The sequence below is a fragment of the Botrytis sinoallii genome (assembly GCF_014898435.1).
Source record: "Botrytis sinoallii strain Bc 23 chromosome Unknown BSIN_003, whole genome shotgun sequence".
Lineage (NCBI taxonomy): Eukaryota > Fungi > Ascomycota > Leotiomycetes > Helotiales > Sclerotiniaceae > Botrytis > Botrytis sinoallii.
In genome coordinates this window covers 943,218-1,015,306 of record NW_024066030.1, presented here as the reverse complement: position 1 = coordinate 1,015,306, position 72,089 = coordinate 943,218, and the positions used below count along the sequence as shown (strand labels likewise).

At 32.3% G+C, this 72,089-nt stretch overlaps 4 protein-coding genes across 4 annotated transcripts; 2 read left to right on the top strand and 2 right to left on the bottom strand.

Moving 5' to 3' along the window:
• Positions 1 to 52,764: 52,764 nt before the first annotated feature.
• On the bottom strand, positions 52,765 to 54,357 carry EAF02_002042 (uncharacterized protein; the record flags this gene model as incomplete). Its single annotated transcript, XM_038898090.1, is given in 6 exon segments — positions 52,765 to 52,914; positions 53,001 to 53,207; positions 53,392 to 53,855; positions 53,910 to 53,996; positions 54,067 to 54,289; positions 54,301 to 54,357. The coding sequence occupies 6 exon segments, from the start codon at positions 54,355 to 54,357 to the stop codon at positions 52,765 to 52,767; spliced, it is 1,188 nt and encodes a 395-aa protein (XP_038761782.1).
• Positions 54,358 to 54,905: 548 nt separating this feature from the next.
• On the bottom strand, positions 54,906 to 55,455 carry EAF02_002041 (uncharacterized protein; the record flags this gene model as incomplete). The annotated part of the gene is made up of 2 exons (XM_038898089.1): positions 54,906 to 55,384; positions 55,431 to 55,455. 2 exons carry the CDS (start codon positions 55,453 to 55,455, stop codon positions 54,906 to 54,908), a joined length of 504 nt encoding a protein of 167 aa, XP_038761781.1.
• A 3,642-nt stretch (positions 55,456 to 59,097) lies between these two features.
• EAF02_002040 (uncharacterized protein) lies at positions 59,098 to 59,610 on the top strand (the record flags this gene model as incomplete). The annotated part of the gene is made up of 1 exon (XM_038898088.1): positions 59,098 to 59,610. The coding sequence occupies one exon, from the start codon at positions 59,098 to 59,100 to the stop codon at positions 59,608 to 59,610; it is 513 nt and encodes a 170-aa protein (XP_038761780.1).
• A 6,253-nt stretch (positions 59,611 to 65,863) lies between these two features.
• EAF02_002039 (uncharacterized protein) lies at positions 65,864 to 67,113 on the top strand (the record flags this gene model as incomplete). Its single annotated transcript, XM_038898087.1, has 2 exons — positions 65,864 to 66,078; positions 66,140 to 67,113. Exons 1-2 carry the CDS (start codon positions 66,006 to 66,008, stop codon positions 67,111 to 67,113), a joined length of 1,047 nt encoding a protein of 348 aa, XP_038761779.1. The 5' UTR covers positions 65,864 to 66,005.
• Positions 67,114 to 72,089: the final 4,976 nt, after the last annotated feature.

The window sequence follows — 72,089 nt, the reverse complement described above, 5'->3', positions numbered from 1 at the left end:
TGTCATTTGCAAACTCTACAATAAACCTGATCATTTAATTCTAAAATACTTTCAATTCCAATATACTAAACATCTTTGAAATCTGATTCAAAGTATAAACAAAAGAGAAGATAATTCATCTTTTATTACAAAAAGACAAAAAGTATAGAAAGTATAAGGCTTATATTGCTGAATCAAGCTTTAATACCATTAAGAGTATTATTAATAACAAGTCTGACTCTGAGTATTATCAATTTTATCAAGAAAAATATTAGTAAAGCATTCCTATTGCAATAATACACTAATACCAATACTATCTTACATATATCTGATTAATATTTTCTTTTCAGAATCTAATCTATATTTTGTAATAAAGGATAACAATTGATAGAAAAGCTATGTATTCAAATGAACAAGGAATAGTAGATATGATATATAAGAATAGAACAAGGATATTATTAGCTAGGGTACTATATATATCAGGATTGGGGGTCAATCTGCTTTCAGCTAAAAGAATTTGTAAGGTAGGGCTCAAGGGTATATTTAGTTTCAAGAAGATGTATTTCATATTAGAAAATGATAAGAATAATAAGATTATCAAAGTTATAGTGAAAAATGAGATATATATTATTTCATATATGAAATTAGAATACGAGGATTCTGTATTCTTTGTGTTTTTTACAGAGATCATTGATAGAACAAAAGGGGAAGTCGAAGAATTAACCATGACGGAAAAAGAAAGATATCTTCTTTAATATTGTTGGGATAGGGATCATGTGACTGACCGCGCTAGCGCATGCGCTAGCGCCCCTGCACTATAGTATATACGTTCGTAGCCTTTAGCTTTTAGAACCTCGAGCAATATTATAACAGTATGATCATTAGTACTATATTACTTCACCATCCCATGATAATACCAACACTAATCAGTGATATTACAGATCAGGAGCCTGGCACCTTAATTTCAAATGCAATATGGGTTTGTAACTAAGATTGATATTTCTCTAAAGAGGCATAAGCTTTCATATCAAAGTAATATAATTTGATACTTACCCTTGTATAAATAAAGATTGTCAGTAATATAATAATAATTTTATATTCAATATTAATCCAATATGGGTTTAATACTACTAACAAACCAAGGTTTAGTTGGCAATGTGGCAACAACCCTTATAATCAATCTTAATCTACCATTTTATTCTTCAAGGGGCAATGTGTGTTAAAGAATACAAACGAGTACGCTATCAGCTCAAGCTAAGTACCACCTTTTAAGACTAAATATAAATTTTTGCCAAATTTTGGCAAAATTATATTTAAGTATTTTACCTTATATCTATTTGCTATCCATTAATATGGTAGGATTTTACAAGACAACTCTGTAGAGTACAAGTCTAAACGCGATGACAACATTGGAAGCATAGCCGAATCGATTATATCATCAGTTATTGCGACTGATGATTTTAATATAATGGCTGAGCAATGATAGGACAACCCTATAATCTTATAAAGAAAGTAGATATAAAAGAAATCAGGGATTTTTGAAGTATAAACTTTATGAATATCAATAATCAAAGTATTATAATAGCAAGTTATGGTCGGACTACTTTCGCGAATTTGAATATTTCAATTTAGAACATTTTCAAGCAATCGGCATGTGTCTTTATACAAATTGAGATACGAACTGTGTTTGTGTAATGTATTTATTGCCAAGCATAAGATCTGCACGATATTAATCTATTTATAATACTTTAGTTGATATAATCCGATTACTGTATAGAGAATAGTTAGATAAAGAGATTGTGGATGCATTTGCAGATAAGGGATTTATATTTCAATCGAAAAGTATATAGAAAAGGATAGATGAAAAAGATATTCGAGTTTTTGTATATGTATTATTAAAAGAATTCGAGGTATTTTAAGTGAGCAATCAGTTTGGACTATCAGGTTTCAATTAATATAGGTTATTATAGTTATTAAGTGTTTTACCTCAGATTGTAACAATTTCAGGATTCAGCTTTTAGGTAGTAAAGGAAAAGACGTTGATATTGGATAAAAAGTGTTATTAAAATCACTAGCATTTCATTATTATGAATTTGTTCTTTAATCTAATATCGGCTTTCTATAAGAAAATAGTGAACCCAACTCATCTATATACTTATTTTATAATCAAAAGAAACCACTACCTTTGTGACCGGTTTCAGTATGAACAGTTTCGATCCGAAATACCTTTTCGACAATCTGATCCTCCATTACCCACAATCCTCTCCACTATTACAAGAGAGAGGTGGTCAACTATTTAGTGATCCATCTGGTAGTAATAATGATTTGAGTAAAGGAGAAGAAGGAGGAGGTAATGGAGGCAGAGGAAACAATTTCCTATAAGGTGGTTATGGTGGAAATGGCAGTAATGGAGGTAAAGGCGGTATGGGAGGAGAAGAAGAAAGTAATCCAGGATATAATCATAGCATTCCGGAGATCTTTTCAAATCCATCATCAAGAGTCATAAATATCGGTTAACTTTTCAGAAATCTTATAAAAACTTTATAACAAGAATAATAAATATAATAGACAAGATAATAATTTCATACACAAATTCAACATATTCCTCAACAATTGCCAATGTATTGATCTATCTGACAATCTATTTCCAAGAGCATTCCCTGCTATACTTATCGATACAGTATTTGATTTTTATTATATGAATTTAGAGACTATGCCGGTATTGATATAGGAGATTCACAAGTTGTTTGTGGATACGTCGAAGGCCTCAAATACAAGAGGAATATTATGTGGTAATGAGAAGCTGTTATACTAAAGAGTGTAATAGTATAACCAGAGAATAATAGGAAATCAATTATTTACTGTTTATAACAGATAGTGATAAGATTACATTACTTATATAAAGGATTCAGTAATATGATTAGGATTAAAGAATTTATTTCATTAAAAGTCATTAATGTATATACACCCAATATTAATATACTCTCTAGCTTATTTTCGCCCCAGCTAATAATATATCAAATCTCCTTGAAGAACTTTCGTTCAATTATTATGATATAGAAGCTGGCTTATCCAAACAAAAACATAATATTCTACACCAACCAGAAGTATCAACATAGAGGAGGATTACAATCAGAATAGAGGATTTAGACGAGGTAATCGATAATTATTCAAATCACAAACTAAAAAGAAATGTTTTGTTTGCAAAAAGGATAATTGTTAATCAATCAGATATAGCAAAAAGGAATACGACGAGTTATGATATAAATACAAAAAACGATTTAAGAGTATTAATAATAACTTTAATAAAGGTTTTAAGTAGTTTCTTATTGAATACAAAGATTTTAATCAAAATGATATTACGGACTCTGATACTAATATTGATAAGAAGGTTAAAGCTTATTTCACTCAATATAAATTTCAAGATTTACCAAAACAAAAACCACATTCAAGCTTTGTTATTCAAACAAACTTATTAATAATAAAAAGATTATAATAAGATTGGCTAATAAAACACTTATTTATACCCTAACACACTAAACTCGGAAAGAAATTATATTCATAAATGGATATAACTCCAAAGAGTTCAAGGGTATCATTGTTGATATAGTTATAGCGGAATAGTTTATAGTAGAATTCAATTAATATATGGTATACAAGATAACTATCGAGAATATTATCTTAAATAAAAGTAGAGTAGGAATTGTAAACGTGGTATTCGGAATCGGAAGAGCTGAATCTTTCGGATTAGTCAAACTTTATCTACCTTTAGGAATTATCGAATTTTATGTTATGAATATGGAAATATTATTTCTATTGTTATTTAATGATATAGATCATCTCGGTATATACTACAATAATATTATCAATACTATTGTTGCAAGAATAGAAGAAAGTTACCCTTACATTCAATACAACAAGTATACAGTTCTACTATAGCAAATAAATATATAGCAGTTCATATAATAAATTATTAAGAGTAATAAATGTTATCTTACCAATACAGAACTACAACATCTATATTGTTGCTTTGGTTATCCATTGGCATATAGACTTTTACAAGTACTATAATAAGCTAACTACAATAATATCTCAAAAAGCCGAGATTAACAAGCTCAACAAGTTCTATCAACATTATTAAAAGTACAGAAAATCACTAGGTCGATTTAAATTCAATCTATGAAATAATATTGACTTCAACTATTCAATAATAATTGATATCATATATATTGATACTCATTTCATTCTATACATCATTAATAAAAATACACGATTCCAAGCTGCACAATAGCTGAACAATATCACCGCAAAACATACTTTCGATGCGCTTCGAAAATACTGGATGGACACTTACACTAGTCCACCAGATTTTATTATACATAATATTGGAAAGAACTTTATAAGCAAGGAATTCGTTTAATACACTGCAACCATATCAACAAAAACAAAAAATATACTAATTGAGGCACATTAATCAATTAGTATAATTGAATGCTACCATGCAGTCATCAAGAGAGCATATGCTATTATCTCCGACGAGCTCGGTAGCTCTACTATAAAGAGATAATGCTACAAATAGCTGTAAAAGCAGTAAACGATACTACAGAACCAAACGGATTAGTTCCAATACTTCTAATCTTTGGAGTATATCCGTGGATGTCTGAATCTGACCTATCCGTATCTATAGTTCTATAGTGGTAATCAGCAATCAAGAAAGCAATAAATGAGATTTATAAACTATAAGCGATATAATAAGTATCTAACACTTTGAGTTAGCGAAATAAACTGTCTACAATGGCTTTATACAACTTATCTATTAATTCGAAGGTTTAAGTATAAAAAGAATATAAAGAATGGATGGGATTATATTATTTATTGAATATAAAAGATGAGATATGCATAATATGACTATCAAGTAGATTAATGGAATTCCGTATTACTTAGGTTAAACCTTATATAAAGGATATACAAGATCGGCCTCAGGATCAACCCAACCACCTGCCGAATCAGCACAAATATCATTTATACAAACTAGATTGATATAGCAAGGGCAACTTGTTATACCTAGTGCAAGCAGAACAATTTTGCTAAAATCTAGCAAAATTATATCTACCCCCTCACCAGCTATTACCAGGAGTAGGAATCCAAAGGAGATCCTCTTGAATATATCCAGGAACCCCCAATCTCAACAACAATAGATCCCTTAAGTAGTAATTCCAGTATAATTAACACTTTTTGCAAAAGGAGAAAATATCGAATCTACAAAACACTTATCGGATTTGTCGATTTTTCTATTAGAGGAAAACGAATCTAACGATATACAGTATGTTGAATGCTATATAGTATCTACTGATACCTCACCATCGATAATTTTCATAGAATCAAAACGAAAGGAGGTCAACGGATTCATGGAAAACAGTGTTTTTCAATTCATAAAGATTATAAATATCCCTATAAATATAAGGATTTTTAACTCTCGTTTTATTAATGAGATTAAGAATAAAGAAACTAACAAAGCATTTCCCAAATCCCAATTAGTTATACAAATATAGAAAGATTAAGGAAAAGGTACTATTTTAATACAATCACCAACAATACAACGCGTCAGCCAATGTATTATGCTAACAGTAATAGCAATACTACCCAAGAATAAGGTAATTATAAGTATTCGCAACATTATACAAATATATACACAGTCGATATCGAACTTAATTCGAAAGTTTTATACTCGATTACCATTGGAAATGAATATTCCAAAGAGCTTATCCTATAAGTTGTATAATTATTATATAGTATTCCGAAAGCAGGCAATTATTGGTTTAGCACCTATCACAAGCATCATACCAATACTCTCAAGATGATACAATCGATCTATAATCCATATTTGTTATATATAATTAAAGACAACACAGTATTCGATATTATCGGATTATAAACGGATAATATACTCATTATAACTAATAAAGTATTCGCAAATTATAAACAAGCTAAACTCAGAAATGCTAAATTCACAGCAAAAAAGCATAAGACATTTACACCAGATATATCACTCAAGTTTAATAATAGTCTGATTACTCAATGGGATGATGATACGATCTATCTTAACTAGAAGAAATAATATAAAAACCTTTGTTTAATCAAATCAAAACTATTTAACATATAAGGCACGTACGGCAAGCTTAGAAAATCAGCAACAACAAAAAACCAGTATATTATATAACACACTCGAAAAGTATACATAACAACTATATATCAACTAGAGACAGCCTTTAACTTGTTATATACAGTACAAATAATCAACCCAAAAGAAGAAGATACTAATACTCTCAATAAATGCATCCAATAACAGATTAACAACTCAGAAAGAGGATTACAATTTGTTTCACTTGATATGAACTCTCTCAAATTGATTATATTCACAAATGCATTCTTTGCTAATAACAAAGATTTATTCTCCCAGATTGGATATATTATCATTCTAATGGACAAATTCGATAGGGCTAATATCATTTATTAATTGTTAATCAAATATAAAAAAGTTATTAGGAGTATACTAGTATTAGAGCTCTATGATATGGTTTGGGCTTTGATATTAGTATAATAATCAAAGGCATACTTAATAAGATCTTCCCAAATCGCAAGATATTATTAATTATATATATCGATTTGAGATTATTATATGATTGTTTTATAAAGCTTGGTACAACTACTAAAAAGAGATTAATAATCGATATAATAGCGATTCGAGAGGTATATGAGAAATGGGAGATTGTAAAGATCAAATAAATTAATAGAGAATCTAACCCAGCAAACATGATAACTAAATCTAAACTGTATTAAGCCCTAAAAGACTTAATCAATAATAACATTATAAAGATTAAGGTTACGGAATAGGTTAAAAGAGATTAGTAGTACAGATGATTATACTAAGAAAGGGATATTAACTAGAAAAAACACAATACAATAATTTTAAAAAGTCGTTAGTATTGGGATAGGGATTATATGACTAATCGCACTAGCGTATACACTAGCACCCCTGTATTATAGCATATATGTTCATAGCCTTTAGCTTTTAGAACCTCGAGTAATATTACAACAGTGTAAATCATTAGTACTATATTACTTCACCATCCCCATGGTGATACCAACAAATATAAACGCTTCAATCATTTCAGTCCTGATAAAATCAGAAATCTGCATAAAGTTATTATATTTTAGAGACTAATTAAGATTCCTTTAATTTTTGATATTTGTAAAGTATATACTCTTATAAAGATAATTAACAGAATCCCAAGCTAATTAAATGTATGAAAATCTAAAAAGGCTGGAATTGATCTATTTCGATATTGCTAGCTTTTTTCCAAAGGACTATTCGAGGATACAGATACTTCCTTCTTATTATAAATAGTGTTATAAGAATAAATTGGGTTATTCTATTGAAATAGAAGAGCGATGTAATATCCTTATTGAAAGTCTGGAAGTAAGAGATTGAATTTGCTATAGGAATAGCTGTAATTGCTGTCAGAATCGATAATGTATTAGAGCTTCTTCAAGCTATTCGGAAATGGAAAACTAGTATGCAATTAGAGGTTATAGTAATTATATTGTCTTATCAAAATAGCCCAGCCGAATATAATATATATATTGCAGAAACTGATATAAGAGTAATATTGAAAGAAGCTTATTTACTATTAGAGTTTTGGGATGAAGCTGTCGAATATGATATATATATTTGAAACTATATTAGTATTGGTTCAGATACAAATGAAATCGATCGAAGTCCATTTAAAGCATTTATAGGTATATTATTAGATATCGATATATACAAGATTTAGGGGAGTCGATATTATGCTTATATCAATTCCAAAACTATTCCAATAGAACAAAGGCATAATAAACTTTGCAATATAATAAGGGTTGGGATATTCCTGGGATACTCAAAAGATATTATCAAGTATATAAAGATTTATTTATTAGAATTAGATTATACTTATTATTCTTATTGTGTTACAATTGATGAAAGTTATAAAGAAGGGGATCTGAATCTCAAACTCAGAAAACTGTACAGCCGGATTACAAAGTACCAAGAATATAGAACCTGATTGTAGGCCTTGTGGTAGATCTAAGAATATTCCTGAATCATTGTTTATTCCGGTCAATCTATTAATATTACTAAATGAAATAATTACAAACTCGATAGAGGTATACTTACTAGTATTAGAATAAACAAAAATTGGAATATTATATTTTAATGAAAACAAATATGAAAATATTCAATAAGTAATTGATAATTCACCAAAAACTAATAAAGGAAAACGATAAAGAAATAGAGATTATTTTATCTAAAGTTATTTCAATTTCTGATTTTATATTATTAGATTCGATTATATTACTTTATAAAACTTTATTATTTATAGTATCTGCATCTATATTTATTTCAACATATCAAATTCAAGGTATAATCTCAGAAAAAGAAAAAGAAATGATAATAACAATATAAAAGGATATATCTCTAAGATTATTCAATCTCTGCTTGTTTCTTTGAATAAGTTAATATCAGAATCAATTGAGTATGCTATAATTGTAATTCCAAATATTCATCAATTCGAGATGAAAACAAATAATGAAATTGCTTTCAAGATTTTGACTTTTTCGGAAAATACACTAATAGAGATTAAAATCGTTTTACTAGTAATAGAAATATTAGGGATCAAGATATCAAATATATATAAAGATGTAATGGTAGACAAGAGGTATACAAAAGATTAATAAGTTGTAATTCAAAAAAAGTAGATTTATTAGTTAAAAATAGTACTTAAAAAGAATTTATTTTATTATAAGAAAACAATCTAGTTTCAATAAAATAGGTATTTATTGTTAAAACAAAAGATAATAAGGTAAAACAATTCAAAGCTAGATTGGTAGCTAAAGGATTTAGTCAAGTTTTAGATAAAGATTATAACAAAACCTTTATTCTTATAATTCGATTTAATACTTTTCGCCTTTTCCTTATAATTGTTATAAAAAAGATCTTGAATATTCTCATTTCAATATCAAAAATGTATTTATCGAATTATATTTGAAAGAAGAAATCTATTTAGTGTTCTCTTAAGATATTCAAGTTTGTTATAATTATATTCTATATGTATTTCGGAGCTTTTATGAGTTAAAACAAGCTGATAGAGATTGGAGTTTTTTTCTGAAGGGAGAGTTAATTAAGATGGATTTTGTATAAAGCCTTTCAGATCCGTATTTATATATCAATTATTTGCGATAGCTATTTCTTTTAGTTTATGTAAATGATATTGTTATTGTTGTTATACAAAAACGAGATATTAAATGATTTTATTATAACTTTTTGGCTCGATTCAATATTAAAGACTTGAGGGAGATTAGTAAAATCTTAGGAGTATATATTATTTGTAATAGATTTGAGAGAGTATTAACTATAAATTAAAAAGAGTATCTAAATACAATACTTACCTGTTTCGGGATCTTTTATGGTCAATATACTTTAAGGAAAATATCAATCTTGGATTATAATTAATTGTGATTAATATTTTTAGATAATGAGCTTATTGATATAAACAAATATCAATAAGTAATCAGTAGTACAATCTATTCTATAATTTATACTAAACTAGATATTGCATTTAATCTTAGGAGATTAGTATAAGCTATATTAAATCCTGTCAAACATTATAGTGTTATATTCAAAAAACCTTATGAGATATTTAAAGTCAATTATCAAATAGAAATTACATTTTGGGTTTGGGGGAGTTCAATCAAATATTTGTAAAGGAATATAACTTTTTATAATAGATTATCAAAGTATATATTAATACAAACTGAGCAAGTAATAGAATCAATCGAAAAAGTATTCTGGTGGAATAGTAACATTTTATAATGGATTAATTTTATGAGCAAGCAAGAAGCAGATATTTATAGTTATATCTAGTATATTTATTTATTTATTTATTTATAGTGATTAACGTCTAATATCTAACCTCCCAAAAGGTATTCTAGACGTACTAAGGAGCGGGCCTACGGGCTGCTAGCGTTCTAGTCGCTCATAGTAGTATAATGTTAGCTAATCAGGGGCTTGTTGCCTCTGGTATTCCCTTGCTTAATATCACTCATAGCGATCTTATAAACTATTCTATCTAAAGATTTGTAATTTTGTTTTAGAAAATCTTGTTTTGTATACTATCTGGGTATTGGCGGATGATTAGGTCAATCATTGTTGATTAGGAGAGTGCTTGAAGTGTTTATGACTGGTTGGTGTGGGTTTTAGGTTGATTAGGGTGGAGAGCTTATCCTCAGGGTATTGAAGCAGGTTGGAATTTGTATAGTTTTGTATAGTTTGAGTATATTCTAATATAGAATCCGGATCTAGCGAGAAGGTCAGTAAAGCTATATTGTGTTTGCAGAATGTGGTTGATATATATTATTGTATTTCATTCGGATCGAAGTCGATTTGGTGTAAGTAATCAATCGCTGCACATCTGATTATTGATTAAATATTGAAAGAAGTATAGTGGGCTTTTCTCAATCCTATATGTATAGGTATTTGTGCTATTTTCGTGATTGAATCTGATGTGATAAGCTGTAAAGTCATTGTATCCAGTTTGTATCGCTATGAATTTGTGTAGTGCTCTGCGAGGGAGCTTGAGGCTTTCCGGCTTCGAGGTATTATATACTGGTTTCCATACATCATATGTTTTGGAGATCAGGCCTCTTTTTTCCTTTTACTATTTGCTCTTGGAGTACTAATATTTGGTATGTAGGATAGAACGGGAGCTGCTGACTGTAGGGAGGCAGGATGAGCTAGGGTCAAGCGGCCTAGCTGTACCCTGATCAGCAAAGCGATTGGCTGCCTCGTTGCTCTCAATCTCAATATGCTTAGGGGATTACTTGATTACAATATTATAGTATTGTATTGCTTAATAGCATTTGTAGTATACCTATTGAAAGAAGGCAGCGGTGCTTCCTTGTATTCCCTAGATTACTGAAGTGCTATCAATGTATAACCATATTTGTTTCTGGTAGGGGCAATCAATGATACTCAGAAGATATTCTAGTCCTCGTTATGCACTGATTGTCTTAATATTAAAAACATACGACTATTCGTGTATACGGTTGTAGCTGTTATTGATTTATTACTTACCGCAATAGATTGCAAAGCTGTACCCTATGCGGTAATTATATTTATTGTATTGTTCAGACCCATCTGAAAACACAAAATAGTTTTCTTAGGGAATTAAATTCCATTATTCCTTGAATACTTTTGCGGCGTTCTTTTTGTTTATATTATTCGTTGAATTGATATAATACTCGGGAAAGAAATAAGGTTATAAAAAGTCTGGGGCGCTTGGTAATAAGGATCGCCTGTTTTATTCTTTATAGTTTTGTATTGAGATCTTTTTAGAATATCTGTGTTTCGTTTTTTTTTTTTGATGTATAGTTTCAATCGGTTTATAAATAGATATTATATATCCATTATCTAAAGCCGAAATGCAAATCTTAATTTTACTTACTTTAATGCAATAATTCCAGTTGGGAGACCAGCTTTTATAAGGAATATGGTTGTTGGGGTTGTCTTGTAAACAGATAAAGCTCCTTGTACCGTATTGTGAATCATCTTGCTAAATTAGATTAATGTGTTTCTTGATCCCAGTGTCAACCAGAACACGGCCTGCATTTGGGCGTTGTTTGTATAGCCCATCGAACCATACTTCGAAGCCGAAGAGGGCGATGGGGAATACATAGGTAATGATCGCTTTTCGCAGGTAGGCTGTAGATGGTCTGTGAGCTGTATAAACTATTGATTGAATGTGGGATGCAATACATATAGCTTTCGCAATGCGCATTTTGATATACTATAGGAATGTTAGATACTAATCAAAAAAGACACCAAGTCAATATAAGATTGGTTATACTTTATTAATAAGTTTTAAGGGATTAGTATAATGATTAGATCCCGATTTATTCTTATAACTGGATTTGCAATTTTATATTTCCTTGATATATAAGTAGCTTAACTTTTCTAAACGAAAAAGATCTTATTCTGATCTCCCTATTATAGGATATATTAAACAATTCGGTAAAGCATATATATATTCGTGAATAAATCCTTAAACATATAATATATAGCTATATCGTTAGTATATCCAAAACGCTATGCTCTATCTTGATTAAAAAGCTCAATAAGATAAAGGATATATAGAATAGAGGAGAATGGCAATCCCTGGGGAGTACTATATGTAATTAGGAAATCCTATATTGTAATCTCCTCAAATCTTATATACATATATCTTTTAGTTAGAAATGAATCAACAAATCGTAAGAATGCTATAGATCAATTCTGCTTCTTTATATATTATAGGAACTATCTTTTAAGGAATACATTATAAACACCTTATATATCTATTATTATTAGTGTGATCACTTTGCTAGTTGTTAAAACAAGCTCGGCATTATAGATGAAGACAGCTATAAGATTAATATCAGCTCTTTTCGGTAATGTTCTGTAATACTAAGAGCTAATAATATTATATTTCATGACTATCCATATTAATTTGATTAATGATATACCTTTCTAATCCTTTTTCAATATACAATATTAATATAATTAGCCTTCACGATCTCGAGGATATTCTATCTTTTATTAACTTTGGGTAATATAATTATTTCAACAAGTTTCCATTTGTTAGAATAATAGTTGAGCTTGAGGTAAATTGCGAAAATCTTATATATTATATTCTTTGTGCTAGACCAGTATATTTTGAGAAAGCGAATGGTTAACCCGATCGACTCCGGGTGACATACTCCTAACTCCTATTATATATTTTTCCATTTCTTTTATAATAATCGTTCTTTTCTATAATAAGGTTATCTGGCAGCCCTATTTCTATAAAGGGTTATGCTGTAAATTGTCCGATGCTTTGAAGCGATCGAGTACCGTTGTAAAGAGTGCTTTGGCTTTTTCCCTGATATCAGTGATCTCCTAGCTTTCGATTACCAGAGGAAGGACCTTGAGGCCTGTTTTTGGGGTCAGTTTGTACTAATTCATAACTTTATATAGTTCCTGATTATTCTATACATTATTTAAGCGCTTAATCCAATAGACTTGTTTTAATGCTCACACGATTCTCTATAGGTCCTGCTGGGCAATTATTATTCTATTAGCAGTTCTAGTTCTCCTAGCTTATATATATATTTGGTGTGCCTCCTTATACTTGTCGATCCATTACAGGAATGATCGATAGGGTTTGTGGCCTTTTTGCTTTACAGTTATTATAAAGGCACTCAATATGCTTGTGAGTTTAGTGATTAGTCTATTGATATTGTAGATAGATCGGAGATCCGGGTTCTGGAGATTTGCTAAGTGGTTGGCTATTATGTCTATTAGGCAAAATAAATCTGAATTGTGTATCCAAATGTATGCTTGTTTGTATTCAGAGGTTCCTTTATCCGAAATAATAATAATTTAAATGATGTGATTGGAGCCGTTGTGCAGATTGTTATCGATTATTGTTGTGACGATAGTTCGGTTGGAAAAGGTTAGATCCAGAATATATCCCCTTATATGTATAGGGGCATTAGGAGTCTCGATATATTCTATTCCTTGTTCAACAATCCATTATACAAGCGTATTACTTTGATTGATAATTGCTACTTCAGGTTCCTATAGATTATATTTAGTATTGAAATTATCTTCAATGATTGTATCAATCTCTGGGGCGATTTTTAGTTTGAGTATATATTTTATTGTTAGTAGATCAAGTGGGGTGTGGTAGGTATTGAGAATCGAGTATTTATTAATATTGATTTAAAGTAGATCCCTGTTTCCAGTTTGTTTATTTATCTGATCTTCAAATTGCCTCTTTTTTGTATATAGGTGATTACTTGTGGTCTACGCTTAGGGCTATCAGCTGTTTTTCAGATATCGATTAGCTAGTATTGATTATATACAATATGATTTTGGGTTGTCGAGTTATTATACAATCAGGGTTTTTGGATATAGATGATATCTATATCAGTCTTTTCAATAACCTATAAGAAAATAATATAATTAGAGTATCCACACCCCATATTTGTTTATACAATTGTAAGCCCCCTTTCTCCTATTGAGTTCGTACTGATTATACAATTCATATAGGGGTGGTAGCAGCTTTATCAGCATTTGACTCACTTCTCTTGCTTATTTCAGAATCGGGAGGTGAAAAGGCTTTTTCAGTTATAGTTATTATATTATAGTTTATTTCTTTATTAATACAGTGTGAAGGGTTACAGCCCGAAGTATAAATCGGATTGTTGAAGGGGCTCTTCTCTGATTGGGCCTATTTGAGTGATTAATTCACTAATTGCTATTCATTTTTGTAGATAGTAATACAGACTCCTAATATAGAGAGTCTGGGGATAACCATTTAAGGCTGTTTAGCTGATGTTGAAGCAGGTGTTTTTTCCTTATATACTTCCTGAATCTCTTTTTGGTTAGTAGTCCTAACTTTTCTCACCTGTCAGTGAGTAAGCCTGATCAGTTTTCCATTGACTAATTGTAGTGTTGCTAGGCAATTGCTGTATGCGGATTGGAAGGGTTCTAGGTATTCTGTATATTGAGTATTATTTTGGTATTGCTTATAGATCTTTCTGTTAATATATTTAGCAATCAGTTTACTATATTTAAAACAACAAACCGGGTGATAATATATATACAGATTACAGTATAGCTGGTATCCGTTGGAATACTATTGTGGTTAAGGGCATTGTAATTTATCAAAAGACTTCGAGTATTTATTGATATTAAATAGCCGGAATGGTTTTATTATCTTTTTGAAACTAATAATCCAATTGGCTCTTTTTGTGAAAGGGTTTACCCTGTACTTAGAGACTTTGTATTGCATTGATTCCTTTCCTGCCTACACCTTGATCTCTTCTCGGATAATCATATTTAAGAATATTGTAAACATACCCAGTATATTGTAAGAGACTTAAGGCACAACATAGTTATACCAAATCTCCACAACTTAAACATCATCCATACCAAACACAATAATCAGCCATATACGATTTTCGTTTTGCAAAAGATTCTTATATTCCTCTAATATCTTATATCCCAGAGTCCACCCCGTTTTGTTGTAATAAAGCAAAAGGATCAATTCAAACCTTAATCCAGAAACTGCTTCTATAATCTTCAATTGCAATTCGAAAAGGTTATTAGCAATCATCTATTGCCCACTTCCCATCTTTATAAAAATTATACAACTATTTCGCTCCCATCATTCACACTTTTGTATCATCTCCATCGTTTTAGGCGTACTTGTCTTAACACCCTTCAATACCTAAGACACTCTCCCAATCTTGAACACATCAATATAGGATTTAACAGTCTCCTCTAGGATTGCTCTTGTGATTAGTATAAGGGTTTTTTATATAGACCCAGCTTATCTTATAATCTTAATCATACCATCGATATACACAAACCTCAATATATCGGCATAGCTCAATTCCGTTTTGCTCAGGGTTTTAATGCACACATCAATTGTGCTCGCGATCTTTAAGATTACTTATTGCTTTTCGTCCTCCTTATAGAATTAATTGATTATTATTTTATAAATAAATTATATATTGTTATTTCCATTCGCTTTAATTATCAATATGATCATCGTTATTGTTATTAAAGCGATTGGATTGCAACCCGATACGCTTGGCGGCGCGATAGGTTGTTTACAACCGCACATTGACGGTATCATGGTATTGTGTTCAAATTGAATAAACTTAGAATAGCTTTGTTGTTGAATCAAAATCTTATAATATAGTATTATTTCTGTAATGTATATCTAGTATAGAAACTGAATATATTTCTATAGCAATATTTACCAAACAAGGGTAATAGATAGTTCAATTCTTGAAAAACTTAAAACGACCATAGTATATCGGAAACAATAGTGAAGTTCAAATACTCAAAAATAATCAAGAAATGCTAACACTAATCAAGAACCCATATTTATATAAGCAATCAAAGTATATTAATATATGTCATTATTTTATTCAGGATCTTATAGAAAAACGCCTAATCAATATTAGCTATATTAATACAAGTGATATAGCTACAGATAGATTAACAAAACTATATACAAGAATAATATTTGAGAGATTCAAGAATATACTAGGGCTTCAAAACTAACTATAGAAGCTAAGAAAGTACGCTCTCTGAGGGAGTATTGAAAATTGTGGCATATGCGCTACACTACTATGCATATATCACTTCCACTTCATAATTAGATTTTACCTTAGTACTACTAATCTACATAGTCAATATTACATGCATTCCACTGGCCTGCTCCTTCATTGTGAACAACAACTAATAATTTTAATATAATAACTGAGTAATAACAGAATAACCCTATTGATCTTATAAAGGAAGTAAATATAAAAGAAATCAGAGATTTTTATAAATACAAACTTTATAAATATCAACAATCGAAATATTACGATAACAAGCTATAATCAGATTACTTTTACAAATTCGAATATTTTAATTCAGGATATTTTCAAGTAATCAGTATATATCTTTTATATAAATTGAGATACAAACTATATTTATATAATATATTTATTGCGAAATATGAGATTTATATAATACAATCTGTTTATAATATTTTAGTTAATATAATCCGATTACTATATAGAGAATGATTAGATAAAGAGATTATGGATATACTTGTAGATAAGAGATTTATATTTCAATCAAAAAGTATATAAAAAAAAATAGATGAAAAAGACATTTGAGTTTCTATATATACATCAATAAAAGAATTCGAGATATCTCAAGTGAGCAGCCAGCCCAAACCATCAGATTTCAATCAATACAGACTATCGCAATTACCAAATGTTCTATTTCAGATCACAACAATTTCAGAATTCAGTTCTTTAGGTGATAAAGAAAAGGGCATTAATATTAAACAAAAAGTATTATCAAAACTACTAGCACCCCATTACTATAAATCCGTTTCCCAACCTAATACTGGTTTTCTACAAGAAAATAGTAAACCCAACTTACCCGCATACTTATTCTACAATCAGAAGAAACCACTACCTTCACAACTGATTCAGTATGAACAGTTTCGACCCGAAATACCTTTTCAACAACCCGACCCTCCACCACCACAACCGTCTCCATCATTACAAAAAAGAAATGATTAACCATCCAGTAATCCATCCAATAATAATAATGATTCAAATAAAGAAGGAGAAGGAGGAGGTAACAAAAACAAAGAAAACGATTTCCTACAAAATGGTTATAATAGGAATCCATAAGGTGATTATAATGGAAATAACAGCGGCAAAGGTAGAGACAGTATGAGAGGAGAAAGAGGAGGTGATCCAGGATACAATCACGGAATTCCGGAGATCTTCCCAAATCCATTATCAAGAATCATAAATATCGATCAACTTCTTAGAAATCTTGTAAAACTTTACAATAAGGATAATAAATATAATGGGCAAGATAACAATTTTATTTATAAATACAATATATTCCTCAATAACTATTAACGAATTGATATATCTGATAATCTATTTTTAAGAGTATTTCTTGCTATGCTTATTGATATAATACTTGATTTCTATTATACGAATTTAGAAACTATACCGGGATTGATATAGGAGATTCGTGACTTATTTGTGATTATATTTAAAGACTCTGAGTACAAAAGGAATATCATATAATAATAGGAAGTTGTTATACTAAAGAGTGTGATAGTATAATTAGAGAATAATGGGAAATCAATTATTTACTGTTTACAATAAATAATAACAAGATTATGTTACTTGCATAAAGGATTTAGTACTGTAATTAGGATAAAGGATTTACTTTATCAAAAAATTGTTAATGTATGTGTATCAGTATTAGCATACTTTCTAGCTTGTTTTCGCCTAGTTAATGATATATCAAGTCTCCTTGAAAAACTTCGTTTAGTTATTATGATGTGGGAGCTGGTTTATTCAAATAAAAATATGATATTCTATATCGACTGGAAGTATCAATGCGGAGGAGGATATAATCAGAATAGAGGCTTTGGACAAGGTGATCGATACTTATTCAAACCACAAACTAAAAAGAAATGTTTTGTTTGTAAAAAGGATAATTGTTAGTTAATTCAATACAATAAGGAGGAGTATAATAAGTTATGATATAAATATAAGGAGTAATTTAAGGGAATTAATAATAGCTTTGATAAGGGTTTTGAGTAGTTTCTTATTGAATATAAGAATCCCAATCAAGACTATAATAAGGAATCTGATTTTGATATTAATAAAAAGATTAAAGCTTATTTCGCTCAGTATGGACTTCAAGATTCATTAGTATAAGAACTACATTCAAGCTTTATTACTTAAAGTAAACTTATCAATAATAAAGAGATTATAATGAGATTAGCTAATAAGATATTTATTTATACCCTGATATATCAAACTCGAGATGAATTCGTATTTATAAACGAATATGACTCGAAAGAATTTAAGGGTATTATTATCGATACAGCTGCAGCGCAATGGTCCACAATAGGATTTGACCAATATATGGCATACAAGACGACTATCGAGGATGTTGTTTTAGATATAAGTAGAGCAGGAGTTGCAAACGTAGTATTCGGAATCGGAAGAGCTGAATCTTTCGGATCAATCAAGCTTCACCTACCTCTAGGAATTATCGAATTTCATATCATAAATGCGGAAAACACTATTCCTATTGTTACTTAATGATATAGACTATCTCAGCATATACTACAATAATATCATTGACGCTGTTGTTACAAAAACAGAAGAAAGTTACTCTTATATCCAATACAACAAGTATACTATCCTTTTATAACAAATAAACATATAACAATTCATACAACAAATCATTGAGAATAATGAATATTACCTTATTAATACAGAATTATGATGCCTATACCATTGCTTTGATTATCCATCGGTATATAGACTTTTACAAATATTATAACAAGCTGACTATAATGATATCTCAAAAGCCGAGATTGATAAGCTCAACAAGTTCTATCAATATTGTTAAAAGTACAGAAAATCATCGAGTCGATTTAAATTCAATTTATAAGATAATATTGACTTTAACCATTTAATAATAATTGATATCATATATATTAATACTCACTCCATTCTATATATTATTAATGAAGATATACAATTCCAAGCTGTGCAATAGCTAAACAACATCACTGCAAAATATACTTTCAATACACTTTGAAAATGCTGAATAAACATTTACACCGGTTCATCAGATTTTATTATACATAATACTGGGAAGAACTTTATAAATAAGGAATTCATTCAATATACTATAACCATATCAATAAGAACAAAGAGTATATCAATTGAGGCATACTGATTAGTTGATATAGTTAAATGCTATTATACAATCATTAAGAGAGCGTATGCTATCATCTCCAATAACTCAATAGCTTTATTATAAAAAAGATAATACTATAAATAGCTATAAAAGCAATAAACAATATTACAGAATCAAATGAATTAGTTTCAATACTTTTAGTTTTTGGAGTATATTTGTGGATATCTAAATCTAACCTATTTATATCTATAGTTCTATAGTGATAGTTAGTAATTAAGAAAATAAATGAGATTTATAAGCTATGAGCTATATGACAAATATCTAATACTTTGAGTTAACAAAATGGATTATTTATAATAGCTTTATATAACTTATCTATCAATTCGAAGATTTAAATATAGAGAGAATATAAGGAATAAACAGAATTATATTATTTATTGAGTATAAAAGATAAAATATGTATAATACAACTATCAAGCAAACTAACAGAATTTTGTATTATTCAGGTTAAATCTTATATAAAGGATATACAGAATCAGCCTCAGGATTAATTCTAATTATTTGCTGAATTAGTATAAATATTATCTATACAAGCTGGATTGAAGTAATAAAGACAACTTGCTATATCTAGTATAAGCAAAACAACTTTGCCAAAATCTGGCAAAGTTATATCTATCCCCTTACCAGCTATTATCAGAAGTAGGAATCTAGAGGAAACTCTTTTAGATATATCCAAGGACCCCTGATCTCAATAGTAATGGATCCCTCAAATAATAATCTCGATACAATCAATATTTTTCGCGAAAGGAGAAGATACTGAATTTATAGAATATTTATCGAATTTATTAATCTTTATATTAAATAAAGACAAGCTTAACAATATATAATATATTGAGTGTTATACAGTAACTACTAATACCAAACCATTAACAATTTTTGTAAAATCAAAATGAAAGGAAATCGATAGATTTATAGAAAATAATGTTTTTCAGTTTATAAAGATTACGGATATTCTTATAAGTATAAGAATCTTTAATTTTCGCTTTATTGATGAGATTAAAAATAAAGGAATTGACAAAGCATTTCCCAAGTCCTGATTGGTTATACAAGTATGGAAAGATTAAGGAAAAGGTATTGTTTTAATATAATCGCTAATAATACAATATATTATTATTATTATTATTATTATTATTATTAGTAATTTTCAACCGGGCCGTATAGGCGAGCCTCCCAGGGGGCATTACGGTTGGGCTAACTGCGGGATGATCTTCTAGTTTATATGATCCCCCTTTCCTAGGGATGGGGTCTCAATACTCTCAGTAGCTTTCCAAGCGATGGCTAGTGTATTTGCGCCTTTGTCTCCGATCCTCTGAGCACCTCCGTGCACGCTTTCCGATCTTCTATATAGTATTTGTTTGAAAGCTGCTTTATTCTGTAAGGGTAGCTTTTGTATACATTCTATTGCAATATGGTATACTGTGTACTTCAATTTTCTTCCATATAGCTTTTCTAGATCTATCCCTTCCTACTTCTTGCTTATGTTCGCCTGGATCAATCGATCCCTTTCCTTCTCTCTTTCTATTCTTCTGATAATGTTTTAGGGTATATGCTTTTATAGAAATCTGTTATAGCAATAAATTTAGCGAATTTGGCTGGTGTATGCATTAGCTGTTTCAGTAATCGTTCTTGAACTGCTTAATTGTAGAGTGAGTATTTGGGCTTAATATCTGGGGGCTAGATTTTATAGGTTGTAAGGACTTTGTAATAATGTATAATATGCTCAGGGGATTTGAATATTTTGTATGAGTAATAAATTGTTGCTTTCTTATATTTAAATTGTTAGTGATAGTTTTCGAAATCATTATATACTGAGCGGATTGTTAATATATAGTGGAGAGTTGCTTGTGAGAGTTCTAGTTTCTTAGAGCATTTGTTTGTACTCTTTGAATCCCATTTCTGGTATTATTTGGAGAGCATTGGTATCTGTTTGATTCACTATGCTTGTACTGCTGATTCCATAGTAGTTTTTGTTATAGAGCGGATACCACTTGCTATAAGTTGATTCGTATATCCTGAAGCTGATTTTCTTATCCCTTTGTCAGTAAATGCATCTATACACTTATTCCCTTCAATTCCTATATAATCTGATAACTATTTGATCTGGATCGAGTACGTTTGTATTAGTTTGTGATATTTGAGAAAAGCCCATTGTGATGTGATAGAGGCTATACCTTTCATTCCTTATATCACTGATATACTATCGATACACATACAGATTTCCATTTATTTTATGCCGGTGATATTTCTGATCACTGCTTGAAGACCTCGGTATGCCTCGATCGCTTCCGCGTTGAATATATAAGAGTTGTAATACAATCCATCATTTCCTTTGTATACTACTGTTGTCCTCTATATACAACATATCCATATCCTACTCGCCTACCATCCTTATCGATCTGTTCCAATCCATCAGAAAATATAGTGATCTGATTGTATATACACTTGTTCCACCATTCCTGAAACTACTCTGCCGCTACCTCTTTCGTAAAACCTCTAATAGAATCCGTTCGACACCCTGGTGTGTAGTGAAGCCCTGCTAGAGTCGTCTCCTTGATTCGGGGAAGGCATTGGCTGATCACCTGGACCTTTGTTCTGGCTGGCTGCAATTGGCCTTCCCTGCTGCCGGAGGAGTAGGTGGCTCTTATCCCTCGGTGATAAAGCGGGCAGAAATGAATTATATTATAACTACTTTCTAGAATATATTATAATACAAAGTAGGTTCGCTACACCTACAGACGCTTTCCCGGCTCACTTGTGATAAAACCACTAGTACTAGGCTTCTGTAGAATCTTTTGACTATATTAAACCACCTATTGTATAATTACCTTCAGAATTTCCGGCCAGAATCAAAACCATTCCTTCACGCCTCTATTCCTGTTTGCTTCTTAAGTCTATCTGATACCTCCATCATACTTTTTGCTCTATAGTATCCGATTATAGACCAATACACACATCCATCCTCTCGAGCCATATAAACAATATCACTATCGCTATCATTATATACTACACCTCGCAGCTAGTAGCTGTTTCGCATTACCTTACCAAATCTCTCCTACACAACAAGACCGACTATATCTCGCAGGTTTGCTATTTCAGACCTTTAGTCAGACAGCCCTTTTATAGTATTTCCAACCCACTAACCAAAGCTCTGCTTATAAAATCCATTCCCTTAATGTATAGTTTGTAGTTGAAAGTAGAGTGCTAGAAGTGCGTTGCATATATATATCATAGGATTGGCCTCTGCCTGAGATTCTTTGTCACTGTAATATCGATTGAGCATTATCGAGTGTGGCTTGCTAAAAAACATTCTTTCTATACTAAAGCTCCTCCGCTGTCATACCATTTCCATACACTCAAAGATAAGGTACTAAAAACATCCCTTCTCCTACTCTATATATACTCCCCGCCGGCCCTAGTAGATACTGTTCTAGCCTTTGTATACTTCCTATTACTCCTTTCACTATTTGTAAATATCCGATCCGGTATATCTACAAATCGTACATATTGTTAGGTTGTGAAAACTCTGCACACTAATACCCCAAAGGTGTTCTGTCGATTTTCGTTTGTTAAGTTAAGGATATCGGCTTTGTTCTTAATACAAGCTTTAGTCAGACTCAATTATATTATAAAAGCTTTATTATCCACTATTTCAAGAACTAATTCCGCTTCGTAAATGCTTTGCTACGATATACTTTGGCTCTGCTCCCTATATAGATTCGTAAAGGCATGGTTCCATATCAATCCCGCTTTCATCTCCTTTTCACTATCGAATGGTTTTCATTTCCGTTTTGCTACTAGTCTTTTATTCTGAGTATTTTTGTAATCACCCTTTAGTAATCAACTGCGTATACCTTCGCTCCCAGTACGGCCTCCGATTAGTGTACAACCACCACCCGGTTCCAGCTGACTCTACTTAGCTCTCCGATCGCACGATCGAAGGTTCGTAGGATACACCACATACAGGTGAGAGTCATCGTATCCCTATACAATATATTAGCCAATATATTATACTGATAGTAATAGTAATATTATTCAAAAACAAGGTAACCATAAGTATTCGCAATATTATACAAGCATATATATAATCGATATCAAACTTAATTCAGAAGTTTTATGCTCAATCACTACTGGAAATGAATATTTCAGAAGGTTTTATTCTACAAGTTATATAACTATTGTATAATATCCTGGAAATAGACAATTATTGGTTTAGCATTTACTATAAGCATTACACTAATACTCTCAAGATAATATAGTTAATCTATAATCCATATTTGTTATATATAATTAAAGATAATATAATATTCAGTATTATCAGATTACAAATGGATGATATACTTATTATAGCTAATAAAGTCTTCGCAGTTCGTAAGTGTGACGACAACAGGTTCACGACATAATAGTAAAATGAATCAATTATCGATACTAGAGAATAACAAACTACTGTACAAAGGGTGAACCTGTAAGAGGCTTTTATAGGTCCGGAGGGGACCAGGAGGGGACCAAAAGCGAAGCGAGATTTGACCTGCCAAGTGGGGCAAATGGATGATTAATCTAGGCCTGAGGCCAGATCGTTATATTACTTTCCCCTTTAAAAAACAGTTTGCCCTCAAGTCTGTTTTTATTCTTTCTTTTGTTTTTTTATCTCTAGGAATTTAGATTCCTTTTTCACCATTACTATTTCCTCTGCTTTCCTTATTGTTTTTCGTTTCCTTGAAGGTATAGTCGGTAGCTCATTTTCCTCTTCCTTGTTATCGTTGTTCTTCTTGTTATTAGAGATATTGATTAAAGTATTGTATATTTGTTGCAGGGGGTTTATTATAATTATGTGGGTTGTTTGGTTATAATATGGGATATTGTTTATTATCTTTAAGGTATATTGTTTATTATCTTTAAGGTATATTGTTTATTTTCCCTTTCTTCTTTTCTATCAAACCAAAAGCTGGTTATTCGGTATAATTTGTTATCTTGCTATTCATTATTATTATTATTATTATTATTATTAGTAATTTTCAACCGGGCCATATAGGCGAGCCTCCCAGGGGGCATTACGGTTGGGCTAACTGTGGAATGATCTTCTAGTTTATATGATCCCCCTTTTCTAGGAATGAGATCTCAATACTCTCAGTAGCCTCTTAAGCAATGGTTAGCATACTTGCATCTTTGTCTCCAATCCTCTGAATGCTTCCGTGCATGCTTTCCGATCTTCTATATAGATTTGTTTGAAAGTTGCTTTATCCTGTAAAAGTAGCTTTTGTATATATTCTATTGCAATATGATATATTGTGTGCTTCAATTTTCTTCCATATAACTTTTCTAGATCTATTCCCTTTTACTTTCTGCTTATATTCACCTAGATCAATCAATCCCTTTCTTTTTCTCTTTTTATTCTTCTAATAATGTTTTAGGGTATATACTTTTATAGAAATTTGTTATAATAATGAATTTAGCGAATTTGACTAATATATATATTAGTTGTTTTAGTAGTTGTTCTTGAGTTGTTTGATTGCAAGGTGAATATTTGGGCTTGATATTTGGGGGTTAGGTTTTATAGGTCGCGAGGACTTTGCGGCAATGTACAATATGCTTGGGGGATTTGAATGTTTTGTATGAGTAGTGGATTGTTGCTTTCTTGTATTTAAATTGTCGGTGGTAGCTTTCGAAGTCATTATATACTGAGCAGATCGCTAGTATACAATGGAGAGTTGCTTGTAAGAGTTCTAGTTTCTTAGGATATTTGTTTATGCTTTTTGGGTTCTATTTCTAATACTATTTGAAGAGTATTGATATTTATTTGATCTACTACACCTGTACTGCTGATTCCATAGTAGTTTTTACTATAAAGCGAATACCGTTTACTGTAAATCGATTCGTATACCCTGAGGCTGATTTTCTTGTTCCTTTGTTAATGAGTATATCCGCACACTCATTCTCTTCGATCTTTATATAACCTAGCGATCATTTGATCTAGATCGAGTGCATTTGTATTAGTTTGTAATATTTAAGGAAAGTCCACTGCAATGTGATAGAGACTGTACCTCTTATTCCCTATATTACTAATATGCTATTGATGTATATATAGATTTCCATTTGTTTTATACCGGTAATATTTCTAATCACTGCTTGGAGGCCTTGATATGCTCCGATTGCTTTTGTATCAAATATATAAGAGTTGTAATACAATCCATTGTTTTCTTTGTATATTAACCGTTTGTTCTCTATATACAATATATCTATATCCTACTCGCCTATCATTCTTATCGGTTTGTTCCGATTCATTAGAGAATATAGTGATTTGATTATGTATACACTTGTTCTACTATTTCTGAAACTACTCTGCCGCTACTTTTTTCATAAGGCTTTTAGTGGGATCTGTTCGACATTCTAATATATAATGGGGCCTTACTAAAGTTGTCTCCTTAATTCGGAAAAGACACTGACTGATTACCTAAACCTTTATTCTAACTGGCTGCAATTGGCCTTCCCTGCTGCCGGAGGAGTAGGTAGCTTTTATCCCTCAGTAATAAAGCGAGTGTTTTGGATCAATAATTTGAATACAGAAAGCTGTTCTCCATTTTATTTATTCTAGTACTATTTCTACTGGTAAAAGAGTATTATCCCTTATTATCACTATATTCGGAGTTGTTCGCCAGATTAAAAGGATTTCTCTAATTGTTATTCATAGGACCTTATTGATAACTAAAATCGTTTTTTCTAATCGGGCGCTTACTACTACTGATATCCCGTCTCAATGCTATCCAGTGGTTTTTGTTTGTCCTGCGTACCATACCTCTACCCCATAAAATAGAGCTGGATATAAGCAAGTGATTACTAGCTTTCCATAAGGATATTACTGGGAGTCTGTTTATAATCTGGGCTAGTTCTTGAATATGATGAGCCAATTTCCAACCTTTGGCTGCTTGTAGTTCGATATACTGTTTGAATGTAAGCTTGCAATCAAACTATATGTCTAGTTATTGTAGAGCTGATCCTGATGCAATTGGAGAGATGGTGCAATTGCAGTTATTTTGTATACCGATTAATAAAATACTTGTACTGTGTTATATGGATTATTTCTATCTTTTCGGGTACAAAGATTATTTTGTTCTAACTCCCCAGCAAAATATGTTTTTCACATTTTTTGCTAGTATTGCAATGTTTTGTTGAACGCTTGCTGATAATTGGTATAAACAGATGTCGTCTGCATACCCGAATCGGAGTTTAGAGTCTTACTGGAGTAGCTCTACAAAATAAAGCATGTACAGGACTAGCGAAAGGGATAAGCCTTGTGAAGTACCGCATTCCATTATATTGTAACCAGTTATTGCTTTGTTAAATCTAATTCTAAATTGCCTTTGGGTTAAGAAGGAATCGATTAGAGCGATTAGGTTTTATAAGAATCCCTATCCCCTCATTTGTCTCAAAAGTTTGTTTTTAAGTAGAGTATCGAATACTTCTTGTATATCCAGTGTAACCATTATAATCTTGTAGCCTTTATTGAGCACTACTTCTGTATTATAAATAAACAATGCTACTAAGTCCATAGCCAATCGTTTCAGAAGGGTATTACAGTGTTGTAAACTAAGTATTTCTTATATTAAAGCTATCCACACTAGATATCTTGCTATAATCCTTTCAAGGCCCTTTCCAATATAGAAGAGAAAAGCGATAGGCTGGCTATAATCATAGGGATATTCAATCTGTCTTCCCTACTTTTGGTAGTATAAACTACCTTTGCTTGCTTCCATGCTGTAGGAAAGTAATTGAGCTATAAATACTTGTTGAAAATAATATATAGAACTAAGCCTATTTCTATTCAGATAGCTTTTAGTAATCTTACTATAATCTGGTTTGTCCCTGGGGATATACCGAGATCTCTATAGTATTACGTTCCACTTCCTCTATAGAAATAGGCTTTCTTTAGGGTAGTTTTTTCCCCATTTTGATCGTATCCGGAGTCCGGGAAATTATCGATGGCTTTGAAGCGCTATAGAATCTCTGAGTGTAGCAGCTCGGCCTTTTCTTCATCCAACATAGCAGCGCGTTCACCTACTATGATCGATAAAAAGCAATATATAGGGTTCAGGTCGTACTATCCGATTATTCTATACAAATCTCAATCTGATTTCATCTCATTAAGGAATTTTCTCCAGTATTCTCTTTTGGCCTGTCGTATACACGATAGAAATGTTCTACATTTTATAAAGTAATCGCTATTGGTTGTGTGGCTCCGGAGGTATACATCTCGAGCGATTGTATAGTCGGGTATCCACCAGGGGGCCGATTTTCTTGTTTTCCGATCCAGTCTTTCTATCGTTTTGATTGCTTGTTGTAGTACTTTTTACATATTTTCAACAACTCGATCCAGGGCTATACTTGTAACTGCTATCTGTGCCTCCCGTTTGATTCCTGCTATGTTAGCTAATACTATTCTTTGAAACAAAAGTAGATCTTTCTCCCTGATACGATATGCATATTGGGATCTCGATGCTGAGCTCACTCTTTGTATAATAATAAGAAGAGTATTGTGATCGGATTTGTAATACATATCAGCCCTGATTTTTGTATATATTCCTGGGATATTGGACAAAGACTAGATCGATTATGTGTCCTGCTCTGTGTATTGCTTGCCCCGGGATATTTGTGAACTTGAGGTTTTTGTCACTGAACCATTCCACAAGCCGATTGTTACTATACGCTGTATTCACATTTGGCTCGAATAATGTGTAGTGAGTATTGAAGTCTCCCCCAATGATCGTATCCCCAGTTAATATTAGATCAAGGATTATCTCCAGGACTCTTGAGGTATTCGGTTCCCTGTATAGATTTAGTAGTTTAATTCCGTTTATAGAAAGCTATATATAATCTCTATGCTTTTTTTCTGCTAATTGTAGTATTTGTAATCTAATCTCAATTCTAATATATATCATTATTCATAGACATCCCTGCCCTTCCTCGTACATCCCACTCCCCCTCCAAAAGGTTACTGGGGATAGGTATTGGTATCCGTTATATATTTGAATATATGTATTGGATACCCAGGGTTTTTGTATATATATTATATCAATCTTTTCCTCAAACGCTCGCTGTAATGCTGCTGTATACAATGCAAAGCTTTTCTGTGTGTTTATCCAGACAATAAATAACGGCTTCAATCTATTCATATAGATTTTCTATTGTTGTATTATATCCCCCAATTATAGCCTAATTACTCAAAACTTCAAGGTTGAGATTCTTATTAATCTTTGCTGCTCTACTACGGGTAATACATTAGCCTTGCACATCCCGCTCTTTATCCGTTGAGCTTTCTGAGATATTGTTTGCTTACTCTCTTCCAGTATTGCTTTCCGAGTTGCTGCCATCTTCATATCGGAAGACTGCATCTATCCTAGATTTCCTTTTCCTTCCTTGCACTATCACCAATATTTGAACTGTTATTGTTGGTGCTGAGACAATAATAGTACTGATCTTCCTTGCTTGTTGGATGATCTGGATCTGCTTTCGATCTGGGCGTACTGTCTTGCCGTTCACCCGCTGAAGCTTAGTGGGGCAGTTGTCATAATCCGCTGGGAAGGGCCTGCGGTATTCTGTGTATTGTATTGGGTAATTACAATCCTTGGTTGGTTTATGAATAAATAGCGGGTGTGTGCACTTTCTGTATACCGCTTCTCTTTTGTATTTCCAGCTTTCACAATATTACTGACACCCTAGATCGTATCTTCCCAAGGCTTGTTTTTTACTTGCTGGGAATATTCGGATCTCGTTGAATAGGTTATAATGAGGTAGCTGTTCCTGGAAGGATAGTATCCAGGTAATCCGATTCTACTTATCTGTTTTGAGCTTGGATCTCGCTACCCATACTGAACATAGTCCCATCTGATACTAGATTTCTTCCCTCATTTGTTTTTCCCCAATCTCTGTAGGCATTCCCAGGAGATCGGTAATGATTATTAGGACCCCTGATGCTATATATATATATTATGGCTTATTAATCGCAAGATCTGTAGCTTTAGTAGCTGCTATAGCCTATTACTTGTTCACAAAAAGGACTATACAGACTTCTGGGAAAGCTATAACTGCCCACCCAGTTCGGGTAGATGTTACTGCCACAATAGCTTTAGCCCCTAGAATAGCAATCTCTGGGATTGCCTTACTAGCACCTATCTGATTCCCTATAAGGATGACTCCATCTTGGTTTGTTCGTTGAATCAGAGGAAAAGTCTTTTGTTTGTACATTCTAATCTCGATGTTTCATTGATTACCCATTTAGACCTGTTTGCAACCCCTACTTTCACCATTAAGCCGAAAGGAATAGCAGTCGCAGTTTTGGGGATTTAAAGTATTCCCACATACATTTGCATAGTTGGCTTTACGCTTTCTATTGCTAGCTTCGAATTGAAGATCCCTTTTATACCATCTGTGATAGCTATTAATACTCTGTATACCAGTTCTTTTGCTAGTCGGCTCAGATCCTGTTCCGCAAATTGTGCTGTGAACTATATGAGGATTGTTTTCGAAGCTGGTGAGTACTAAAGCCTCGTCTGTAATACACTTCCATTATATATCAATCTTCTTCTGAATAGCTGTCTTTACAGTTGTTTCAATAGTGTTTTGGCTGCTTTCGAGTAAGCTTAAAAGGGGACCAACACTTTTTGTTACTAATCCGCACTCTCTTCGAAGCAGTAATTGAGGAGCGGTTATCGAGATCGATCGGAGAGCCCACTGTCCCTGTAAATGATAGTTGGCTCACCGGCCCTCTCTAATTCTGCTGTGACAGCATTCTCGAGCCAAGCAGCTCGGAGTACTACAGCAATCGCACTGGTATGTATTGTATAATATGATTTCGGGATATCCGTAGATATGATTGTTATGAGCTCGTTTTGTATGATGTATTGCTATTCATTACAAATACTCTCGGATAGTATATATATATTATATTTTTGTAATAAGGAGAATTTACAAAAAAAGTGAAGAAAAGTATAATAAAAAACTTTTTTCAAAAGGGCTTATGCTCTCCTGATATCAATAATAATAGATTCTGGAAAGCAAATGCTATTTTGCTAATGATTTTCGATTTTTTCAAATCATTTAATAATTATTATATTTAATATACAGCAAGTAGTGAGATTGTTTGGGGCGGTTTTCAGGAATTGGATAAAGGTTTATAGTTCTGATTATATTATCCTTTCATTTGGCACTACTTTGAACAAGCTGATTTAGGTATTTACTTCTCTCATCCACAAAACTATCTAATTGCTTGGTGGCAAGCTCAATATCTTTTTATAAATACTTGCTGTAGGTGACTATAGCTATAAAAACTGTATGCTTGGTTTGTAAATTCTCCTTTATTATATTCAAATATTTATAAAGTTCCTTCTTCAACTTATAGGCCTATAATCTAGCAGCGAAATTGTTTAAACTAATACCAAGTTTTACAACTTGTATTTTGCTAAATTCGATTATTTCGGCTTATTGAAGCTTTAAAAGATTTGGATATAAGTCGATATACATAAGAATATCAATGAAATAGATAAAATCACTGGAAACAAAAGTAAAAGCAGATAAGTTTATAGATAGCGGAATAGATATTACAACTTATAATTATCGATCTAGTAGATTTTGCTTTTTATAATCTAGTATTGAATACAAGCTAAGGGTAAAAAGGATTGTAATAATATTATCTAAACTTATTACTCGGGGAAGTGTATTGGGAAGCTAAAGATATTTTATAGAGTTTGAAATATTATTAATATTTTTATTTCCGAATTGAATTGAAAAATTGATTTGATTTAGATAAAGTTGATTTATAGAAATAAAGTAAAAAATAAAATAAAAGTATAGAAAATTTAATAAAAAGTAAATATAAAGCAAACAAATTTTGTAATAATAGAAAAAGGCCTATATATCAGGTTACTCTTCTTGAGATAAATTGATTAGGTAAGACTATTTCTTATCTATATCCATAGGATTTCCATTTAATAGATTATTATAATTATTAATACCATTTTTGTCACGGCGTCAACTACATGATCTGTAATTGCCTTCGTGCCTCAGGCACAGCATACTAGCGCGCCCTATTTCCTATAAGTAGGGCTTCACTCTTTTATAGCTCTTTATTCTTATGATACAATATAAGTCTTTACTTGTATCTTGATAGTTTGTATTATTTTCAAATAAGCTATTACAGCTTTATTTCTTATTTTATTTCCAAAGCCTTATCGATGTCTTGTCCTGATCGCACTGATTGTACCTACTGTTGATTCATTGTATATCCTGTCGCCAATGTTTTGAATCTCAAAAAGTACTGAAGATAAGTGAACAAATATTTGTATCAGAAGCGTTTGCATTTGGCTTACTTCTGTAATTCCTTTTTTTGAATTACATTTTCAATTCTGTTGAAACTGATATCTTTCCCTTTATAGATTATTCAATAATCCAAACACTATACACTTTGTTGCTACTCAAGCCGTATTTGAATCGATCGAATCGATTGTAGGCTTATTACAAATTTAAACTGCCGTTGTTTAGGTTTAAGTTATTAATATTTAATTAAAGATTATTGAATTGAAAGATATAATTGAGATATTGAAGATTGTTATTTGCAATAATTCATAAGCTTTATCTCATCGCAAGTATCTTACCGCCCCTGAAAAGTTTAGTAATAATGAATAAGACATTGTAAAGCGCTAAGATCAATATACGACTTTTCGTAACGCAGTCAATTGCTATTTGACTGTGGATTACGAAAACGAATCAGAATTTCAGAAAATCATATTCCTTGCTAGTCTACTTTCCAGTTCTATTTATACAAATAATCAGATATATTTTGATACAATTATCGACAACCTATACAATTCTGATCTTTAGCCTCCTGGATGGCATATTATTGTAGGTATCTAGCGTGAACTAAACAAATAATACTAGATTCTAAACCTTTTACAAAAAGCTTTTATAGATTACAATAGATGCAAAATGAAAAAGGCTTTATTTGGTAACTTTATTATCGAGTTTAAGTAGCTTACAATCAAATACAAAAAGACTGTTGAATAACAAGTTATTGACCTTAAACTCAAGGTATTATAAGAACTCATTGATGTTTCTATTTATTATTCTAATAAACTATTTGCTATTGATATTAATATATAAATAATATAATAATAAAACATTTATAATAACTTAAAGGAAAAGATTCATTTCGATAATCAATACAAAACCAAGGCATTAACTTTAATAATTAAATTAAATTTAATACAAAGAAGCCTGTTATTATTATTACAATACCTATACCTAATTATTCTAAAAATCCTATGCAACTAGATATTGCCTGTCAAGGTTAGCAACCCTTAGTATATTATATTAGAGAATAATGTTTGAGCTTAGCCTCTATCTTTATTGTAAGAAGCCGGGTTATATTAAATTCAACTATAAGGAAAAGCAATATAACGATACAAAATATAATACTAATCCAGGAATCATATTATACCCTAATCACTCTCCTGTTACAAATCAATATACTCCGAATGTTCATTGTTTTCCTATTATCAATTACAATTACAACCCCAGACTCTACTACAACGCTTACTGCTCTATTTACCAGAATACATTCCTGATTGCTGTGATACTAATTCGATATACCACTTTAGTCCCTTATTGTTAGCTTGGATCTAGGCAGGTTTGTAAAAGGCTTTGTATATTCTAATAATAATGGAAATTCAATTCCCCAGTCAGGCATATTAAAAGATTAATCTCGATTCATAGTTGTAAATCGAGGTTTTTTATGGAAAGCTTGCTTTTATAAATTAAGAGATTAGTTATATCTAAAAATCCTTTATATTTTAGAATAATAAATAGCAAATCTCTTAAAATCTCAATGGAAATTTTCCTTGTATTTAATGTGATTATTCTGCTTATTGGTTTAATAGATAATGGAGTTGTAGGATATAGATTTATAAATAAAGCCTTATATCCAAATTTAGCCTTTCTATACGCCCCCTCTCTATTACTCACAATTTGTTACTGGCAGATAGAAGGATTTTTGATATTCTATTTCAATATGTATTATTAGATCTATAGATTAATGATTATAAAGAAATTGGTTTATTTTATATCATCAATCTTTTCAAAGCAGATCCTATAATCCTCGGCCTTTTGTAGCTCCAGCATTATAATCTTATTATTGATTGGATAGTAATAACTTTCAAGTTTATATCTATATACTGCTCCAGATATTACTACTCAGTTAACTTTACTGCAACTGTTGTTCCCGATTATAACAATGTATCGATCCTAATAGATATAATGCTCAATCTGATATTATGTATATCTATTAAAAAGTCTATTTTAAAGCTTAATTTGAAGAAATCTACTTTAACCCTATATCAAGTCTTTATTAAGGAAATCATTAACAAAAATCTCCAAATCTTCTTCTTCTCATTTCTGGAACAATCAATACTCTTGAAATACATTCCTTTAATTCTAGTTATAAAAAAGGTTATTAATAGAAACCTTGATAATATAGATTCTATTAATCTAAGACCAATCAATTCAAATCACTATTATACTTATCGAATCAATGGGAAAGCAAAAACCCGTATCAAGATAATATTAAATCGGTTAATCTTGAAATCAGTCCTAGTACAGATTATTACAGATTTTAGAATATACAAAAGATTACTATAGAATTTAAATGTTTTATCTTTATTAAACCCCTCATTATTATTGAACCTTCTGAAGGAACTGTTTAATATTTTATAAAATATCCAATAGAGTATGAATAATATAAAGTTCCTTATAGCTAATAGCTTTATTCAATTCTATAACGATTAAAAAGCTTATATTACAAAGGTAATATAAAATGAATTAGATAAAGCTTACAAGTTATATGGGATTATAATAGATAACCCTATTCAATTATATTATAATATTGTAAAGAATAATATCGAAAAGTTTATGGAAAGACCAACTGACTTGTACTATTCACAATCAAGATTCAAAGCAAACTCCCACCTTGGCTTTGTGATCTGTTTGCTGGTTTCTTACTTTCTCTTATCAACAAGGCTTCTACTATAATACTTCTGGGATTATAAGATCGAGATTATATTAGATAAAAAGCTTTGTACAATAAAGGCTACTCCATATCCCTAGCCGAATTCCAAGTTATTTGTAAATAGCTCGATAATAATCTAAATAAGGATTTATTTATAAATTCTATTCTTGATTGACTGCCTTATTCCTTTTAACTGTAAAGCCTGGGAGGGGTATCCGGATCTATTAGGATTATTAAGGATTGAATAATTTATTTATTTATTTATTTATTTATAGTGATTAACGTCTTGTAGAGGACCTCCCTAGGGGTATGAAAGACGTGGCTAGATCTAGAGTTACAAATACAGAAAGGCGCTGATACGCACGCTAGTAAAACCCTCATAGGGTAAACCCAGTTCCTTCTATATATCCTAAACAAGCCAGTGTAATGTTCGCAAATAGGGCCGTTTGATCGGCCCTATATTCCTAACGCTTCCTGCTACTCGTGGAGAGAAGCGCTCTGATTGTACGATTACTCCTGTCATAAAACTATATATAGGGCAGGAGCAGTGTGTACAGATGTGTTGCTTCAAAGAAGCAGGTGTGTGTGTGATGGTGCTCCATAGGAGCGGAGGATTCGGCTATTGGGCCGCTCGAGAGGAGCAGCCGGAACGATGGTTCCGCTGAGTAGCGGAGTGGCGCATAGGCGCAGTGGTGGTGGCTGGAAGGGGGATCAGTTCCCCCTCAGCATTCGATCGATCGCTTTTGCGGCCCATAATAGAAAAGCTCTATTAGGGTTAGCGGTAGATTGTCGGAGCTCAGTGGAGCTGTATCAAGAGGTCCACACTAAGGTGGCCTATGAGGCGGCATATAGGGTGGATCCATGTGGATCAGATCGCTATAGCCTTAAGTCGTAGAACAGTGGGAGAGTGACCCGATCACTCTACCACTAAACCAGCCGGGCTCCTTGCGGAGGACAATGGTCTTTTTGTCAAGGATTGAATAATATTATTATTAAAAACCGTTATTTACTATTACTAATTAAAGAAACCCTTAATACCTTATACTATACTAAAGTTTATATCAAATTGGATATCATTACTATATTTAATAAATTATAGATTATAAAAGGTTATAAATAGAAGACTACTTTTACAACCTGTTTTAATCTATTCAAGTTTTTAATAATGCCCTTCGGCCTTTGCAATACTTCTATTTCGTTTTAGAACTATATCAATTATATTCTTTTCAATCTTTTGAATAAGAATTGTATAGTATATCTAAATAATATCTTGATTTACTTCGAGAATACTACAGATTATTAAAAACAGATTTGCAAAATCATTTAGAGATTTATTGATATTGGATTACAAATCGATATCGACAAATACAAATTTGAAATGAGGAGAACAAAGTATTTCGATCTAATCATTATTCCTGGTAGTATCGAGATGGACTTTGATAAGGTTAAGATTATTCTTGAATAGAAGTTGTTAATTAAGCTAAAAGATCTTCAATGTTTTTTAGGGTTTGCTAATTTCTATTAATACTTTATTTATAACTTTTCTAAAATCATAGAATCTTTGAATTATTTGTTAAAAAAAGAAAATATATGGAATTGGACTACTGATCAAGAGAATACCTTTGAAAACTTGAAAAATGTTTTTGCCTTTACTTTAGTTCTTGTAATATTTGATTATCATCACTGTATAATTATCGAGACAAATACTTCCGACTAGACTGCAAGCAAAGTATTCTCTTAGTATAATAATGAGGGCTGACTATGCCTGGTTATATACTTCTCTTTAAAATACAATACTATCGAATATAACTATAAGATCTATAATAAGGAACTACTAGCTATTATCAAATCCTTAAAAGAATAAAAACCCGAATTATATAGAACTCAAAAGCTATTTGAGATTATTATTAATTATAAGAATCTAGAGTACTTTATATCAATAAAGATATTGAATTAAAGATAAACTAGATAGACTGAATTCCTGGCTGGTTTCAATTTTTGTATTATATACAGATCAGGTCTTAAAGCAGTTTACCTTAATACACTAAATAGGAAAGCAAAAGATCGCTTTGTATATACCAACTCTAATAATAACCAAATCAAGAATCACTTACAAATAATCCTTTCGAAAAGAGTATTTAATATCACTACATTCAAGAACCTCATTTAACAAATAAATAACGATATCGATCTTACCATGGTGTTTATGGGTATAATTATTTCTGATATTGAAAAGCCGATCGACAATCTTATTAATAAAGTATATGAATTATCCGAATTGGTTATTACTATATATAAAACACTTTAGAACCTAACTATTCACCATTAGCTACTATCAATCCAAAAAGACTTCCGAATCATTCTTTAAGATTATAAATTAATTAATAATAAAATTTTCTATTGCAATTGTTTTTTTGTTCCTTCTTTTACTAAGCTTTGCACCCAGATTATATACTGAATATATTCTATTAGTCTGGCAAGATATCCTGGTCGAGTTAAAACTATTGATTTTGTCTTTTGTATATATTGTAGTCTAATATATTGAGGAAATCGAAATTTATGTATAAAAGCCTATCAACTCTACTTCCAAATCAAAGCCTCCCGTTTTGTTGCAACCTGGGATTTCTAAAATCCCTGTCATATCATTCCGCCCCTGATTGATATCTCTATTGATATATTTATTACTATTAATTAGTAAATATTAGAGCAAAAAGCATTAATATATCATTATAGTTATTTGCTGTTTAACGAAAAATGCATTATTTCATTCCAATTATAGAATTGTTTGTAGAGAAGCTTGCTAATCGGTTTGTTAAAAAGGTCCTATTGTCTATATAGTACACCTGATAATATAATATTCGATAGAGGTTTACAATTTATATTAGAATTCTGGAGCATTTATCCGAGTGTTTATTAATCACTTTAAAATGATTCTCCTTGTTCCATCCCAAGTCCGACAAACAAACAGAAAGGATTAATATTATAGTAGAATAATATCTTTGGGTTTTTATAAACTTTTATTAAGATAATTAATATAATTAGCTCCTACTCATAAAGTTTGCGCTTAATAATATTATCTCAGAGACTACCAGCATATCCCTATTTTTCGCTAATTACGATTTTCATCTACACCTTGACATTGAGCCCTCTTCATCTATTCCCTTAAATCTATTATATTAATGCAAATATGAGTTCTTAAAGGCCAATAAGATTACAGATCGATTTAATATCATTCTAACAAAATTGAAAGCCCTAGTTGCTCAATCTATTCAGAGATATAAAGATTACGCTAATAAGACTTGTATTAATGCCTTTTTATATAAAAAAGGTAATAAAGTATGAGTTAGTATTAAAAATATAAAACCAATTGCTTGATGAAGAAAGGTGATGATAAATGAAATGGTTTCTATAAAATTCTAAAAGTTTATAAACGAGCCTGTCTACTCCAGCTTCCTATTAGTTTTAAGATCTTTCTAGTATTCTATAATTTATTATTTCGACCACTCTATTACTTACCTAAACTAATTGGTTAAAAAGCAATCAATAAAATCAAATCCCGCCGAAACCAAGATTGTATTCTAGAAAAAGATAATAAAACAAATAAGGAAACCGAATAATAAGAATTCAATAAATTATTTAACTATTATAACAAAATGGATTTTATTATCAAATCAAATAGAAATATTATTAGCATCTTAATAATCTATTAAAGACCTTTATGACTAGAAAGATATAATTATTGCTTTTATTTAACAAATCCAGATAAACTAGAACCATTTGTTTGGGTAAACTTCAAAAGATCTATTACTCCTGATTTCCTATTAATACTTACACCAAGCGTATCTCTGAATTGAGGTTAAAATAGATCTAAAAAGCTTCGGCAATTAATTATTATTCCCAAAAAGTTCATTTTAATCCAATAATAGAAATTAGAGTATTTTAATATTATTTTGTTTTCTAAAAGATCAATTGATATTGTGATTGTGGACTAATTGCCTTGAATGGAGGGTACTGTCACAGCGCCAACTATATAATCTGTAATTGTCTTTATACCTTAAGTATAGTATACTAGCACGCCCTACTTTCTATAAGTAGGGCTTCATTTTTCCATAGCTCTTCTATCCTTATGGTACAATATAAGTCTTTATCCGTACCTTGACAATTTTCTAGTTCTTTATTTATTTTAATAAATTTTCAGGAGGATTTATAGTATACAGATATTATATATAGAATCTTCTAATTTTATAGAGTATATACATTATATCTTTATAGTAATATTATACAGGATTGTTATTATAATCTATCCACCTTATCTTGTAACAAATCTTTTTTCAAATAATCTTTAAAACTAATATATCTTAAACCTCGAATTCGGTATTTGCAATAATTATAATTAAGGATAGCAGATCAACTTTTTGATTAAATATAGAATTATCTATATACTTTTTCGAAATTTATCTAAAAAAAAGACTTTATACATTTTCATATTATCTAATAAATCAAAATAATAAAAATAATCTTTTTTAAAAAGAATGGTATAAGAATCAGTTATCTATAAATCAAGCTTTTGATTAAATCTTTTAATAATAAAGTTTTTGTAGTAATAAAGACTTTATTATTAACCTCGAAATTAATAATTTGTTTATATTTATTAATATCTTTTTTTTTTTTTGTTTTGAGATTTAAGAATAATTTTTTTAGCAACTTTTTAGATTTTGTATATTCTAAAGGCAAAGTTCTATACTTTTTTTTGAAAAAGTTTCTTTTGGATGGTAAAGTGATAGAGGATCTATTCTAATCGAAAGAGGTGATAGGTTTTGTATCCGTTTTGAAGCTTAAATAGGGATATTTCCAGGCTTTTGTGTAGAAAAAGTGAGTTGTGTATAGTTTATAATATATAAGAGCTCAAATTAGTTATTCTAATAGTAATTGATATAAGAATATAAATGTTAATCTAAATACTAATTTATAATCTCTATTTAACTATCTATTTGGGATACGATGACTCTCACCTGTACGTGGTGTATCCTACAAACCTTTGATTGTGTGATCGGAGAGCTAAGTAGAATCAGCTAAAGCTGGGTGGTGGTTGTATACTAATTGAAGGCTGTATTGAAAGTGAAGGTATATATAATTGATTATTAGAGGGTAATCACGAAGATACTCGGAACAGAGGATTATTAGCAAAACGAAAATGAAAACTATTTAATGGTGAAAGGGAGATGAGAGTGGGATTGATGTGGAATTATGCTTTACAAATCTGTGTGGGGAGCAGAGCCAGAGTATATTGCGGTAGAGCGTTTGCAAAGCAGAATTAATCCTTGAAATAGCAGATAATAAAGCTTCTATAATATAACTAAATCTGATTAAAGCCTGTATTGGGAGTAAAACTGATATCCTTAACTTGATGAACAAAAATCAACAAAACATTTTTGGAATACTAATGTGTAGAGTTTTCATAATCCAATAATATGTATAATCTGTAAGTATATCGAATCAGATATTTACAAATAATAAGAGGAATAGTAGGAAGTATATAAAGGCTAGAATAATATTTACTAAGGTCAGCGAGAATATATATAGAGTAGAAGGAGGAATGTTTTTAGCATCTTATTTTCGAATATATAGAAATAATATAATAATGGAGAAGCTCTGGTATAGAAAGAATACTTTTAGTAAGCTATATTCAATAATACTTGATCAATATTACAATAATAAAGAATCTTAGATAAAGATTAATCCTATGATATACATGTACAACATACTCCTAGTATTCTATTTTCGATTATAAACTATACATTGGGAAAATAGATTTTATAAGTAGAGCTTTAGTTAATGAATTGGAAATATTATAGAAGGACTGTTTGGCTAGAAATCTGAAATAGTAAGCCTGTGAGATATAGTCGGCTTTGTTGTATAGAAGAGATTTGGCAAGGTAATGCGAAACAGCTATTAGTCGCAAGGTGTAGTATATAATAACAATGATAGCGATACTGTTTATATAGCTTGAAAGGATGAATGCGTGTGTTGGTCTATAATCGGATACTATAGGGCAGAGGATATAATAAAGGTATTAGATAGGTTTAAGGAACAAACAGGAATGGAGATATAAAGGAATGGTTTTGATTCTGGCTGGAATTTTCGAAGGTAATTATACAATAAGTGGTTTAACATAATCAAAAGATTCTATAGAAGCCTAATACTAGTGGCTTTATCACAAGTGAGCCGGGAAAGTGTCTGTAGGTATAGCGAATCTACTTTGTATTATAATATATTCTAGAAAGTAGTTATAATATAATTCATTTCTGCCTGACTGAGAGACGTGTGCGTGTAAGGCTTGAGGGGATCACAACACAGGACTTTCCGGTTGCATGCGGCACCCCCCAGGGATCGCTACTCTCCTCGATCCTGTATACTCTCTACCTTGTTGAGCTTCTTAATCAAGATAGAGTACAGCGTTTCGAATATACTGATAATATAGCTATATATCACATATCTAAGGACCTATTTACGAATACACATATATTCCGCTAAACTGTTTGATGTATTCTATAATGGGGAGATTAGAATAAGGTCTTTTTCGCTTCGGAAAAGTTTGAGTTTCTTTACATATCGAGAAAGCATGAAACTGTAAATCTGGCTATAAGGATAAATCGGGATCTAGTTATTATATTAACCCTTTTAGGATTCACTAACGGAATACAACTGATCTTATACTGGCTTGGCATCTTTTTCGATCGACGCCTAACATTCTTACAGCATATCAAAACACGCACTACGAAAGCTATGTGCATTGCATCCTACATTCGATCAATAGCTTATACAGTCTACGGACTATCTACAGCCTGCCTGCGAAAAACGATTATTACCTGTATACTCCCTGTTGCTCTCTTCGATTCCGAAGTATGGTTCGATGGGCTATACAAACAACACTCAAATGCAAGTTATATTCCAGTTAGCATCGGAATCAAGAAACATATCGACCTAATCAGCAAGACGATTCACAATACAATACGGAGAGCTTTATCTGTTTACAAAACGATTCCGATAACCGTACTCCTTACAGAAACTAGTTTTCTGATTGGAATTATTGTATTAGAGCAAGCTAGGTTAAGGTTCGCGTTTCGGTTTCAGATAGTGGATATACAACACCTACTTATAAATCGATTGAAGTTGTATATCAGGAAAAGAGGATAAGGTATAGGTACACTGAAAGATTCTATCACCAGATTATAGAGAATGGGATAAGCAATCCCTGCAACCGAGCGTTTTAGATTCCTATAACCGCATTTCTTCTCTAAATGCTGTATTGATTTAATTAATGATATAAGCAAAGAGGATATTGCGAAAACGTTTAAAGATTGATAAAACCTAATTCCCTAAAAAGATTATTCTATATTCTCAAATGGATCCAAACAATATAATAAATACGATTATTATATAGAATATAGTTTTATAATCTACTATAATAAGCAATAAATCGATAACGATTATAGCTGCATATATAAATAGTTATATATTTTTGATACCAAAACAATCAGTATATAGCGGGGATTAGAGTGTCTTCTGAATACTATTAAATACTTTTATTAAGACCGAATATGACTATATATTGATAGTATCTCAGTAATCTAAGGAATACAAAGAAGCATTATTGATTTCTCCTAATAAATCTATTATAAATACCATTAAGTAATACAATACTACAATATTATAATTAAATGGTTCTCTAGGCATACTGAGATAAAAGGCAACGAGGTAGTTGATTGTCTTACTAATCAGAGTACAATTGGATTACTTGATCCTAACTCATTGTGTCTCTTTATTGTTAGCAATTCTTGTTTTGTTTTATATATCAAATATTGGTATTCAGAGAATAAATAATAGAATACAAAAAGAGATCTGATTTTCAAAATATATAATATATAGAAACCGATATATAACATTTTAAAGTTGGGGAGCCTCGAACTTCCCTATGGAATATTATATAGACTTATAGTAATGCGGACTGGATATAGTGACTTTGCAGCCTATTATATTAGATTCAATTACAAAAATAATAAAAACATTTATATATATGGGATCGAGAAAAGCCTATTATATTTCTTTCGATATCCAATCAATAATCAGATATATAGCAACTAACCACTTATACCAAATCAATTATAATCCGAATGAAATATAATAGTATATATTAACCGTATTCTGTAATTACAATATAGCTTTACTAATCTTTTCATTAGATTCAGATTCTATACTAGAATATGCTTAAACCACATATAATCACATAAATACCAACCTGCTTCAGTACCCCGAGGACGAGCTCTCCACCCCAATCAATCTAAGATCCGCATCAATTAGCTATAAACACTCTGAACACTCTTTCGATCGATAGCGGTCAATCTGATTATCTACTGACATTTGGATGATATACAAAACAAGACTCTTTAAAACAGAACTATAAATCCTTAAACAGAATAGCTGCAGGATCGCTATGAGCAGTACTGAGCGGGGGAACACTAGAGGCAACAAGCCCCTGATTAGCTAACATTACACTACTATGAGCGGCTGAAACGCTAGCGGCCCATAGGCCCGCTCCTTAGTATGTCTAGAATACCCCTTGGGAGGTCAGATATTAGACGTTAATCACTATAAATAAATAAATAAATTAACTATCTATTTGAGAATAATATATTGTAAAGAGTTTCAACTTTACTTCTAAGATTCGAATGAATTTCTTTCAAAAAAGAGATATAAATTGGGGGCTTCTATTGGAGATTATAGTTTTTGAGGCACCTTTCCATTAATAAATATTGTTTAGATATATTATTACTATATCTCTAGTATTAATAATCTTATAGTATAGTATAAAGATGGACTATTTTAATAGTCTATTTACTATCATAAAGATATTATTATAATCAAACTTATTAATAGAAAATGTTTTGAAATCCATAAATACATCTACCCAGAGTCTTAAGAATATAGATAATAGCTATAGGAATCCTGATATCTTATTTCTAGAAATATGGAAATTATAATAAGTGGTACAGTTATTAATATATTAATCAATGAATTTCGATATATCTTTTCAGAAATATCTTTTCCATAAGATTAGCTTAATCTTAGTTTTTCTAGAATATACTAAAAAGATTTAAGTATAAACTTTTTCTATAAGACTAATATATAGATAGTCTATATTAGAAATAACAAAATGATTTTTATATAAGATAAGATTGTTTTTTATAGAATATCCTTTCTTTAAGCATATTACCAAATTATATTTTGTTTATAGAAAAGGATGGTTTTAGTTGACTATCAGAATTCTATCTATCAAATCCATATTCTCGGTATTGAGAATCAATAATTCTATTACCTTCTTTTTTTCTGTATTAAGTTTGTTAATAATTCTTTTATTGAGAATTATATCTAATAAGAGAATTTGAATATATTATTCTAAGTATTTAAGCTTTTGATTTGTAATATTCTATTCTCTACAACTTAAGGTATTTATAGTAGTATTATTAACTTCTAATCAATATACAATCTCAAATCAGAAATTCGATAGGGTTTCAGCTTATCCAGTTTGCCTCTAATTCAAGATTCTTTTTGTTATAAAGTATTCTAGTACTTTGTGGTTAATATAGATTTTGATATAATAAAGCGAAACGATATATTCAATATATTATATCTTGAATACTTTTATAATAATAAGTATTTCTTTATTAAAGATAATATAGTTTATCTCTGCTGGAAATATAATCTTAATGAAAAAAACCACCAAGTATTATTAGTTATCTTCTTAAAGCTGGGAGAGAATTCCATTGATCATTTTATTAGAGGTATCAGTTTCAATCATAATCTGCTTTTCCATGTAATAATATTTCAGAACAGAAGCATTCACTAAGCGTCTTTTCAATTTTTCAAAATTAGTATTATAATTAATATTCTATAAAAACTTAATGTTTTTCTTAATCAACTAAACAAAAGGTTTAGCAATCCTACCGAAGTCTTGAATAAACTGATAATAGAAATTGCAAAATCCGAGAAAGGACTATACTTCTCAAATATTGGTTGGTGGTTTTTATTCTTTAATAACCTTAATCTTTTTAGGGTCAATTTCTATATTATTGATATTAATAATGAAATCTAGATATTTGATTCTGATAATTCCAAATTCACATTTATTTATATCAGCTTGAAGGCCAGCTTTCTATAAGCAATCTAGGACTTAGATAATGTATTACTCATATTTCTTTTTGTTTTTTAAATAAATAAGGTTATTATCTAAATAGGCAATATAAGTAATATTAAGAAGATTAAATAAGATATTATTTATATATCTTTAATAAATAATTAAATTATTAATTAAATCGAAAAATAAGACCTTACATTTGTATATACTATATTATATATAAAATGTAATAAGATTTTCTAAATCAAAGTATATTCGGATTCGATAAAAGGTTTGATAGATATTGAGTTTGATAAAGATCTTAGCCTTAGAAATATAAGCTAATATCTTGTTAATAAGTGGTAAAGAGTATTTATCTCTTTTGATAATAATATTGAGATATTAGTAATCTATACAAAATCGTAATCCTTTATTAGGCTTAGTTATAAATAGGATTAGTGTTACGAATAAAAAGGAATTAGCTTCTATAAAACCTTTTTTTAAGTTATCCATAATATATTTTTTAATAATTAAGAATTCTTTAATTGATATATTATAAATTGGACTCGTTTTTAAGATTATATCTTTTGGTATTTCAATATAATGATTATAAAAAGTATATTTAGGTAGTTTATTAAATATAGTTTTGGAGAAAATATCAATTCAGTTATGGTAGATAGCGGGGATCCGAGAATGAAGTTCTTCGACTTCGGCAGATTCCATATTTTCTATACAATCTTTAAGAATACCATCGACTTCATATATACTGATCCCAAAAACCGTATTATCGTGACAACGAGTATATATCTTAAAGGCTTTGATAATAATAGTAGTGATATTCATTGAGTTATATAGAGGAGATTCAAAAGAATTGAAATTAGTAAGAATATGGTTGAGAATAGCAGTCTTGATACCTGCAGAAGGGATTAAAGTATTAGTTTTGGTGCCCTCGGAAGGGATCGAAATTTCTTTATTCTTATATTATTTGATTAATCTTTCCATTTTCCTAAGGTTGTCTCTAATATCCCAATTGTACCGATTAATAAATTTGGCTTAAGGTATAAAAGAGAGATTAATAAAATTAATATTAAAGAATTGATCTCTTCAATCAACGTTCACTTGATGTTCTTTATAACTACAGGTTTTAAAGGTTTCTAGAGAATTGCGGGGGATATTGATTTTATTGGAGAAACTAGGTATAGCTAGTAGATTAATAAACCATATAAGGGTGTGGTTATAGGATCGAGAAGTAATATCGTAAAATCAAAGCTATTTATTATCTAAGATTACATCTCTTTTCATATCAATTAATAAGAATAGTACTTAAAGAAAGATTTTATTATCTAATTGTAGAGTTAGATATATAGCTTGAGTGATAAAGGCCTCTGGCTATCTATTATAACCTTGAATATCAATATAACAATCCAAAATAAATATAAGAATACTTATATATTTAGAAATTTATCATACAAACCAAATATTGATAAAAAGGTAAGCACTAGCACCAATATCCATCAGAGCGTAGCAACGGATTTGGAAGCTATGAATTCGTAGATAGTAGGTGACAGCAAAGCTATTACCTTCTATAAGACTCCTAAAATCAATATTCTTCATATATCGAAATCCTTGAATAAAGACTTTTTTAAGAACTAATCTTTTCCCGATTTGTATAAATCGATATTAAAGATTTGTTTTGAATCTAATTAATTATCTTTAATAAGGAAGTTTTCTTTAACTTTATTAATCTTATTGATTTTAATTAAATATTTATAATCTTTACTTCAATTAGGAGTACTGTATATAAAGCATTTTCCTGGGGCTTTAGGAAAATGAGATTTCCGATTAGATAAAACTCTAGGAATTATAGAATTCTTCTTAGTAAGTCCAATAAAAGCAGTTTTCTTTCGGCTTAACGTTTTATCAGATCATAAAGAATTTGAAAATAATTTCTTTGAATATCGGGATATTTGTTTTGATATTATCGAGCTCTTTAAGTAGCTAGCTTGTATCCTTATATTTATATTAGTTAGATAAGAAATGTATTTTTGAAATTCAGGATAACTATCCATAATAACAACAATTACATTTTTTAATAATAGGGATATCTTTATAACTAATTCTTTACAAAAATTCTCTTCAGACTAATCTGATTCTGCAGTCAGTTTTAGGAACTGGGTATAGAATTAATGGAATGTAGAGAGTCCCATTCTCAAGTTCCTAAATTCCTCAATTGCTAGTTCCAAGCAATTGGATACTAGGTATATACCTTCAAGATAGTTTAAAGCATCTTCGGAGGTTCGGAAATCTTTGTGTAGCATTTTGGGCTTTAGATGTCTTTGTATCTTGTTAGTAGTTCATCTAAAGATTGCTCTTACTTACGAGTCTTTGTTTAGATAATGATCGGCATTATCTAAGAGTTTATCTTCAATAAGCAATCTCCATGTTTCGAATATAGGGTTAACCCTATTATTCAAAGGTTCTGGGTCTTTCACCTTAGTATTCAATTTGTTTTAAGAGTAAGGGAGGTTACAGAGCTATTATATATCTCAATTGAAAGAAAAATTTCTGTAGGATTTTCGAAGGTATTCCTATACTATAGATAGGAATCTAATAAGTTCAATACTGTAGTCCATCCAATTACTCTTAAGCGATAATGGCTTCTGCTGCGTGTTCCTTATTCCAACAACTATTCCGAAAGTAGCTTTTAAAGCCTAGTCATCACTGTCGTATTAGTGTTAAGGAGATTCAAGAGATCCTGTTTTGACAGATCTGAAGGAAAAAGGTTGGAATGATTAGATTTCATCTTTTTGTTATCCTTATACAATACATTTCCTATATCAATCTTCTATTCTTAATAGAACTACTGATTTGGATCTTGGTTTTCCTCAGATTGTTGATATATTGATATACGATGAAGAGACATTGTAAGTTTGATAATAATAGGATAATAGAGTTTTTTGCTTTTTCATTCAATAACTTCAAAAGTATAACTTGAGTATAATATCTATTTTTGTTTAGGGATTCAAAAAAGTGTAATGTAGATAGATATTCTATTCTTTATAGATAGTTTAGTGATTCAAAGAATATAACTATAAATAGATATTTTGATCTTCTTAGGAAGATATTCTATTCTTCATAGGAATGCTAAGAGTTTGTTATAATGTAATGACAACAGATTTATAATATAATAATAAAATGAATCAATTATTGATATTAGAGAATAACAAATTATTATATAAAGGGTAAACCTGTAAGAAGCTTTTATAGATCCGGAGGGAACCAGGAGGGGATCAAAAGCGAAGCGAGATTTGACCTGTCAGGTGGGGCAAATGGATGACTAATCTAGGCCTGAGGCCAGATCATCACAGTAAGTAGGCTGAGCTCAAGAATGCAAATTTTTATAATAAAAGAGTGTGAAATACTTATATCAGATATACTATTTAAATTCAATAGTAATCTGATCACTTAATGGGATAATGGTATAATTTATCTTAATTAGAAGAAATAATATAAAAACCTTTATTTAATCAAATCAGAATTATCTGATATACAAGGCACATACAGCAAGCTCAGAAAGTTGACGATAATAAAAGACTAGTATATTACACAACATGCTCGAGGAGTATATATAACAACTATATATCAATCAAAGACAGCTTTTGATTTATTATATACAGTACAAACAATCAACCCAAAAGAAGAAGATACCAATACTCTTGTCACGGGGTGACACTAAGCCCTTTCTGTCCTGTCCTGTCCTGCTATATATGTGAGAGTAAGGTAGAACTTCCAGTTCTACCTCCTAGTCTTTTGGGCGTTTAGCTCAGCGGTAAAGCTTCTGAATACTCCCAGAGGTGATCCCGTGACATTAGGTAGAACTACCCTTGGTTATAAGTGGAGCTGTGTGGGGGGCCCACTTATAGCTTACAAGCCTTCATTGGTTTGGGGGCTAGCATATATAGATCCTGTCTGCCTGTCTGAATGCCTGAGGCATTAGAATCCAGAATCCAGAATCCTGAAACCTCCTAGTAGGTGATGGTATGGAGACCATACCTTAAGGAGGGGGGTGGTGTCACGGGGTGACACTAAGCCCTTTCTGTCCTGTCCTGTCCTGCTATATATGTGAGAGTAAGGTAGAACTTCCAGTTCTACCTCCTAGTCTTTTGGGCGTTTAGCTCAGCGGTAAAGCTTCTGAATACTCCCAGAGGTGATCCCGTGACAACTCTCAATAAATACATCCAATAGCAAATCGATAATTCAGAGAGAGGATTACAATTTATTCCACTTAATATGGATTCTCTTAAATTGATTATATTCACAAATATGTTCTTTACTAATAATAAAGATTTATTCTTTTAGATTAGATATATTATTATTCTAATGGACAAGTTCAATAAAACTAATATTATTCATTAATTATTAATCAAATATAAAAAAATTACTAGGAGTATACTAATATTAGAGCTTTACGGTATGGTTTTGGGCTTTGATATTAGTATAGCAATCAAGGTATGCTTGATAAGATCTTCCTAAATCGCAAGATATTATTGGTTATATATATCGATTTGAGATTATTATATAACTGTCTCACAAAGCTTAGTATAACTACCAAAAAGAGATTAATAATTGATATAATAACAATTCAAAAGGTATACGAGAAACGAGAGATTATAAAGATCAAATGGATTGATAGAGAATCTAATCCAGTAGATACAATAACTAATCTAAGCCGTATCAAGCTCTAAAGGACTTGATCGATAATAACACTATAAAGATTAAGGTTATAGAATAGGTTGAAAGAGATTAATAGTATAGATGGTTATATTGAGAAAGGATATTAACTAGAAAAGATACGATACGACGACTTTAGAGAGTCGTCAGTGTTGGGACAGGGATCATATGACCGCGCTAGCGCGTGCGCTAGCGCCCCCGCACTATAGCATATACGTTCGTAGCCTTTAGCTTTAGAACCTCAAGCAATATTACAACAGTGTGAATCATTAGTACTATATTACTTCACCATCCCCATGGTGATACCAACAGTTGTACTTTCTTTTTATTATATAAATGATTCTATAAGATTCGATTTAAATCGATCTTATTTATAAGCATAGAAAATACTGGAATTTCATTATAAACTATTTAAACCTAGGATATTCTTTAAAGAAAACCTAGAAAAAGTAAGCAATTTCATCTTATTTAAGCCTAGCTCTTCTAAATTGACTTCAATTGAACATTTATTATATATATTCGATTTATCCCTCAAGCTTAAATTGACTAGATCTTCCATTATTATTATGATAATAATTATTCTTATTATTATAAAAGCTAACCTCCAAGAGTAATATCGCTCATACTCTTACAAAGGAAATAAAAACGCATCGGAGTAAATATATATCTCTATTATCGGCTTTTTTACCCTCGAGATTTTATTCTTTTCTATTTAGATATTATTATTGTTTTTATGATTGTGTGAGAGATTTCAAGGTTCCGAGATTCCGAGATTTTAGAGTCTAGAGATTTTTGAGTATAGATATTTGAGGAGTGTTTTTATGTTTTGGAATTTGATAGTATAGGGAAACAATACGGAATGAATAAATCATCTGGATTGACAATAAATAGGATTTATAGCATTATTATTTAGTGCTTATAAGGATAATCAGTCTTCTAAGTTTTGAGAGTGAGATTTATCATCATTTCTCAATTTCTTCTAGAGAAGGAGGAGGAGTGGGTTTGAATGTGAAAAATCAAGTTCTCTTTTAGTTCTCGTTCCCTGTTGCGTTCTTTATATTATATAGTCTATAACTTCTACTTTCCCTGCTTATTCACTACTATAAATACTCTAGGTCTTTGGAATCTAAGATCTATCTTCTGAGAGAAATCAGTTTTACTGTACCGGAAACCCGACAAGGAATTGGTTTCTGGGATAAGATTTCGGGTGCTGAGTGGTTTTTTGATTTAAAGAAGTTGGGGATCTCATTTGCGGGAGGGATTGAGAAGGAATGATTAAACACGGGTAGAAAGTGTGATTATGAGAATCGGATTGATGGTGATGATGAGATATATAGGAAACGATGATAGATATTTAGATAATGACGATAATGAGGTAGTGGAATTCTTCTTGATCATTTCAGACTCGTTTGTCGATAATATAATCTCAACTGGTTCTAAATACTTTTAGCTGAGTTCTCGTTTCGAGCTAAGAATGGATAGATTTCAAATTTTTCCTCTCAACTTTGTATACTTGGTTTCTTCTCTGTTATTGTTTTTCTTTCATAGAGTACGGGTATATAAGTCATTTCTTTCTTGTTGTATTTTCTCTCCTCTATTTTCATTCGGGAAATACACGAGTTCTGAAATTAGGCTGTACTTCGGTTAGGGTTATTGTGACGAGTCACATTATCTAGTATATAGACTCTCTTCTTTAAGATCTTTCGATCTTAAATTATCCCTTTTGGGGTTGTGTAGCCTAGTGGTAAAGAAGAGAGCTTTAGGTCCGTCACAGTTATGAACGTCTATAATTCTTCGAGCTCTCTGAGATATGTTTAGACTTTCTTTAATTATATTTCTTAATGGGATATCATAGTAGCGATTACGTAAGTAGGCTAAATCCTTGATAGAGTAACTTTATATCTTGTAGAATATATAAGTAAGCTGTTAGAAAAGGTGCTTACACCGCATATCACACTATGCTGTATCGGGATTAGCCCGCATGTGACTCTGTCGAGTCCATACATATATATCGTATCTCTACGTAGAACCTAATAATATTAAGGCTTTTTCCACCAACTCATATATGATCTTTCATCATAAGCTTTATTATTTAAATGAAACGTCTAATCGTTATTAATTTAATATAGATAATACTTTCAAATATATATTTCTATATTAATAAGCTATAACTATAAATATAGACACTGATAGTAGAATCGAGAATAGCAGTAACTATTGAAAGATAGATAAAAGCAGATTGTCAAAAACTAATTAAACGTACTCTAAATTCTCTTCTATAAAATGATAATATATAGAATGATATCGATAAGCGAGTTATTATTCCCTCAGACTCTACGAACTTATACAAGGACTTTCTTATCTGATTCTCATGATAGTTAAGATTCTATTGAGTTTCAATAAATGAATCCCTTGAGATAGGAGTAGAAAGAGCGATTCCATCAGAATTTGGTCGTGTAATCTAAGCTAGATTTACACGCAGGTTGTGAAATAGTAGCAACAGCGACTTTGGAGTCTTTACGAATTAAATATAGCCCTAGCATTCGTTTTTGTTGTGACTAGCCCCTTTGTGACTCTCGATTAATGCTTAGCAGCCAATCCCTATCACTCCACTTCCTGGCACGAAAAATTCTAAACGCTGTTTTCAATCGTTTAGAAGTTTTCTTCAGATAGTTGTCTGGATCGGCTTCGATTTGATTAAACAAGAGAATAGTTCTTCGCTTTCATATGGGGTTTATCTTAAGGGAGATCACGTTACTGTCTTGGAGAGCATTTCCACTCAATATTTTTCCATACTAGCGAATATTGCAAATCCTGACCTCCTAGAAGTCGAAGACCTCGAGTTTAAACATCTTCTCAACGCCTTCTGTGAGACCAGGAAGAAAAAGGGTTCCTGAAGTATCGATGGGCAGCGGTGAACTTTTACCCTTAATTCGTCTACCGTCTGGTGTGTAACCCTAACCCCAAACCCTAATTTGGGGTAAAGAAATATGTGCGAATTTTTATGTAAGTTTCGCATTTAGAGCGCCGACGACAGTATCCCAACAAACACTGGTAAGAATTACTTGAGGGCAGTTGCAACCAATATAATTTAATGTGTTTGGTCTATTTCAATCGATAAAAGGGCGTATACCAAAGGAATTTTTCCCTTGAAATTTGTTGTGTGTGATCCCGACACTATTCATACACTCTTACGTAGCAGCTTGATCTTTAGTGATGGTTTATCCCGTAGGATATACGTTTTCTGTTTCTCTGTCCACCATCTACTCTCCTTGCAAAGCTCTATATCAAATTCCAACAACATCCGTGCAAGAATAGATCGCATTTCAAAATAAGCTAGGCTTCAGTTTCTATCATCAGATTTGTTTTTTTTTTCATATGTGATGAGAATGGCGACCAAACTTACTTCTTCCCAAGACAGTTTCTTGGTCCGATGGAGAAGGGTTGAAACGCAGCTTTGTCATCATGCTTATATTTATCTGGAGGAGCCGTACTCCATCGAGCTGGATCAAATGTATCTGGGTCGGCGAAGTTTTTTTGCCGCATGATACGCTGCCCAATGATTCACACCAACAGATATCTGAGGTACCGTGTCAATATACAGAAATGGGTAGAACTTCAATATGAATGGCACATACGTTACCTGGTATGAAAGTACCGTTTATGATCTCTCCCTCCGAGCGAGTACGACGAGGGAGCATAGATGGTGTTGGGGGGGGGGGGTACATCCGTAAGGCTTCTTCGATGATCGTGTTTATATATGGAAGGTCTCTCACAGATACCATGTTAATATCATTGACAGTCTTGAATTTTTTGCGGACTTCGGATTGTCGCTTCCGAACGCACTTTCGGGTGCTTCAACATGTAGTATGTAGCGCCACACAAGGCTGATGCTGTGGTTTCCGAACCAGCCATGATCATAACTGTTGCTGTTCCCTCTATTTTATCGCGGCTCATGCCATTTTTGTTATTGCCAAGTATCTATTCTTTTAGTCAGACAATTTTTTCAGGATATGAGATGTTCCTTACATAGCTGATGAAGTCCTTCTGATCTGTGTTCTTCCTTAATCTCGCTTCAAGCTTGTCAATTGTGTAGGCCATATGCACTTGCTTTTGCTTTTTAACGCCTGGAATTAGATTCATCAGTAGAGCCAGAATGATGCGAAATAGTGGATATGCCTGCGCAAATCTTATCACAACCACGAACTTTAGTCCCACGAGGATTTGTTCTATCCAATAATGATAGCTTCCAGATTTCAATGTTCCAAATGCCTCTCCTAAGCACAAGTCTCCGATAATGTTAAATGTAACAAAGTTGTACCAATCACGTAGATCTATATGACTAGCAGCTGACCCATCTATTTTCTCCTGGAGTTTTTCGATGAGCTGTTCAAAATATGTTGTCATTAGTGATTCTTGCTCACGCAGCGCCACATCAGAGAATGCGTGCGCTAAAGTGCGCCGCATGCGAGAATGATCTGTAGCATTCGCAACTACAGGTCATTAGTCTTCTGAGAAATGCACCAGGAATAGTAGAATTTACAAACCTATGATATTGCTTTTGCCAACATGATCAAGATGCCATTTCTCATCACGTCTAACTTCACGCCGAACCTCGCGCAGGCCATAAATATCTGAATGAATCTGTAAGACTAGGTTCTCATTTTTGATAATTCATGTGTAAACGGTTGGAATATATCTTACCGCGCCATGACTGTGCTGTGTCAAAAGACAGTGCTTCTGGAGTGATCCGTACAATATCTCCGTATCTATCATGGAGATCCTTTGTCTCTTCAACAGCCGTACCACGTGCCAAACTCAACAATTCTGGAAAGTAAAAGGCAGCACGAAGACTTGGTCCGCGGAACTTGGCGAGTGGGTGTAGAGTAACATTGTAAGCTGCGCGGAGAATCGAGAATATGATGTACTAAGATATACCAGGGTTAATTCAAGTGTTGGAATCGCTGCTGGCGTCTTACATCTGGGACAAACCATAGTAGTGAAGTACCAATAGACGTGTTATGCCAAACTCGAACCGCTATACGGACACATAATCCGATGCTAATACTTAGATTAGGTCAAATGTCCTATGCAAGTTGAATTGTTGCATACATTACAAATTGTTCCCACATGTTCAGTGAGTAGGGATCTCACACAAATGCTGTATGCTACAATTTATATCTCGAGATACGGCTTTGCTGTGAACAGATATAAAGATTAAACTCTGCGCTATATGTAAGGAGAGAGCTTGAGCAAATGATGCAACCTCGGCACATTCATTTGTCTTGTACCCGCCACGTTCATATGTGACCTCGGAGTTCAATTCCTTGCAACGTACCGTTCTCTGACTAGCAGAAAGGTACCCCACTCGACCTGACTATTGTCCTAAATAAGTTTCCGGATATGACCTTCATATATGCACCGGAAACTCAAAGATTATTGGGCTACTATAAACTCGACAATTTCTTTGCGTCGTCAAAAGTGCCAATTTCCATTAAGTTGACTTCAGTCTCATACTAAACTATCTCTACTGATACAAGCAGCTACACTGTTGTCTTAAGCGACATTAATCTAGCCCGTGAAATGATCAAATTCGGGTAATCATTTTGAGGAGTACTTTCTTTATCATAATGGTCACACAATTTCCACTTCCAAAGATTTCTTAACCTTGATGTCCCCCTTAACGCCACTATATTCTCATTTTGGCTGACGTGATTCAGCAAAACAAGTTCTGAATTTTCGTCATTGCCTGTTCCAATTCTACCGCTGAATCTTTGGAATTCGTGGTCGGGCAATCTTGTCTGATTGCTTCCCTTGCGCCAAGGACTTAAAATATTAGACTTGGTTCGTGAGCCTTTCAAATCATACGACCCCGCTGAACTCATTTCACTCCTTCCTTTCACCAAATAAGGAGCGGATCGAGGCATACAAGCCGAAGTCACCACAGTAGTGTTTTCACCTGTGAATATCATGCGGGCATAGATGAACAAATAATGGCGACATTGATTTCGACGACACTGGGCTAATCTTTAGCAAAGAACTAGTGCCATGTGAAAATATTGACTTACGCAGAAGAAACAAATGCCCCTTCATTACAATTAACATTAGGACCGTATGAAAGTTCGCAACGATAATAGAGACTAACACAACTTGCAACGAGAGCGCTTTGTGCAGTTAGCCTTGAATGATCTCATCGAACGATCAATGAATCGAGCGACTTAAAAGATACCCGTAGTAAAGACGGCGATAATATTAAGCTTGGTTCTAGTTGGCCTTTGAAGTTTGATGATCGGCTGTACAGGTAGCAGTAAGATATAGATATCAAGAAGAATATTGCATGTCCCCTGAACGATGGCTAACGGTTCGATGCGAGCACATTTTTCGAGGGCGTCGGGTGAATCCCAAGAGCCCCCAGGACGTGGAGCGCAGAAGTATGCCAAACCGGTACATTCGCCATATAGATAGCAAAGTCTGCTGCAAATCCAAAGTTTACTGCATAACGAAACTTTTTAGTAGTCCCAAAGATTCGCAGCTAAAGCAAAAGAATGGGAATTCTTGAGAATAAGAATGCGAAGGCAACAATGTTGTTCTGCGCATAACGTTTCTGTGCAAGATTTAAGTCGAAGACAAAAGTAATGGTATGATAGAAGTGACGAATACCTTCCAATAAGTTAAACTAAAACATATGACTGGAACGTCCCACATATGTCTTGATACCCAGGCCACTGAAGTTTTTTTTTATTTTTTTTAGCAAAGATCAAGCTAAATCTTTTGAATGGGTCAAGTTACAGTCAATGATGAATGATGCGTAGGCAATTGATAAGCTCTAACCAGCAGTAAAAGTCAAGAGATTGACATAAACTGTACTAAGATAGAGTTGACTTACTGTTGCTACAATACAAAAGTCTATTCGTGGCTAGCAACTATCTTACACTTGAGACATTCTACTTACAATCTTCTGCGCCTGCAGAGCGCTTCACAAAGAAGTTTGCACACAAACACAAGCCAACGAATGCTACAGTAAGAACCAAAAAGATGACTGATACTGCTATGATTGCGACCCTCTGAGAAGGTGGATCCATTAGGTTAACAACCTCTCCGGGTGGTGGGGGCTCCGATAGCATCGTGGCCTTGATAGCGGCAATAGCAGCGGCTTGGGCAGAACTTGCCGCGGGGCTCAGAGATGTTGTTGCGGGCATGGCTAAGTCAAGATGGAATCAACGTAGAAGATTCAGAAAAATATCTGGTCTTGAAGAGATGTAAATATACGAGAAACATTCACTATTTATGGGACTTGAGTTGTCCTACTATTCAGAAACAGCAAAGTCGTCAAACTTCGCCATACTATTGCACAGCAATACTTTGATGAACCCCCAAAATACTACGCCTCTTGAGTGAAAATAGGATTTGCAAGTTCTGACTTTACATCTACACTAGAAGTTGTATTGAAATTGTGCTAAGGTCGCTTTTAGTTTCAATTAAGCAGAAAATCTGTTTGATATGTGAAAGAAAATAAGCTATAATTACACGAGGACTTGCATCTTTGATTAGCAAGTTAAGTTCTATGATGTACTTCAGTATATTTGACCACCGCATATCTATACAAGTGCTACCTTCAGCATTAGGTGTGATCCATGAATCCTTTGGAGGTAGGTGAGATGGAGATTTTGATGTGTAGATGAAGCTATATGAGTGGCGGAAGAATTAAACGAGCGGTTATATCAGATGTTTAAGATAGGATCGATATCAAACCTTATCTCGTTCTTCAACGGGGATCATATATCTTGAAAACATGTTTTTTATGCAGTCATACATTTCTGTAGGGATAGAATGAACTTCTGTAAGCAAAGGTGATTGAAAGGAATTAAGAGTAATAGTCGGCTCTCATAAGCGGCCGACTGGTTTCTAGTCGGGGGAAGCAAGTTTTTCTGGAAAGTGATCTTCTCGGCCAACAAAAATCCATATAATCTGATTGTTTTCGAAGCTATTATAGAATTTATGATATCCTTAGATTGCTCTAATCTTGTTGAATCGAAATATATATTTAGTTTTGAAATCTTGTTAAGATTGATAGTTTTGTATCAAAACAAAAGATTTCATATACTAAATTATTATTCTGATGTATTCCTTACCAAGAACACTAGCGATAACATTCGCTTTCCGGGGACACTTGCCTTCTCTGACCAGAAACTAGTCGGCCCGCTCATAAGAGCCGACTATTAGTTCGCGAAATTGATTGGCGTATCGCTTGTGATTATGAATAATAGAAGTTATCATATTTGTACAAAACGACGGAAATAGTGCATGGCATTAATAAAATAATTACGCTGATTGATTGGCTGCCCGAACATCGATTCCTGGATACTATTTTTGAGCAATAAAATGATGTTACACTTCTCTGATCGCTCTGGATGGTTTAAGACATGGGTGGGTGGAAGTGGGGCAATTTGAACCTTCTCACCGTCACGATGGAAGAAAAACGCGAAACCGACAATTCGCTCCCTTCCAAAATTCTATATCAAATAATTCTGTCTAACTATGTATTTAGTTAACTGTATTGATATTTAATAGAATCGGGGCTTGGTCTCAAATTTAGTTAATCCAAGATGTGTTCCAAATTGCTATTTGATTCTCGAATAGATGGATTTCTGAACGAGGGGTCGTTTTGGTGAGTTTGGTGCCCTGGGCTTTCTCTCGTGAGAGAGCTTTACTAAACATTTGGTCTTACTTTATTTCCCCACTTCCTAACCCTGTCCCTTCCCATTCCCACAATGCGATGCAACGTCTACGCCGCAGTTAGTGTTTCTTAGTGCATAATTTTGTTAGGGGCCGGGGTGATGTGTAAAGTTGGGCACGGTTGGGGGATTTCACAAGCACACATAGGCTTCAAGAATCAGATACCCGGCGCAATTGTTACTTTTATGGAATAGTTCACTCGGTAAGCAACATAATTTACAAAATGAGAGGGGCCACGGAACATGTTTCAATACTATCATCACTCTACTGTATATCCAAATGAATGGCAATACGCAATCTTCCAACGGCGGCCAAATGTTGACGAGAAGATTTTTTTTACCAACTAGCCTCTCTACGTCCTCCTCACGCCAATGCTGCCGATCAGGGGTGCGTTCAGGTCGTTTTTTTCTTCTAATTATTTGATAACTCATTATTAGCGAAATAATTTATCAAACAATTGAAATAATTGAAAAAAATAAACAGTTTGTTTGCAATGAAATTATTTCGATTAATTAAATAATAATTGAATTATTTAACAAATTTTTTTTTGTTAATTGTTTAACAAATAATTTTTTAACAATTGATTTTATTATTTCGAGTATTTGATAAACTTATCATTTGATTTTATTTGATCTTATTTAGCAAATAATTTATATTTACTACTTCAAATAAAACGATCCGAATGCGTTCTAAATCCGATTGGGATTTTGGAAATGACTTGCTTATTTGATTGATCGCTTGGCTAATAAGGTAATCAAGTCAAAGCGTTTTCATTCTTTAGAACTGTATATCGTTACTCTTGATTCAGAAAGAGACTAGTCTCTCCTTATCCACTTCGAATCATGTTGCACATCCGATTATAGACTCTTCAAGATATCTCAATTCGAGTTCATCTAGAAAAATATTTAGTGTTCAAAATCTAGCGCCCAAGTTTCCTCAAGACTCTTCACTATAAATTACATTCTCCTCATCAACCGATCACAAATCGCAACTAAAGCTATGTCTTCAATTCTTTCCACAATTGCACAAGGTCTCGAAGGAGAAGTCTTTGAGCTTGATAGTGATGGTTATGACGCTTCTTTGAAATCTTATTTTACTCTCCAGGAGGCACAGCTGAAACCAACTTTCATCATCGCCCCTAAATCTGCTCTGGATGTCGCCCAGGTTCTAAAGTCTTTGAGAACTATAAATTCTGCGTCTGATATTGCTACAAAATTGGCTGTTAGAGGAGGCGGTCACAGTCCGTTTGCAGGTAGCGCTAATATTGACAATGGTATTACAATTGACCTGCGAAAAATTGACACCGTTGAAGTAAACGAAAGTAAGGATATTGTCTCAGTCGGAGGAGGTGCTATCTGGGGTCAAGTATATGACAAGCTTGATGCTTTGGGGTTGTCTGTAGTTGGGGGCCATGTCTATGATGTAGGGGTTGGAGGATTTAGGGCTAGTTTGGATGTACAAATCCGCGCTGGATCCACTGAATATTCCGCTCTTTTTGAAAACGGATTTTGAATTCATATTTAAACATCAAATCACGGATTCCGTCAAATAATCCGCATTTCAATGAATTTAGTATATTTTGAGGTGGGGAGGAGGTAAATCACTCTAAAATGACACTAAATAATTCGCGTTTTTCACCAAATTTGTATAGGAAAACAAGGACACGGATTGAAAACGAGAACTAGAAAAAGCAGTCCTCGTTTTCAATCTGACAAATAATCCGCGTTTTTATAGGCTCTTATAGGCCTTTCACCCTATATCCATATAATATTATAATGATATTAGTACTTCAAATACCTAAGTTTATAGAGTATCTTTATTTTTCTTCAAATCATCTCTGATTTCGATTTAGATTACTTTACATTTCTATTCCCCATATACTAGAATATATATAGCTTAGTTTAAAAGTAGATTCTTTAATATTCTTTCTATTATAGCTTTAGATTCTATTAATAATTTAGATTGTAAACTGCCTTTTTCTTATTCACAATGAACGACGATGAGGTTGATGATTCTGAACAGTTTATTCCTATCTTGATTTATAATTTAGCTGCTGTTATTGGCTCTTTTTATTGTACTCTAATTTCGAAAAAAAGAATTGGTACTCCTGGTGAATTTAAAACACAATCTTTTCTTGATTTTAAATACCCTCAACATTGTTAAGAATAATTACATATGCCTCTATGCACTTTTCGACTTTTGATCGAGTTTTGTCACGAAAAAACAAAGCTACAACACTCTCAATATGCTTCAATTGATCAAAAACTATATGTATTTCTCTATATTGTAGGCCAGCATGGAACTATACGTAGTACAACTGAAGCCTTTTCTCATTCTGAAGAAACAATCTATAGGTACGAAAAACACCTATATAAAATCTACTTATTGGTTTATTCTAATATACTTTAAAATGGTTTTATCAAGTTTTTAGATGCTATAATAATATTATACCTATTAGTAATAAAGCTACCGGATCCAACTATACAATTCGCTCTTCCTCGAATAGCAGAAGATGAAAAATATCATATATATTTTGCGAATTGCCTAGAAGCTCTCGATGGTACCTTTATTCCAGCAATAGTACCTTTCGAAGATCGATCTGCTTATTTCAATCGAAAAGGGTATACTGCACAAAATGTTCTTGCAGTAATTACTTTCAATTTACAATTCTGCTATATATTAACCAGTTGGGAAGGTTCTGCGAATGATCAAAAGGTGCTTTCAGATGCTTTGATTTCAAAAGGTTTACGAATTCCAGAAGGTTATTATTATCTAGATGATGCAGGATATATAAATACTGGGCAGATTCTTACTCCATTCAAAGGGGTAAGATATCATCTACAAAAGCAATTGGAATCCAATAAGACACCCAAAACACCAGAAGAGCTTTTCAACCTTCAACATTCTTCTTTACGAAATAAGGTTGAGAGAATTTTTGGAGTACTCAAAATACGCTTTCCATTTCTAACACAACAACAAAAATACCCATATACAACTCAAATACGTATAGTTTATGCTTTATGCACTCTACATAACTTTATTCGACAAAATAGCTTCGAAGAAGATCCATTCGAAGTTCAATTTGATTGTATTATCGATCGTGTTCCAAGCACTATGGATGATATAATAATGAATTCAAGCAGTAACAAATTAGACTCTATTTCGTCACAATCTATGGACTACTTTCGACAAGGAATTGCAGAGACTATGTGGAGAGATTATTGCAAGGTGAAAAGAGTTCGAAAAGCGCGAGAGAAAGAAAAGCAACACCGTATTGAAATAGAATTTGATAAGTACATATAATTAGAATAGAAAGTAATCATCAGGGTTTCTCCATTTACCATTATCTTCTGCTATAGCTTCTAGCGTTTCTTCGAATTCTTTAAGGAGTTAAGAGAGATCTTCTTTCCATTCTGTATAATGGAGTAGATTCCAAGCTCGCTTATATCTCACCCCATCTTTAGGAATCCAAAATCCATGTCTTTTTGGATCATAGCTCTTATTAGAGGTCCACCATTCTTCAGGTCCAGGAAGCTTGATATCACTCTCTCCCTCTAGCTTCAAAATATCAGAGCTCCAAGAAGCAAGATTTCTCCAAACAGCACGTTGTCGACGACTGAATATTTTTATGAGGGAGTTTATTAGGATACAAATATACTCTATTAATATATTAATAATTTGATATAATAATAAGTGAGGGATAGTAAGTGAGAAATGGCTAGGGAGAAATGGCTAGTGAGAAAAAATCAAAATAAACCTACCCAGATGAATCTTTCACCCATAAAAAATCCAAAGATTCTTTATCAATTTTTTCGTTTAGACTCTTTAAATTAATCATAAACTGCTTTACGCTAGCTTTCCAAGCTCTAATCCAAATCAAAATCCCAGAAAGTCCAATTGTCTAAACTTATATATTAGCATTTATAGAATCAATAAACATTACACCTTTATATTTGTTTTAATTCTTGATTGATATTCAAATCTTTCAAGTCAATCTTTTCAAGCTCTCTAACTTTCATTGTTCTCTTCTTTATTATCAGATTCCTCCTTTTCCTCTTTCTTTTTCTCGTTAATATCGACTTCCCAACCCTCAAAATCTGTTTCGGAATCATCTGATTCAGACTCTGATACAGGGTTATCGTTGTTTTGAACAAGGTTTTTTGCCTTCAACGCTTTTCTAAATAAAGTTAATTAAAATCAGATTTTCATTTGGATCCACGTACTGGGATTGTCGCATTTCGATATTCAATCGAGTTTGTGCAACCATTTCATCTTGTCTATTCTTCGATGCCTTTAAAAAATCAGAAGTTTTGCGAAGCACTTTCAAAGCGTAGGAAATCTGATGCTTTTTCCTATCTTTCTCTTTTTCGACTTCTAGCTCTTTAGGTGTCATTCTTGCCTTTCGATTGCGTGCATTTCTAGCTTTTCGCTTTTGCAAATATTCTTCTTGCTTTCCCTATAGCTTCTTCTTATTAGATTTAGTTACTACTAGTATCTTTTTGATTCTTTGAAGTTTAGAAGAGATTCAATATTATAAATATAACGTTTATTATTGTTGTTGTTATTGTTGTTCCTAAAAGCGCATTGTTTGTACTGTTTGTAATATTTTCGTATTCGGAATAACTATATTCCATGAGAAATAAGTAGTATGATTGGTTGAATTACGCGACACGTGATACATTAATTCACAAACACGCGTTTCTAAACATTTAATTTTTCAACGCTTATTCCTTTCGCCCCCATTCTTGAAGCTTTTTAGGTATGCACCCCTTGAATATTTGAAACCTTTTCTACAATAGACTGAAATGATTCAAATCTAGGGCCTTGAAAGCGCTACATTCCAGGAAATCCTGTAGCTGTAATATAAACTACAAACGCACTACATAGGGAAGCTATGTCACGTACTAATATCGGAAAGAGATCAACGAATAAACAAGAGCTAGGTGTAGGTGGAAGGTCACCTTTTTTAAAAATAAGAGTGTAAAGAAAGCTTCGAAAGCAAAGGTTCAAAGTGCAAGAAAGCAGCCTAAAAAGGAAAAGCAGAAGTTGCTAAAAAGAGCTCACCGATGGAAAGCGGGGAGTAAGTAAACCTTTTCTTGATTTCTAAGCTTCTTTCTTACTAATTGAGTATAGCGGTTGCATTACGAGAGATTAAAAAGTATCAAAAATCGACCGAATTGCTCTTGAAAAAAGCCCCTTTTCAACGTTTAGTTAAAGAGGTTTCGGATCAATTTGCACTTGGTGGAGAGTGTTGGAGGTGGAATGCTGCTGCTCTTGTAGCAATTCAAGAGGCAGCTGAATCCTTTATGATTACTCATTTTGAGAGTGCGTTTTCTATCCTTCTATTTATCAATGAGTAGATTATTGATTTAATTTATAGTGCTACAACATTGTGCATTTCATGCAAAGAGGCAAACTATTAAGACACAGATAGCATTTTTCTTCGAAGAATGATGGAGCTGGCAACCCCTGTTATTGGTGGATATTACATCTTGAGAGGCTAAACTTTACAGTTTTCTCATTAGCCGTTTCTCACTAGCCGTTTCTCATTAGCCGTTTCTCATTAGCCGTTTCTCACCAGCCGTTTCTCACTTGCCATTTCTCACTAGCCAGCTATTACATACTTATATTCTTTATTTCACATACCTAGGACTGGTGAATAGGTGTCATTCGTACTCATATATTGTTAATATCAAATAAGACAAGGTATTGAAAGATATAATATTAATATCTAATTGAATAAATACAAAGGTTACATTGATAAAAACATACAATAAAGAGAACAGAGTGAATAGAACTACCAAATCAAAAGCTATTAGAACTTGGAAGCCACCCTTCATTTAAAGCTTGTTGTAAAGGAGCGGATAATAGAGGCATTTCATTATTTTCCTTTTCGTGCTGCTCTTTAAGCTTTCTACAGATCTTATCCACAAACTCTGCTTGAAATGAGCCTATACGCATAAACATCAGCAGCTCACCATAAGATTGGCGAACACCAGGTACCAGATATTGTAGGAAATCAACAAGCTTGAAAACAATATCAGCCCCTAGGGACTCATATTTGCTAGAATAGTTTTATACAATCATATAATATACTTAATGCCAAAGGGGTAATGGGTTGTCGACTTGAGTATGTAAGGCGCTAGAGTGGTTTCTCGATTTATTAAAATCTCTTAAAGATTCATTAATATAAAGTAAACTATCTGCAACTTCAGAAGAGACAGTTTTTCGAGGCCTTTTCGATAGTGTATAGCTCGTAATAAATTGTTTATATCGCTCTGTTTCTAACTATAAATCAGTTAATAATAAAATACATCTCAAAAATATGAATTCCTTACCTTGTATGTCCCAGAGCTATGTTTATTCCACCTTTTAGCGCTCTTATCTGAGAAAGGTATAGAGCGTATTGAATCAGCAAGATTATCCTCCTCATCCGAAGAAACAATTGTTTGTTGCATTAAAGCTATAGGGTGATATGCAAATTTACCACTAGCTGTGCGAGTTTCGAATAGAAATTGAAGAATCGACCAGCTCTCTGTATAGTGACTTCGATGCCAACGATATTTTCGATTATTAGCTTCGCTTGCTTGTAGAAACGTTTTCCATAGATGATCAGGTGCATAAGGCTGCATAGTGTCGTTCTTTTCATTGAATCTAGTGCCCCAACCAGATAGGTTAAGAAGATACCGACACTCTACATAACGTCCCTTGATTTAAATCAAATCAATTAGATCAAATAAACAATAAAAAAAGAGGATGTTCATACCGAATTGATTTTCTTTTTAATTTGATCACCAGTTAGATTCTCATTACTATTAGTGCGTGTCTTGTGCTCTAAAGCAATAGCTTGTGCAAATTGACTATAATGAAGTGTTCTCCATCCAGTGAATTGACCTGATCGTTGACTAGTCTTCTGTAGATGACTTTGCATTAAGTTTAAAAGAAGCTTTTCGTAGGGTTTCTATTTGAACTGATTTGTAGATTTCTTCGAAATATCTTCGGTTTCAGTTTCCGGATCCACTGATTTATCCTCCCTTTCAATGGTGTCGGTAAAGGGGTTCTTTTCACTTTTTGAACCACTACAGGTGTTATGTTTTGGGTCTTGATTGGTGTTATAGCTATTATCGACATCCCTCTCGTCGTCATCGTTCTCATCGCTGTCTGTATCGATGTTTGTTGAGAGCCTCTTATCGGTTTCGGAATCCTGCTATATATTATAAATTAATATAATTAAAATAAGCTTTATTTGAATCAAATACCTATATGTAGCTTTTCTTTTTTGTAGAGGGTATCTTCTTCTGATTGAAGGTGGTGTTGTTATTGTAAAAGAAGCTGGATAGTGAATCTCTAATGGGAGAAAAGGAGGAGGTATCATGATCTCGAAGTTGGCTTTGAGATTCGGTTACTTTTGCTGTAGGTTTAGGCTTTTGTTTGGAATGACGAATTGGGGGAGAGGGACTTCGAGTTCGAGATCTTCTACCTCTTTTTTGTACAGATATAAACCTTCGATTGCCATCGTCGTCAATAATTTTCGACTTCCTAAACGCTTTCGAGGTGTTTTGGGTAATGATTGCATCATTGGCCATTGAAATAATTTTATATATAGAAAATAGCTTCAAAAATACTTCAAAAAAAGGTTCTTTCTTTGAAAAGAAAAAAAAGAAGAAAGATAAAATCAAAATGTGTTTCTTTTCCAATTCTAAGCACTTTTTCAAGATCATTACTCTATTAAAGCTTTTTATATGGTTCTCAATTTTAAATATGGGGTTTTAATATCGAATTGAAGTTTAAATTGAATATTCTAGAAAAACCACGGATTATTTGGCGGATTTGACATCCAAACTATAAAACCACAGATTAATAATCCGCTCTTTTTGAAGCGGATTGATGCCACCGCGGAATCCGCGATGGCACAAAGTGCAGATTATTTCAGCGGATTCAGCACGGATTTTACATCCAAACTAGCCCTTACTCTTGGAGGTACGTATCGTCGTTCCTTTTTTCTTGCTATAAAATGCTTGTGTACTGACACAAATCGCAGGAGGTTTCTCTTCTTCTTCGCCAAGGTACGGCATGTGCTGCGATATGGTTGAAAACTTCGAAGTAGTTCTTGCAGATGGTCAAATCATCAATGTCAATGCCAATGCAAATTCGGACCTCTGGACTGCACTCAAGGGTGGAAGCAATAACTTTGGAATTGTAACCCGATTCGACATGAGAACTTTTTCACAAGGCAAACAATGGGCCGGGCTAGTCGTATACCCAATCTCCACCTTAGATGAGAACTTCAGGGCACTCAATAGTATACAAAACGATTGGGACCCATATGCGTCGATGAAACTGAGTATCACATTTTCACCTCAAACGAAATTCACTATTGCATCAAACTTTGAATACACCAAAGAAGACAGCGATCCAGCCGTATTCAAACCTTTCATGGATATCAAGCCTCAATACAGAAATACAATGAAGATCTCGACCCTCGGGGAAACTGCCCGAGACATCCAGAAAATGCAAGCCAAGGGAGTTCGTCAGATCTTTGCTACTACGTCCTTCCAATTTTCTGTTGCTCACTTACAGGACGTGTACACTCTCTTCAAAAGTGCGGCTACCTCTGTGGAGGATATTAAAGGCATGCGATGGACGCTGACATATTGGCGTCTCCACAACTCAATTACTGCCAAATCGATGGCATCTGGAGGCAACTCAACAGGCCTTGATACTTCGCAGGGCTCCCTTGTTCTGTGCATATTGACCTACTTGTGGGAAGATAAATCTGACGATGAACGTATGGATGGAACGGCTAGAAGATTTATCGAGGAAGTTGACGAGTCCAGTAAGATTGCAGGGTTGTTCCATCGCTACAAGTATGTCAATTACTCGGCGGGCTATCAGGATCCGATCAGTGGATATGGTGATGATATAAAGAGTAGTTTGCAAGCAGTGAGCAAGAAGTATGATCCCGAGGGCTTTTTCCAGACTGGTGTCCCAGGTGGCTTCAAGATATCACGTTAGAGAGTGTTGGTAAATAGGACGGGTAGACCCTAGTGGCTATTTGATTTTTTTATTTTAATTTTAGAAAAGAGCTTATCTTTACTTTGAGTAGCATGATGGATTTTGTCCCGAATTTTGACTTGTGTACCGTAGCTGTTCCTTCAACTTGAGGGTCCTTTGTGACAAAGCCTAGCGTGACTAGTTGCTTAACTCTCCGGCATCGAACAATGTTCTCTCAACAAAATATCGAACTCGTTTTGAGCTTTTACGTTTCATCGAAGTAAAGAGGAAAATTATAACTCTGAAAAAGCATGCACAAGATATTCAAATTAAATTAGAAGCTTGCATTTAGGGCTCGTTCGGATCGATTTTTTTTTCGACATTAGACTTAATATATTATAAATATTAATCTAATATAATGTTTACCGAATACAATATTGAGCTTAATATATATTAGATTATATTAAATCTATTATATAATTAAAATACTTTAAAGTAAATATAATATTTGAACTAATAAAATATTGAGTCTAATAATATTAAAATAACAAATACAACAACTTTTCTCAATATTTCTTATATAATAATCTATCGTTGGTCATGAGCTAGTATATGAGTATTTAGTATAAATAGAATATAAGAGGGAATAGACCTAATATTAGTCTATTATGAGAAGCTGGCTCGTATTAATGTTGGTTCAATAATGAGATCAGGAATACGGGAGACGTGGTTCCCACTATTAGTAGGCCCCTAAATGTCTGTATTGTATTCTGTCTAAAGAGCTAGCTAATGAGGGGAAATAGTAGGCCTTATATAGGCACTATTGAAAGAGCTAGTCTCCTTTGTATTCGCCTAAATACCTTTGGTACAGTAGTTATTGTATTGAAGTCATTCTTTTGAAGTGAATTCCCTTGTTCATATATTCGGAATTCTTTTTTATGGCTTCAAATACAATGGCTGAAAAGAAATTCGTAAAATCATAAAAATCCTCCATTTGCTGGCTAAAGTCCCTGATCTTTTATCAGTAGAACCAATCCCTTCCTTTAATTCTGTTTTACTCACTTCATTGCCTTGATATCGATCTTATTCGTATTAATCAGATCAGTAAGAGCTTAACATGGCTTTCCTTTCGTTATTGTATCGGCTGGATTAGTCGGACCATCAATCCAGATCACTTCAACGATCTCTTTCTGCTTGTAGGATTGATGTAGTGTTATGATGTCGATCATTAATCTCTTTTCACTAGTCATTCCCAGTTTCGTAAATAGGTCGTATAATGACTTGGAATCAGTGCACAAAACTAATGGAATCTCCTTGCCGAGAATGGCGCTAACTGTAGAAGTGATTGCTGCACTGATGTTGAATCCCTGAACTAATCTATATAGCTCGGATGTTAAAATATTGTGTATAACTTTTTTGCATTTAATGGATGATTAATGAATGATATTAGCATTATTGTGTTTATTTATTATGATAATCACATAGCCTATTTGGGATGAATAGTCCTTATTATTCGTAAAAGAGGTATCAGTAAAGATAACAATCTTAAATGAATTTAAATCAAATAGCACGTATTTGAATCCTTTGGCAGAGTTTTCTTTTTGTTATTTGATATACTTGTTTAATATCACAATATCATTCTTGTTAGGTTGAGTTGTCTATACTACTATGGATAAATCGAAAAATGCCTCGAATTGATATATAATTGCAATATATGCTTTGTGGGTTTGTTGTGCAATATACTGTTCATATATAGAAGTATACTTCTGAATCTTGCTATGTGTACCATGTATATCCATGGATTCTGTAGATACAAGCTATAGATTACCGTATTGCTTCTCCTGATCAAGATGAATATCATTACCCTTAAGTGTAAAAGTGATATCATTAAACTTTAATAAATAATCGTAAATAAGTTTCTTGTGATTTTTAGCCATAAAGCCAACTTACTTGAGTTACTCATCTTTAGTTTATATAAATATACTATTCCCAATAATAAGCGTATTATTTATCTAAAGCCTTATAATACTAAATCTAGTTCCCTTATCATTAATATGTAAAAGATAAGGGTTATATATGGATTGCTACATTTTAAGCTTCTCGCAGTGATAAATATGGTATATCCGGAACCAATGATTTCCTACCTCAGGAATACTATATAATAGCTTAACAACAAGTAAAATCATACTGGTTGATAAATTCATTTCTTCCGAAATATAGGTATAAAAAGTGCAATATAAATTTGAAGTGGATTGAGTATATATCTAAATGATATCTCGAATATATACTTCTATACTTGTTTTTCGAATACTCACAATTAGTAAAACTAAAATGTATTGATATGATTATTGAATTGTTGGGGATTATATTAATATTTATTTTTATTTATTTATAGTGATTAACGTCTAATATCTGACCTCCCAAGGGGTATTCTAGATGTACTAAGGAGCGGGCCTACAGGCTGCTAGCGTTCTAGCCGCTCATAATAATATAATGTTAGCTAATCAAAGGCTTGTTGCCTCTGGTGTTCCCCCGCTCAATATTGTTTATAGCGATCCTGCAATTATTCTATCTAAGGATTTGTGGTTCTGTTTTAGAGGACCTTGTTTTGTATACCATTCAGATGTCGGTGAATAATCAGATCGATCGCTATCGATCAGAAGAGTACTCGAAGCGCTTATAGCTAATCGATATAGGTCTTAGGTTGATTAGGATAGAGAGCTTATTCTTAGGGTATTAGAACAGATTGGAATTCGTATAGTTTCGTATAATTTAAATATATTCTAATATAGAATCCGGATCTAGCAAGAAGGTCAATAAAGCTATATTGTATTTATAGAATATAATTGATATATATTATCGCATTCTATTCAGATCGAAGTCGATTTGGTGTAAGCAGCTAGTCGCTGTGTATCTAATTATTGATTAAATATTGAAAGAAATACAATGGGCTTTTCTCAATCCTATATATATAGATGTTTGTACTATTTTTGTAATTGAATTTAATATAATAGGCTATAAAGTCATTATATCTGATCTGTATTGCTATAAATCTGTATAATGCTTTGCAAAAAAGCTTGAGGCTTCCCGGCTTTGAGGTATTATATACCAGTTTCATATATTATATATTTCGAAAATCAGACCTCTTTTTTCCTTTCATTATTTGCTCTCGGAGTGCTGACATTTGATATATAGGATAAAGCAGGAGCTGCTAATTGTAGAGAGACAGAATGGGCTAAGGTCAAGCAGCCCAGCCGTACCCTGATCAGCAAGACGATTGGCTGTCTCATTATTCTTAATCTTAGTATGTCCAGAGAATCACTTGATTACAATATTGTAGTGTTGTATTGCTTGATAGCACTTGTGATATGTTTATTAAGAGGAGGCAGCGATGCTTCTTTGTATTCCCCAGATTACTGAAGTGCTATCAATATATAACTATATTCATCCCTGATAGGAGTAATCAATAATATTCAGAAGGCATTCTAGTCCCCGCCACGCACCAATTGCCTCAGCATCAAAAACATACAACTATTTGCATACACGGCTGTAACTGCTATCGATCTGTTACTTACCACAATAGATTGCAAAGCTGTATCTTATATAGTAATTGTGTTTGTTATATTGTTTAGACTTGTCTGAAAATATAGAGTAGTCTTCTTGAGGGATTAAATCCCATCATTTCTTGAATACTTTTGCAATATCCTCTTTATCCATACCATTCATTGAATCGATACAATATTTGGAAGAGAAGTAAGGCTGTAAGAGTCTGGAACACTCAATAATAGGAATTGCCCATCCTATTCTTTACAATTTTGTATTAGAACCTTTCAGAATATCTATACCTTATCCTCTTTTCCTGATATATAGCTTCAATTGGTTTACAAGTAAATATTGTATATTCACTGTCTGAAGCTGAAACGCGAATCTCAGTCTTGCTTGCTCTAATACAACAATTCTAACTAAAAGACTAATTTCTATAAGGAGTATAGTTATCGAGATTATCTTATAAACAGATAAAGCTCCCTATATCATATTGTAAATCGTCTTGCTGATTAGGTCGATATATTTCTTGATCCCAATGCTGATTGGAACACAGCCTGCATTTGAGTATTGTTTGTATAGCCCATTGAACTATACTTCGGAATCGAAAAGGACAACAAGGAGTATACAGATAATAATCGCTTTTTGTAGACAGACTGTAGATAGTCCATAAACTATATAAGCTATTGATTGGATGTGGAACGCAACACACATAGCTTTCGTGATGCACGTTTTGATATACTATAAGAATATTAGATACTAATCAAAAAAGACGCCAAGCTAGTATAAAGTTGATTGTGTTCTATTGGTAAACCCTAAAAGAATCAGTGTAATAATTAGATCCCGACTTATCCTCATAATCAGATTTGCAATTTCATATTTCCTTGATATATAAAGTAGCTTAAACTTTTCTGAAACGAAAAAACCTTATTCTGATCTTTTTATTATAAAATATGTCAAATGGTTTGATGGAGTATATATATATTTATAAATAGATCCTTAGATATATAATATATAGCTATATTATCAGTATATTCGAAGTGCTATACTCTATCTTGATTAAAAAGCTTAGTAAGGTAAAGGGTATACAAGATAGGGGAGAATAGCAATCCCTGAGGAATATTATATATGATCAGGAAATCCTATATTGTGATCTCCTCAAGCCTTATACACATATATCTCTTAGTCAGGAATAAATCAACAAATCGTAAGAGCGCTATAAGCCAACCCTGCTTCTTTATACATTATAGGAGCTGTCTTTTAAGGAATATATTATAGGCACCTTATATATCTATTGTTACTAGTATAACCACTTTGCCAATTATTAAAGTAAGCTCAACATTATAGGTAAAGGCAGCTGTGAAATCAATACCGGCTCTTTTCGATAGTGCTCTGCAATACTGAAGGCTGATAATGTTATATCTTATAATTGTCCATACAATTTGATTGATAAT